General features: G+C 34.1%; 4 protein-coding genes, 1 long non-coding RNA gene and 2 pseudogenes across 6 annotated transcripts; 2 read left to right on the forward strand and 5 right to left on the reverse strand.

Moving 5' to 3' along the window:
- The first annotated feature begins 5577 nt into the window (after positions 1 to 5577).
- LOC142540933 (AMSH-like ubiquitin thioesterase 1) lies at positions 5578 to 12967 on the forward strand. Its single transcript, XM_075647413.1, has 14 exons — positions 5578 to 5889; positions 7273 to 7337; positions 7465 to 7540; positions 7671 to 7865; positions 8046 to 8134; positions 8921 to 9023; positions 9108 to 9154; positions 9359 to 9701; positions 9908 to 9997; positions 10121 to 10183; positions 10275 to 10349; positions 12267 to 12329; positions 12429 to 12481; positions 12569 to 12967. The coding sequence occupies exons 1-14, from the start codon at positions 5770 to 5772 to the stop codon at positions 12738 to 12740; spliced, it is 1554 nt and encodes a 517-aa protein (XP_075503528.1). The 5' UTR covers positions 5578 to 5769; the 3' UTR covers positions 12741 to 12967.
- LOC142540934 (uncharacterized) lies at positions 10875 to 12260 on the reverse strand. The gene is made up of 2 exons (XR_012819184.1): positions 11955 to 12260; positions 10875 to 11895 (listed from the first exon to the last, which is right to left on the reverse strand). It is a non-coding gene; the product is annotated as an uncharacterized LOC142540934 (long non-coding RNA).
- Positions 12968 to 16910: 3943 nt separating the features above from the next.
- On the reverse strand, positions 16911 to 19644 carry LOC142540935 (uncharacterized; annotated as a pseudogene).
- Positions 19645 to 26949: 7305 nt separating this feature from the next.
- Positions 26950 to 31552, forward strand: LOC142538546 (uncharacterized). Its single transcript, XM_075643862.1, has 8 exons — positions 26950 to 28234; positions 28327 to 28685; positions 29043 to 29246; positions 29532 to 29717; positions 29823 to 30171; positions 30655 to 30782; positions 30948 to 31341; positions 31518 to 31552. Exons 1-8 carry the CDS (start codon positions 26950 to 26952, stop codon positions 31550 to 31552), a joined length of 2940 nt encoding a protein of 979 aa, XP_075499977.1.
- Positions 31553 to 36483: 4931 nt separating this feature from the next.
- On the reverse strand, positions 36484 to 38370 carry LOC142538548 (alpha-1,3-arabinosyltransferase XAT2 pseudogene; annotated as a pseudogene).
- Positions 38371 to 47722: 9352 nt separating this feature from the next.
- LOC142538549 (alpha-1,3-arabinosyltransferase XAT3-like) lies at positions 47723 to 49400 on the reverse strand. Its single transcript, XM_075643863.1, has 3 exons — positions 49171 to 49400; positions 49018 to 49086; positions 47723 to 48927 (listed from the first exon to the last, which is right to left on the reverse strand). Exons 1-3 carry the CDS (start codon positions 49298 to 49300, stop codon positions 47723 to 47725), a joined length of 1404 nt encoding a protein of 467 aa, XP_075499978.1. The 5' UTR covers positions 49301 to 49400.
- Positions 49401 to 54348: 4948 nt separating this feature from the next.
- On the reverse strand, positions 54349 to 58060 carry LOC142540936 (pre-mRNA-splicing factor SPF27 homolog). Of its 2 annotated transcripts, none has more exons than XM_075647416.1 (7): positions 57783 to 58060; positions 57161 to 57336; positions 56554 to 56637; positions 55344 to 55413; positions 55077 to 55210; positions 54953 to 55002; positions 54349 to 54713 (listed from the first exon to the last, which is right to left on the reverse strand). In XM_075647416.1, exons 1-6 carry the CDS (start codon positions 58008 to 58010, stop codon positions 54960 to 54962), a joined length of 735 nt encoding a protein of 244 aa, XP_075503531.1. In that variant the 5' UTR covers positions 58011 to 58060; the 3' UTR covers positions 54349 to 54713; positions 54953 to 54959. The 2 variants fall into 2 exon arrangements, with proteins under 2 accessions (XP_075503531.1, XP_075503530.1); XM_075647415.1 differs by having other exon boundaries at positions 54349 to 54723.
- Positions 58061 to 72089: the final 14029 nt, after the last annotated feature.

Raw genomic sequence — 72089 nt, forward strand, 5'->3', positions numbered from 1 at the left:
TAACCAATCATCTTCCAATTCGTGATTAATCAACAGACATGTAAATAGTTGATCAGGCTATTAACAAGAAATATTAAACTAACATCAATCAATAATTAAAATCTAGAAAAATAATATAATGAAAATAAAACAAATATCAAATAAAATATTGTTTGGCCTTATTATGGTCTTAGCTTTAATAAAATTAATCCATGAATTCAGAACAAAAGTGCAAACTCATATTTAATTTCATAGAAGAGAACAAAAGAAAGAAGGAAATAAGAGGAATTCTCTGTGATTTAGGCGTGTGTGAGGAATTCATCCAGCTTTTGTCTTCTGTCTTCCTCCCTTCCTTTCCTTCTTCCGCGCTGGTGCTACTTCACAGTAGCTTTCTGTTCTACGCTTGTTTTCTTTGTTCTGCACTTCCGCCACTCTCTTCCACGCTCTGTCTTTTTTTTTCTCTCTTCTCTGTTGCGGCCCTACTCCTCTGTTCTGCTCTCCTCCTTCCCTCTGTACGCTTCTCACTTCTCTCCTCTCTTCTCTGTTCTGTCCCTTCCGCGCTAGTTTTTTCTTTTGTTTTGCGCCCCTTTCACGTCTCTGACTCTTCTCCTTTTTATTCTTCTCAATGGGCCTCATCTTTCAAATATTTTAAGCCCATGTCAAGTATAAAAAATGTAGATAAGATATTTATCAAGATTTACATAGATTTTTCTAAATTTTCAATATCATCATGGAATGAGAATATTTTATTTCCTTTCTTTTGATATTTCGTTTCCTTTGAAATCTTATAAAATCATCTTATCTCCCAATTTATGCATTTTTTTCTCTTCTATTCAAATCTACAATCATTATAAAATTAATTAAGATAAGCACAAAATTAGGGATAATAGGTCTAGATAAGCACAAATATTATAAAATAAAATCCCTAAAATCTCTATAAGATTTGGGCTTATCAATACACATCTCGAGGAAATGATTCATACCCTGTGTATCGAAGACGTGAAGGTGGTCAAGAATCAATTTTAAACAATGACGTTCTTTTCATTGATAATGGTGGGTTCTCCCGTACAATCCATGGCTTTTGTTAAAATATGATTGTCATATTAATGTTGAAGTATGTGTAGGGATTAAATGTGTCAAGTACATATACAAGTACATCCATAAAGGTCCTGATCGAGTCACACTAGAGTTAGGAAATGAGCAAAATTGTGATGAAATCCAATAACATGTGGACGGAAGGCGAATTTGTGCGCCTTTCATTGATAATGGTTGGGTTGTCCCGTACAATCCGTGGCTTTTATTAAAATATGATTGTCATATTAATGTTGAAGTATGTGTAGAGATTAAATATGTCAAGTACATATACAGGTACATCCATAAAGGTCCTGATCGAGTCGCAATAGATTTAGGAAATAGGCAAAATTGTGATGAAATCTAGTATGTGGATGGAAGGCGGATTTGTGTGCCTGAAGAATTGTGGAAAATTTTCTCATTTGAGTTTAGTAGGATGTATCCTTCAGTCATTAGGTTACAATTAAATACACCAAACCAACATTTGATTTATTTTGACCCTCAATAAACACACAAGTGATCTGCTTGTAGATGATGAAAACTCGAAGACTATGATTACATAATTTTTCAAAATAAATTGTGATCTTGACTTGACTGGAAAGTATTTATATCGAGAATTTCCACAATATTACACATAGATCAAATATGGGAAAAATGGATTCATCGAAAAAGCAACAATAAAGTGGTTGGAAGAGTATATGTCGTGTCGCCATCTGAAGGTTAAAGGTTTTAACTTCATATCTTTTTAAATCATGTAAGGGGCCCTACATCTTTTGAAGATCTAATGAATGTGAATGAGGTAGCATATTCAACATTTAAGGAGTCTGCTCAAATGAGGGGACTTCTCCAACATTATGATTATGTAAAACACTGTCTATGAGAAGCACGCTCTGTTAGAATTCCATCTTCATTGAAAAGGTTATTTGTATCCATATTGGTATTCTGTCAACCAACAATGGGATGAGTTCCATCCTTACATGTGTGAAGATTATGGTATTGAAATTTCATTAAGTAACTTAATCATCAATAAGTTATTGCCTGAGATACGAAGGTTGTTGCATCAGTACAAAAAGAAACTTGATGATTTTGATTTGCCATCAATAAGTGTTGATTTTTTAGATGACACACTGCTACCCAGAATAATTGAGGACGAGCTTTCTTATCATATTTCTGATGATGATTTGAGACCTATTGAACGTTTGAATGCTCAACGGAGGATTGCTTTTGACATCATCATAGAAATATTATGCATAACCAATCAAAACTTTTCTTCATTGAGGTACTGGTAAGACTTTTTTATATCACTCAATATTGTCACATTTAAGAAAAATGGGTAAAATTATAATTGCGGTAGCAACATCTGGAATAGCTGTGACATTGTTGCCAGGTGGAAAAACTGCACATTCACGTTTTCAAATTCCACTTAGACCAACCGCATCAACATTTTGCAAAATAAAAAAACAGACAGAACTTGCAAATCTAATAAGACGTGCATCAGCTATAGTATGGGCCAAGGCTCCAATGGCAAATCACTATGATTTTGAATCCGTCAGTAAGAGTTTCCAAGTTATTATGGAAAATCAAATAGCATTTGGAGGGAAGACAATGATTTTTGGTGGCGATTTTCGACAAGTGTTACCGGTTGTTAAACGAGAGTCAAAGGCAGAACAAATTGCTGCAAGTATTTCAAGGTTGACATTCTGGCAAAGCGTAAAGATAATACAACTTCAACAAAATATATATGAGATCTGCTCAAGATATTGAGTTCTCGCAATTTCTCTTGCGCATATGTGATGTATTGCAATGTACTATGAATCATGATTTTATAAAATTACCAGAATCAATTGTCATACCATGTGAAGGTGAACAATCAATTCAGATGTTGATTGATTTTTTTTTCCCTGATATGATAAATCACGTTAATGATGAGAACTATATGGTTGATAGAGCCATTCATCACACCAAAAAATGTATGTCGACAACATTAATCAAATGCTCATTCTCAAGTTTCCTAGAGAAGTAAAAGAGTATACATCTTGGGATAGTGTAGAAGACGACAATCACAACCTTTTTCAAGAAGAATTTTTGAATTCCCTTAGTCCAAGTGGTTTGCCACCACATAAAATCATATTGAAACTAGGAAGTCCTATTATGCTCTTGAGAAATGTTACGCACGAACTTGGTCTATGCAATGGAACAAGATTAATATGCCGCAGTCTGGGTAGAAATTTTATAGATGCCGAGATCATAACAGGTCCTCACAAGGCTACCAGATTCTTTCTACATAGAATGCCCTTGAAAAGTGAAGATAACTCTGGATTACCATTTGAGTTTACACGTCGACTATTTCCCATAAGGCTTAGTTTTGCTTTGACAATAAACAAAGCACAAGGTCAAACAATCTCAAATATTGGTAAATATTTTTGCGTAACCACGTGTTCAGTCACGGTCAGCTATATGTTGCACTTTCAAGAAGAGTCTCACAAAATTCTACAAAAATTTTGGTAAAAGATGGGAATTTACATCGTCGATCTGGTGTATTCACGAGAAACGTGATTTTCAAAGACGTATTGCTACCTAATAGAGAATGATAAAGTGTAAGTAAATCAACTCTCTTTATTTTAAATTTTTAAAAAATACATTATGCACAAATAGTTACAATAATTGTTAAATACATGCTATATGTTCAATGTTAGAATTTGGGGGATGCTAATATATATATTCGATTATCTGTGTTAAACCACATGCAGTTATATGTGACACCCTGTAATTTTTCCATATTTTTATCTCTGTAATGTTTCTCTATTTCTCATCCTCTATTTTATCACGTCTCCCGAATAACCATTTTTGGCATGAGTATTACACTTTCTATATTTATTAATTCAAATTTGAACATTAATTTGTTAGTGCCTAATGGATGAACATATTATTTATGATTTTTTGTTTGTTGATATAAGTTGAATTTTTTTGCTGGTTATGATTTTCCTTTGTGTTTTTCTCAAAAGTTGAAGGATACATGTTGCAAACAAAGTATTTGTATAAATTACATACTCAATTCAATGGATCATATCTACTCGCCCACATCTCATCTGGTTTGTTTTATCAATGAATAAGTTTATGGTCTATAAAATATTATGTTGCTTTGTATTAGTGAATCATATTAAATTAGTTTGTTCGTTTTGATATTGCAGGTGATAATGTATTTATTACGAGCTTCAAGGTATTATAATTTAATCTCTCACATATTCTCAACAAAGTCACTAAATTATTATCTTAGGGTTTCTTATACATTGTTTTATTATAAAGTTTATAGACAAATTTAAATTTTGGTTGGTAGATTTTAAACTCAAATGTTTCAAGATCTAGCAGAGTTCCGATAACAAAATCCAAACTTTCATATGACACATTATACTATATATAATGAGTCATATTTTGATATTTGCTGCATATGTATTTAAATCTAAAGATTCATACATGGAGAACGCGGATGATGGAGGCAGGAATCCTACCAATAATGTCCATAAATAGCCAACACTGCATGTTTTTAAAATTCTTTGTATTACAGTAATAAACTTGACCTTAGCATGGATTTACAAATTTATTATTTCCATTGATCTATCTACTTAATTTGTTGATTACTATTTCAACTTAAGCAAAACATAGTATGTGTATTCCATAAAGATTTAATTGTAATGAAGTTAATTTTATAATTGTTTATATCTTAATTTTAAATTCTGTAACTATTAATAAAATTTGTATTCTTAATATTTTTCAAGTGATCTACTTACAAAATTTCGGTTTTTCTTGACAAATAAAAAGAGTTTGCCAATTTTTACTTTATTTGCCATGAATTTACCGAAATCCTTGCAGTAGTTTAAATTTTGTTATGTCAAATCAATTTTTTTAGTACGCTTTAATTGATTGTTCTATTTATTTTGTATGTTTATGTTGTACTTGGTTATGATTCGATAAAATGAATATTTTTTTTATTAAGCTAGAGCATAGATGATTTAATTTATGCATAAAATGCCTAATGATAAATACAACTTTAATTATTTTTTTCCCTTCAATTTATTAGCTTAATTTAGAAGACAAATGTGAGTTTTTTATATTCAATAAATTTTAGTTTGATGATATTTTGATATTTTTTGGACAATTTTTTGACTATTTGTTTAATTTTTTTATATTAAAGTTTAACGTTATTTCACAGAAGATGATATTACGGTTTCAAAACAATATTATTTTGAATGATAAAAAACTATATCATATTACAAATTGAGGTTGACAGATTTATTTAAACTTTGTAATTCATTACCTTTCATGAATATATTCATGATCCCAAATATTTCGGTGTCATGATATTGTAATATCATAAATAATTAATATTTTAGGTTCGTATATTCATGATATACGTAATGCGTGTGTCACATTGGTCAGTTATATATAAATTATAAAATGTCAATTTTGTTATCTTATCATAGAACATGGACGAAGTTAAAACACTGGCCGAGGTATTTTACTCTAAATTACCGAGAGTTCATCTATGAAACAAAAATGAAAGACTTTTTAATTAACATACATGCTGAATGACCGACCTTCTCTGATCGATCAGTTGCGCCGGAGCCAGAAGTCGCCGCCAAAGGTTGGTTGGCCGACGAGCCTCTGAGAAAGAGTTAGACTTCAAAAGAGAGATATAGAGGAGATCATCCGTAGAATCTGATGGCTCGATCTTCTCCCGAGGGAAGCATAAACATATCGGCGAGTACGAAGAAAATCGCCGTCGATAACCGAATTTCCATCCGTTTCTACTTTCGCATAGCCGATAACATTCTAAAGCAGGTATACTGATTTTATTCGCATGTATTTTGTCATCAGTAATGGTATCGGCACCAATTTGTGAATTGAAGAGGCTTGTTGCCTCTTGGTTCTCGATAGTGACAATGATTTATTTTCTCGTGGAAGAATTTGAATCGAATTTTGTTTATTTTTGGTTTTTCATTGTGTATCGCGGAAGAATGATTTTTTGTGATACAGTAGGGTTTTTGTACCAAGTGAGACCATGATTAAATATGCTGACAGAGTTTGTGTGTTGGAGCAGTGATGTATGTAAGAACTTCAAAGGATTTGAAGCTCTGATTTAGAACTAGACACGCTCGTGTTCAAATTTTATTTGGATTTTCGTCATTAGGAATTGCATATTTTCATCGGCTCAATTTCATGGATTACAACGCATGTTGGAATGTTGTAATTGTTGTTTTGCGTCACACCACTCTAGTTGGTAACAAGTAGGAAAAATCGCGTATAAATTTTCCTCCTATTTTGAGAATACATCACCATTGAACTGGGTAAGAAGTGAGATCGGTTGTTTTGAGCTGAAATAATTGAAAGAATGGGTGTGTCTTAGCTGAGATTTTCCGGTAGCTGTCACCAATATTGAATTCCAATGGAATATTTAACTGAGGGATGTGTTTGTGACTAAATCGAGCAGAGATTGAGGTCTGCTTAAATTTCAAATAGCTATTTTCCCGGATGATGTCTATGAGCATAAACAAGTATGTTTCAAACTGATGAATTAAATCAGTTCTTAAGTGAAAATATAGAAGGTGAACATTTATTGTACTGCTCCTTGGGTGATTGGAAGTGAATTCCAGGACAAATAATTTAGGATACACGGATACTTATAATGCATGGATCGAGATTCTTGCACATTATTTGTTGCTGGGATCCTTTTTCCAGACCATCAGACATGGTTTTCTTTGGTTTCCCTTGAAACAATTTTTTGCTTATCATATATGAGAGGTCATTGTACTGGAACATGCTTGGCTTCGTCTACATTATGGTGAAAAGTACATGAAAACCTGAAGTTTGGTTTTTGCAGAGGTTTCATTCTTTTGTGAATAAAGTGTTTTATTCTCTTTGACTCGATTTTATTTTCAATCAGTGTTTGGATACTATTTTTTGATTTTACTATTTTACTCTACTGTCTTCCTCTCCTTATTTAATTTTGAACTCGAATTACTAGACTTGTTAATTTAATGCCATGGTATCGACTTTTAGATGTGCTTGTAGCACAGCAAATTCATTTCTCTTACTCGTGGATGATTTGGTCACTTTACCACTAAATATTATTTGTTTCATATTTTATCCTCCTCTCTATCCATCTCTTTCAATATTTTTGTTGTTTTCCAACTTTTCTCAGTTAAATATTATTTTATTCTGTAGGCCGACATCTTTCGAGAAGAAAAGAATGTTGTAGATTTGTATGTTATGCTTCTTCGATTCTCAAGGTAAGAAAAGATGTCTTGAGATTCAACGTGTATTTTACAAACAACCCTTTTCGCCAAAAAATGTATCAAGATAGCATGAAATACCGGAGGTGGTTCCGATGAATGTTGTTTGTTGTCTTTTGTTTAGTTTGGTTTCTGAGACAATACCTTGCCATCAAGACTATAGAACATCTGCACATGGAAGTAAACTTTATATCAAACGGGTAAGAGTTGCTATCCATTGTTCGTTTTATATTAATAATTGTTATTTCTGCCCCTTCTATGTTGCGTTTTTTTGGTTATATTTTTAATCTGCATTGATTCCTGAATTTTTCTTTAATATGCAATCCACAGAGACTGATAGCTGCATTGACTGAGCTTGAAGAACTGAAGCCAGCTGTTCAAGCAAAAATTAGGGAGTTGCATGAAAGACAAATTAGTCGGCAAAATGAATCCCGATATTTTCGGCAAAATGAAACTTGGGAATCTTCAGTTCAAAGACCTTATTCGAAGCAACAAAACTGGAGTAGTTATAATAATACAAAGAAGGTACTTCAGTACCCATCTTGTTGTTGGTACTTTCTACTGTTATTTGAATGCCTATTCAGTTTTAAATTAGCTTAGATCCTGAAAGTTTTTTTTCAAGTTAAATTAAATGCTGAATTGATGTGGTCAACTATTTATTGTTTCCCACGAGCTAGTTGTTTACCTAATTATTGTGTTTGACAGAGTCTAGCGCCTGCTACTGCCGAACTTGGATATCATGCATCGAAGGTTCATTTGCTTGCCAAACCGGTAGAAGAAAATCTCAGTAAAATGTAAGCTGTTTAAGTTAACTCTGTCGATCTTTTCATCAGCAGAAAGCATTTAGTTTTAAAAGCTTAATTCCTCCTCACAGGAGTAGGCACTGATATGTAGAATTAAATAATGTATGCATACTTCGATTTTATTGTGGCTGGAAATCCTTGTCATTCTCTCAACTAAAAAATACATTTCCCATTGTAGAATATGATCCTAAATATGAGTTCTTTAATTTCAGTTCCTTTTGAAAATCACTCATTGGAAACCGAAGTAATTTGTGAAACTTGTTTTTGCTTTTTATCCTGTGTAAAATGTTGGCACTATTTGTATCATTAAGACTGTTTTAAATGTTAATGTTGATCTCACTTTCTTTGAAAGGTATTGCAAAATGGGAAATTTTTATTCTATAAATGGTATTCACTAGTTTGTTTTATTGACAATCTTGAGACGACCTTATATTTAGAATTTCTGATTTTTAAAAATGTAGGTATTATATTCAACATATTAAATCACAATTTTCAATATAGTTGATGAATAGTTGAGGATTTAAATATGATCATTTCCGACAGATTCAAGGAGGCAACAAAGATTAGTCTAACATTACAATACAACATTGTACATACTGGTTTGAATCAATTGGATGCATGCAAAGATCAACTGATTTGTGAATGTTTATGACATATGCATGCACACAGTTGTATATCATGATACTGGACGCTCTCTGCAGAAATTCTATTTTTCCCAAAAAATTGACCTAAACTTACGTCAATGTGCAAATAATGTTTTCCTGCTATTTTGGGCAGATCAATCAGTATTCCCCGCCCAAAGGAGGAAACTCTGATTAGACATTCTATTTTGGGCCCGAACGGGCTACGTGGACAATGGCAACCTCCTCCTATTCATAAGGTGATCCTGACAATTCGTTGATGAATATGCATAATGAAAGCAAATTTTAATATATATATATATTATTTTTCATTTTTTTTGCAGATTCAATATCCAAGAAATGATGACTTTACTCCTATAGAGGTTTCAAGGTAAACTTATGTATCTGAACCACAAATTTAAGAATTTTTTTGCCGCTTGATTTTATCGTTCGAGTTAAATTTTATGGAAGGCTCTTGGTTATCTACATATATAACTTGGTTTTTGAGAACTTTTAGTTTCTTTAGTGATACGCTGCTTGTTTATGATTTGTTGATGGACATATGATGATTATACATGTTTTGTGATTCTTGTAGGGACAATAGCACTCAACTTTCTATCAAAGATGGAACTGTGACAGGAAATGATGGTGGAAGTTCAGAACAAGAAAGAATTGTTTTGGAATCTGTAGTTCAGCCAAAAAACTATTGTCAATCAATAAAGAATCAAGAATTTGATTCACTCATCTCTTTTGAACCTATTGAAATCGTACCGCAAACAGAAATTATTAGACAACCTTCGCCTCCTCCTGTTTTAGTAGATGTACAGGATCTTATCCCCACGTCAACTCCAGATTCTGAGACTATGCCCGAATGTGGGCAGGAGAATTCTTCTAGTGTCTCTTTTATTCGCTCTGAAGATCCTCTGCAGTTGCATATAGTAAGGTGTTAGAGTATTTTTTTCAATGTGAATGATCTGCGTTTTTTATCTGAAATCAGGTGTTACCGAAGAGTTCTTTAATTTAAATATTCCATATTCGATCTTAACTTGATTTCTCTGCAAAAATATCTAACGTTTGTAGCAAGCTTCCACAGTAAAGAAATTTCGAGAAGTATACATACTCATTGTGCTTGTTCTTTCTTCAGTCAACCCAAATGATGGACAGTTTTATGAAGCTGGCCAAGTCTAACACGGATAAAAACTTAGAAACATGTGGGATCCTTGCGGGTTCTCTTGTAAGTACCAATACCATTTAGATCTTCTATTTTGATGTTTAACAATCACTAAAGTCATCATTTCAAATTTGTAGCATTATTTACTAGATGCATTCTTTAGAACACACCTGTTATTTGTCACAGAGAAACCGAAAATTCTATATCACAGCTCTAATTATTCCAAAGCAAGAATCAACATCAGACTCGGTAAGCCAGAGTTTTCCTCTTACATATGCACAATCACTTGACAAGAAGCTCACAGCGTCTGAAATTTGTTTTAATCATTCTGGTCAAGCAGTGCCAAGCCACAAATGAGGAAGAAATATTTGAAGTGCAGGACAAACAAAGTCTTTTTCCACTTGGATGGATTCATGTACGTATAATTTTGGCTTTAACTGCTCAGTGATAATGCTATTTATTGATTTTATTTATTTATCCTTTGAGTAAGGTGTCTCTGTGTTTGTCCATTTATATTTAACTACACTTCTTCTATATGAGTTTGTAGAATCAGGTCTTCTTGTTCTTATGTTTCTCTCAGTAATTCACTGGGTGTCTATAGCAGTGATTATGAACTCCATCATTATGCGGTTATTTTATCTTGCCACCAAGTCATGTGGACGGAATTAACTCCGCCATCACTGTTCTGGTATAGTCAATAATTCACAATTGGCACTTGTAACATTCTCAATAATATGCTTTAGACATATCACATTGGAGAATAACACTTGTTTTTTATGAGCACAAAAATAGTCAAATAGTGATATACTCGATTTACTTTAAAAAATTGTAAGTAGCAGCTCTCTGCTGTAACAAAGCTTTACTTTGTCCATTGTAAAATATGCAATTTTTAAAGATATTTTACAGCAAGGACATAATTATTTTCATAAGATTATTTTGAGGGAGCCAGAAGGTGATTACCCTTCACTTACTGCTTCTAGGACTCAATGAGCTTCTGTCTATATCGGACACAGTAACCTAAGTGAATATCAGGCTTAATGTTCTATCTAAGACCCCTTAGTTATTGACATGGAATCCTGTATTAATTTGGAATAGAGACGCGGATTTTAATTAAGAATAAAAATCATATTTCGAATGAGAATAATATTTGAGGTGCTCCGATTATAATATATTGGAAATCAAGGTTTCCTTGTTTTTCAGGTTCTTGTTAAATTTGAACTTGTTCCCCTAATCGATTACGAATGTCGGATTCTATAGATTCTATGTACGCGTGCGTCATGCAAACCATTTATCCAAGGTTTACCATCTCTTGCTACGTGTATCTGATTCCTCCTGTTTGGATAGTCAGCAGCTTGGATAGCCCTGCTCTTTTAACAAAATAGCCCTTACTACTGATCTGTCGACTTCTACATATGTTGGTTTTTTTTATTAAAAGTAGTTACAGGGGGTTCCTGAATGGTCTGCTCTGAGTATTGAGCTGCTGACTTCTGAACACTTGAGAAAATTTCACACCTCCTCGACTACTCTTTATAGTCTACTAAGTTCGGTCAACACTTTTTGGCCCTTACTGTTTGTCACGAGGAAAGATTTATTCTTTGCTTTTTTTTGTATCCAAGCATCCTTTTCTTCCGCCTTCCGGTATTGGTTCTACCTTTCATTGCTCCTTTTTAAGGGATTGCTTTTATAACTCTAAATATTTAAGCGGGTGCCATCTGATGCATGAAAACTAAATAAGTTTTACTCTCAAATCTCATGCTTCCGGAGCCCATTCAGCAACTCTGAAATTTAAACCATGGATGGTTTTGGTAAATAAACCAAGAAACTTTGGTGCTGTTTTGTTGGAATGAAGTTGACAAACATGCGAAAGTTAAGGCTCGTCTTGATAAGGAATGCCTGTGTGTTTTCATCGCGGGATAGTAGTGAATTGGATGAAGTCTGCGGAGAATTTTGGGAAAGGAAACCTGCTTCCTCTATTGTAGTGAATTGGATGAAGGCTGTGGAGAATTTTGGGAAAGGAAACCTGCTTCCTCTATCGATGAACTTGCAAGGAAGTGAGATGTGACTTGTGAGGGAAACTTGTGGCATATTATGTTGGAAGACAACTTTCTCGAGCATGAGAATGCTGAGTTCTCAGTGATACTTTTCATTAGACAAGTTTTACTGTCTACAACAAAAATATGGTGTCCGAACACTTTCCACAGCATAGCCTAAGGATTTACGGTCTGAAATATCTTTGTGGCCCATTTTTTTTAATTGCTCTTGGCACCAAGCATGTATCTTTCACAAACCACATTAAGTATTAACATTTGACTAACTGATTGATGTTATGCAGACACATCCTACACAATCTTGTTTCATGTCGTCAATTGATGTTCACACGCACTACTCCTACCAGGTAAAATCATGTTTCATTGACCTCCTTATATTTTGGTGGTTTGCTTACTGCTTATTAGCTTTCCACTATTTTTCAAACACATCTTTATGTATTTTGCAGATAATGTTACCCGAAGCTATTGCCATTGTCATGGCGCCAAAAGACTGTTCCAGGTTAGTTCTAACATTATCATCGCATACATGTCCTTTTTTCATCAAACGGAAAGTCGCATATTTAACTGGAATTTTTTGTTCACTCAGAAACCATGGCATTTTCCGGTTAACGACAGGCGGAATGACAGTCATAAGGGAATGCCCAAGACGGGGGTTTCATTCCCACGATCCCCCTTTGGATGGTAGCTCTATATACAGACATTGTACCGATGTTTATATGGATTCCAATTTGAGATTTGATGTTATGGATCTACGTTGATCTGTTTGCAACTGGATTCATCAAGGATTCATTAATTTGTGAATTTCATTCATCAATGACACGATTGAAAGAAATGTCCTCGTATTGTTTTCGGACAGATGATCGCATATGGTTTCCGAGATGGAGATGGAGATGGAGATGAAGTGATGTGTCTTGTTTGAATTTGACTGACCGAAATACGTAATACTTTCTCATCATCTGTCATATATATTCACTCTTTTTCCCCCGAGTACATGCATTTTAAATTTTCAACTTCAGTACTTTACTATCAATGGGATGACGTTCCAAGTAACAGATAGCTAATTTCTACAAAAATATAAGTTCTCTAAGTCAAAATTAACTAAATCTGACAAACATATTTGTCTTGTTAGGCCCTTCGTGGTGGTATGGTTTTCACAATCTCCTCGTTTATCAAATATTGTTTATATAAACAGGTTATTCATGTTTTTAGAAACAAAATAATAACTACCTAGTTTATATATTTACTGCTCCTAGTGAATTGATGTTGAAATAGGACACCATAACAATAAATAAATAAAGAGATGCTTTTACCCAACGCATGATTATGATTTAATATCTTGGATAGCTCTATATCAAGTTAAATATTTTTCAATATTAATTGTGATGAATTTTGAGTACATCAAACATGATTATTATTTAAATTCCTTCTACAAATCATTTCTACAGTCAAATCATTCTATCCAAATAAAAAGATTCGAAGGTAGTGATTTCAAATCCATAGTAACAAATCCATATATGTTTGTTTTAGAAAAGCTACCTATAATAGATTTTAAATCACAAACTAGTTATTTTTGAATCGTTGTATATGAAATCCAAATCGTGCGCCAGTATATATATGTACAGTGCTCACAGATATATGGTGGTGGTACGAATCAACCAAAAAGAGTAGGTCTTTTGTGAGATTGTCTCACGTAGGTTTATATTTGAGACGAGTTAACCTTTCTCATATTTAAAATAAAAAATAATATTTTTTATAAGTGATCCAAATAGAATATTCGTCTCATAAAATTCTTGAGACCTTTTATGTTAATTTGTATGAAAAGGTAAATGGAAACTATGGGCTGTAGTGTAGTGTGATCTCCATAATTGGTACACTGCAACCTCAATTAAGTACGAATCATTTATCGTTTCGGGAAACAATATATATAAAAAAAATGGTTCTCTTCGAAAATTATGGAAAATATTGAGAATAGAGGCTTCTCTTAAATTGAATGCCACTTTCTAAGTTTTATTACATCAACTTTTGAATACAAGTTTTACCTTTCAAAACAAAAACTCTGTCATTTTGAACTTTCATTATATATTTTATATTATTTTATTAAGTTTGAGTTTCTCGCAACTAAGATGTTATAACATATTATTCTTGATATAAATTCTATCTAAAAGTAAATGTATTAAGATAATAATTGCTAATTATTTATATAAAATATTGCTAGAGTTAAATGTTAAAGTATAATGTTGTGTATGAAATTATAAAATATTGTCCAACTTATTTTGACTTCTTTGAATTAATTTTATTATGAATTATACAAAACATTTCGGAGTAAAAAAAATGCCATAAACTTGTATAAAGATACCAATGTTAAGCATACACAACGTATGTGATTTCACAAGTTTTGATGAAATCCTTCCTATTATGATTAAGAAAATATTTTTCAATACACGATTTTGGAATTTATATCAGTTTTTAACAATATATTATCGATATTTTTTTTTATGTTACAAGGCATCCAAGTTTCATCCAACTAATTCCCTAGGTGAACGGCTTTGATGGCATCTCTCACAGGTCGTATTTTGTGAGATGAATCTTTTATTTGAGTCATCCATGAAAAAATATTACTTTTTATGCTAAGAGTATTACTTTTTATTGACAATATCAGTAGGATTGACTCGTCTCACAGATAAAGATACGTGAGATCTTCTCACAAGAAACCTAGTCTAATGCACCCTGTGTATAGATTAATTGGTTGTTGAGTGAATCATACTCCTCTCGAGTAAATCCCTATCGGTATATGAATCTAAACTGAAACTTTAATTGAAGGGGCCGAATCGTGTTTACTACCATACGATGGTGCATTGTTAAGTGTGTCCCTCTCGCATTCGTTCAAATAGTTTCTTAACTATCCAACCGGAACTCCAGCCATCTAGAAAGCGCTCTTTTTCCTATTCAAAGATCAGCCCTCGACAAAGGTATCTTGATTCCTTGCGGCCGGGCCGTTTTCCCGCTTCCTCTTCCTTTGGTCGAGTGAGTCTGTTCTCAAAAATATTAGGGGCGTACCATAAGCAAGGCCCCAACCTTACATGCAGCCAAATGCTTGAAAAGGCCCAGACACTCAAGTCCAAGATTCATCAGATCATGCTGGTTGAAACTCAAACGCCATTAACAAGACAAGGCAACCATTCAAGAACTACAAAATTTGGTACAAAACTTGACTGGTCAAAATGCAGCTCTACCTGCCTTCACTACTCAACTGCAGGACGAGGACGATCCAGAAAAGGATGCTGAGGAGGATCCATAGAAAGACCCTGAAGAAGATCCAATGGAAGATGAAGTCATAGGATACGATGAGATTATAGATTACTTGATCTTTAGTATCATTTGTAACAAGGATTTGCAATCAATTGCTTCTGTTAGCATCGTCCAACTTTGATTTATATGTTTCTCATCGTATATGAAATCAATAAAAATTTATTCGACTTATTCATTGTTTGATTTCATGTTTGAACCACTATTGTTTCATATGTTTGTACCATCTTACAAACATCTTAGAAACTCTTAGGCGTGTAAGAAATGGCTGAAAGACTTCAATGTAACAAAACTCAACCCGCGATATGCCAATCGCAATAATGATCGCAACACCAACAACAACGAGGATACACTACCACCACCAAGAGTTGGCATTAGTAGAGAAGATCTGATGTCCATAGCAACTATTGTGCGACAACCCTACAAGGATTGGTCCATTCAAACGCCAACACTAATCAGCCACCACCACCGAATGGAATCAAGAACCATTATGGATCCCTCAGAAGGAATCGAGTCCCAATATTTGAAAACAATCCTGACCTAGAAGTTGGTCAAGGCTGGCTCAAGAATATTGAGACCTAGCTCCAATTGCTTGAAGTGCCAAATGAACTTAAGGTGACTATGGTAACACCGTTTCTAGAAGAAAAAGAGGTCAAATGGTGGAAGACAATCTTACCAAATATGACAGAAGTGAGACCAATCACATGAAAAAGGTTTCGAGAAGTGGATTTGAATGTAACATGCCTGATAATGGACCTATTGGATATAAATTAATGGGTTTTTAATTTAGTAAAATTAATTACTAACTGGCCCATAGATTATCAATTATTGGATAATCAACTTTCAATTCCTTATCAATTTATAAAAAGTACAATTATAATTAATTACTAATTATAAATATATAATTTCAATTCAAATATTTTATTATGTTATAAATCAGTTTATTTTTATAGATGAATTTTCTTATTTGGTTACATTTGCGACCAAGATAAATATGACAAGATAATATTTGTAAATATTTTTTTTTCTTTCTTATAAATAAGGTCATTGAGTTCAATGAAAATTGCACTCGAGTATTGACTCATTCTCTCTTCTCTCATGAATGCTCTCAACTCATTTATCTATTCTTTTATGATTCTCTATGGTTTATAACATATTATCTGAACAATATTATAACCAATTGAGAACAAAAATAATTCTCATTCAATTGATACTATTGGAATATTATAATATGTTGTCAATACTCAATTTTATAAGATATTCATTAGTACTATAGAAGTATACTTGGCCAAGGGTCAGATCTGACCCGGACCAAATCGAAACCAGCCTATGGTCAACTGGCTGGTTATTTGGCTCGACGCGTTTGACCAGAAACAGTGACCGAAACATCTTAAGGCTGTCCGTTTACGGTTTACGAATAAAAAACCCGTCGACCCAATGGTTCGGAAATTTTTAAATTTTTTTATTTTAACTCAACGAATGCGATTAACTAATCAAGTGACCGTTGGAGATTAACAGTCACAATGGTTGAATCTAGACGTTACAAATTTTGAAAATTTGTAAGCTCTAAAAACACATACTCAAACACCTGAATAATTTGGTAACAAAACTTTTATAAACAAGTTTGCTACTTAATTATCCCATTGATCATATAACATGACCATGACAATATACACAAAGCAACCAATTTCAATGCAAAGGGACAAGTTAAATTTTGTCGCAAAAGAAATATCATACAAAATGTTGTCACAATTATGCTCATATCCGAAGAACACTAGACTCCACATCTCCACCATACACATCCTCCCTAACAGAGTGCGTATGCAGATTCCTCGTAAATTTCGTGGTAGTGTCCAGAAAATAGAGAAGCAGCGACATCACGCAGCAGCAAACGAACATGGGTATAGGCCCGAAAACCCAGAGAAAGAGAGGGAACGACAAGTAAAAAGCTCGGAGTCCAAGTGACCAGAAAAAGGAACCTTTGTTCAAGTTCATTTCGACGTATTCGATAAAATCTTTTCTGTCTACAGACAGGGGCACCGAGACCAGAAAACTAACATGGGCATAGTACCTTATAGACTGCACGTTGCAAAAAAATGCAAAAAGAAAGCACACTAATATAGCAAAGAACTTGACAGAAGCCATTACAGAAGATTTATTTCCATGTATAGACTCTAGAGAAGAGGTTGATTGGTTGCTGACGTACACACTGATCAACGAGCTGAGAGTGATGGCCGTGGTCGCCAAAAGTGTGGACGCCATTATATTGTTGCGTAGCGTTTAAACTGCCAAGACGCCATTTTTGAGTGGATCCTGAAAATTTAGTTCACAAGTTAACTCTGGTTTGCTATCAGTACCTTTATGTCCCAAGCAGAAAAAATAATCTACATAAGTAGCCAAATAAAGTGAGGAAAATGGAAACTTCATGTTGGGATAACAAAATGCACCAAAAGCTGGGTGAAAGAGTATTACTGAAAAAAATGATACTAAGACGAGAAATTATACTTTAATGTTTCAAAAACAGGCTAGCATTCATTTTAAGTAAGATAGTAGCAACCCATGGAAATAACCCAGCTTCTTGTTCTTGCAACATGACTATTTTCTGAAGTCCATTTTGTAGAATCATGCATAACACTCCACGACAGCTCATACAACTATTTGAAGCACTTCTTATGATCCACTCCATCGCTTTTCTTTCTCTTTGATTATAGTGTTCGATAAGTTTTCATTATGAATTGAAGGTAACTGATGATTTCTGTCGGTCGGAAAGATTACTCATATGTATAAGGATTAAACTGACACAAATATTTGCTGAGGTAACATAAATATTTAAAGAGCAATCTAGTGCGGAATCAAATTTTCACAGCCGAAATAAGCATTCTATAAATTTTATGGCATTTTAATAACAAAGATAACTCTTTCGATCATTTTTTTCTATGTATGAACTGAGATACTTATAAGAGTTTGACAGCACACAAATAATATCCCTATTTCACTTTAAACAAGAAATTTTGTTCAACTCGCTGACTGCCAGTAGGCGAAGCCCATGGGATTTAATCTAGATACAAATTTGTCAAATTTCATAAATATCCTCAAGCATCAACTTTTAGAATGAGCTTCTCAGCATCTAGCATCTAGCATCTGAACTTGTTTGTAAACACTAATTGATTGATACATTTGATAGGAGCATTAAGGACTAACCAGTCTAGAAAGCAATTCTAATATATTCAGAAGAAAAAACAGGGCCATATGAAATGGAAAAACTTGATTAATATATAAACTGGAGTTCTTAACTTCAGCAATTTTTTGTAGCCTAAATTTTTTCTATTTCATTCTGGAGTATGGCTTCAAATGCCATAAAGAACTTGTGGTCATTTGTGTGCAGCCATCACATTTATTGGTCCACAGAGAATTTTTAAGGGGGTATCTGAGTCAAGAAGAAAGTCCTCTATCAATACGCAAATATCAGCTCAAAATTAAATTTTGGAAGCCATAACTAATTTAAATTCACTTTACATATCCTCCTAATCCACTCTATATGCACAAGACAATTTACTATGTTAAGCTCAATCGATGATATCACAGCCAGTGATACTACTTGCCCTGCTGACCTGATAGCAGCAGCATACGATAAACAATCAGTGGTTCCATTAGAAAAGTTAACTTTATCCCCTGATAATTACATTACTCTTTGGAAAGCTTGAAACTGGAATCCATACAAAACTTTTATCCACACCCCCAACGCACACACCACAAACAAAGAGAAAAACATGGAAATTTGATAGACACCAAGAATTCCTGTAAAGTAATTATGATGTTTGATCAAATTTGGCACCTCAAGAACATGGCGTTGCTATAAAATATTAACAAAAGATCAAACACTTCAGAATCTGATGGCTTCCAAGTTCAAATGGCGGCCTAAAAACAATGAAATATCACAATTAATTTGCAGCCCAACAACAGAAAAAAAAGGAGAAATACATTTGCCCAAGAACCCACACACACACACACACACAAAAAAGATAGATGAGAGTGAACGAGACTCACAGACATCAAGCAGAAGACCCATTTGTGGCGACTTTCAACATTGAGACCGATTACAGTTCTTCTGGGATTGCGTATTATATTGTAAAGAAGCCAAAAATGGTACGCCAACAGCACTCCCATGCCTAAAGGGACTAGCACGAATTCCAGTAGATTCTCGTCCATAGCCAACTCACTCAACTTTCCGGCACCAATTATTTCACAATTTACTATAGAGTAAATAAGATGCTTCACCTGTTCTTCGCCTATCATTTTGCTGGTCCATCCCGACATGTGGCAGCACCAATATAGCTACACCAAACCGTACTGGAATGTGCAGCATAAAATCGAGTAAAATAAGAATAGAACAAATCAGGGATATAAACAAGTCGAGTCAAGCCGAACAATATTACATTCGAGCTCAACTTTTATCATTAAAATCGAGAGTTGTCTGATTTGAAAATTACTAAGCTTGCGATTAGCTCGAGTTGTTAATCGATCGTTTATCATGTTTAAAGAGCATGACTCGTATTCGAGCTCGTTAAAAATACTCATTTTCGAGCTTATTAAATATGCTTATTTATAGCTCCTCCATTATTTTTAGCCAAAAAGCGAACTAAGATGAGAGAATTTAATATCTTGAATTTCACTAAAATAGCAATGTGGGACAAAAATTCATGGCCCAAAAAAATATCCGAGCTCTAACCCAAACTCAAGCTTGCGAATTTACGAGCTGAATATTCTTAATCTCGAGATCAGTTCGATAAGCTTAATAAACGATCTCAAACGAGATTTTTACCGAGCCGAGCTACGAATATTCGCGAGTGGCTTGGTTCGTTTACATTCGTAGAACAAATTATATAAATATTGAAAATTATATGAACAAACTATATACGTATTGGAAATTATATGCTAAAATCTACTAGATGAAGGAAGGAGTTGTCACACCCCGAGACCGAGGCGTCGGTGACATCCGACATAGTTAATCAAATAACAATAAGTCTTAAAATAGCCAAATACCAGTCTATTTCATAAAATTTCATTGTCTTTACATGAAAAGAAAAATACAGAGGTAGCGGAAGCGAAAAGTACAAACATTACTAAGAAAGACAAAGGAACACTAATGGGCTTGAACATCCATAACTTGAATTCCTTCCTTCTAATTCTTTACCAGTCCCAGAACTGCTCATGCTCCTTATGTTCTACATGTTCTTCATTTTCATATGGAGAGGGACGTAAGAGGGTGAGCGTTTTGGGAAACACTCAGCAAGTGGGGCTGATCAAATACCAGAAAACATTTGATACATAATACTTTTAAAACATTCTTCTTTTTACATAGCATAATATATCAGAGTTGAATGAACAGAATTCAAACATTGAACAAATCAGAGCTTCAGAGTTGGATGAACAGAAATCAGACTTAGAACAAATCGGAACTTCGAATCAGAACATTTCATAACACAACTTATCAGAACTTATCAGACAAACAAATTGTAATGATCATGAGATATCTTTGATCTTGGGCTCCCTCTGAGGCCTTCTTTTGTAAATGAGCTCCCTCTAGGGTCTTTTCCCATATCCGGGCTCCCTCTGGGGCCTTCTCCCATAGACAGACTCCCTCCGAGGCCTTTATCCTCACAGATTTTCCCGATGCATCATTATTAGATCCATACTTATAACTTATCATTCAGAGATGGATTGGTTTGAACAGAGCGACACCAAGACAAAACGAAGCGAAGGGCATGAACAAACAACGAACGGAACGAAACTATTTTGAAATAACTTAGAATTTTGAAATCATCACTTATACACAACATGAACCTATTTACCTGAAAGATTGTCCAAAAAATCTTGGAATGAACAAGTTGGAGTTTGACACTGAAAAATCAGTCACCTTGCAAAAATGGTTGCGCCTAATTGAAGGATCGGTCTGAATTTTGGATATGTTGCTCCAAACACGTGTAGGTATATAATGAACGGTGCATATCGGATTTGGACGTGTAAAACAATGAAAAATACTTTCTGAAATTGAGTAGAATTTTTGGTACTCGAAAATTACAACTTTTGGAGATAACTCTTGATGTTGTTTTGGTGTGATTTCACTCATTTCTTTGCACTATTTATAGGCACCAACGTGACTTTAGGTCTTCATCCTTGCATGGTGTAGAACCCAAAATCAGTACACGTAAAACACATGCATTTATTTAATTGTTAAATTATCTAATTAAGTTTGAAATGAATTTAGTGATGCATGATTTATGAAATTATATTATTTTAAATTATTTATGTTTATGTGATGCACGTTAAAATGTTTCTCGAGTTTCATGTTTCAGGCGATTATTCGATGCAGGATCAAGGAAAAGAGGCCACGACGATTTTGGCAATTTTAAAATGTGCTATTTTATTTTAAGTTAAGAATGAGGTATTTTAAATGATTTATTAAGTTTTTAGCATTTTAAAGCCTAATTTATTTAATTAGTGATTTTAGGATTTTAAAAGTTTTAAAGTTTAGCAAGTGTGCATTTCATTTTTAAATTAAGGAATTTTATTAAGTTAAAAATGGGTTAGCATTTTTAATTGTTTGCTAATTATTAATTAAGCACAATTTATCCCTTAATTATTAAAAAAACTCACACGCACACACACACACCGAGACACACACACACATACATGTTTTTACACACACACACACATTTCATTTCACTACATCTTTTTTTTCAACAAGAAACCCTAGGGTTCCTTGAGTTCTCTCAGCAGCCGCCCCTCTCTTCTGTACTTTCCAGCAAGTTTTCGTCTCTTTTCTTCAAAGAAAATCGTGCCACGTTCGTCCCGGATCAACCCTCGCATCATCCCCGCTTCGGTATCGTCGTTTCGGTAACGTTAAATATCAAAAGGCATGTATAATCTTTTATTTCTGCATCAATATTGTTATATTATATGTTCTTATGTTTATTATGCGTAAAAATCCATGTATGTTGTAAAAAGTTTGAGCAAAAATTTGTTGGATCGGTTTTGAAAAGATTTTAGATATGAAAAGTCAAAATTTGTTGTCATTTTAAATACTGTGATTTTTTGGTCGATTTTACGGAAAAGCTTTCAACATATAAAACGTAGAAATATTCGATACCTTCGATTTGAAAGTAAATTCAAAATATTTGGATAAGAAATGAGCGAGTTATGATTGTTTTCGTGGGACTGCTCAAATTACATTTTTTTAAAAATGCGTTCTTGATGTGTTCTTGAAGTTTTTGAGTTTCATGCTTCGTTGGGCACCGCCGTGCTTGTGCTACTGCATTTAGATATGTTATGGGATGTATTTAGGTGTTATTTGGTGGTTCATTTGGTCCGGAGATGGCTTGGGATATAATAGTAATCGTAGGAAGCGAAATGATGTCGAATTACGGGTTATTGTTGTATTGAAGTTGCTTGTCGATGCTTAAGGATGTTTGGGGTGTTTGTACGGATTTGAATCAATGTAATAGCATCCTAGGATGAGTATCGAGGTATTGGTCCATGGTTCCTAGGCTTGGATTGGAAGAATGAATCAATAAGTTAGTGAATTTTCGCGAGTTTGCAAGTTCAGAGGCTACCTAGACCCCTTCCCGGACCCGGACACGGAGTTCGTGCCCTTTTTTCTTCAAAATACGAATTTCCAGCACCTACCCGGACCCCTACCCGGACCCTTACACGGGGTCCGTGTACCTCTTTTAATTTTTTTTTTTTTAGGGATTGCTTTGGGGTTTGATGTAATGATTTAGTACAATAATTAAACGAGATCAAGTCCCGAGAGATTTAGAACGTCTTAAGGAAATTTGTCATTTTGGGTGTGAGCATGACTAATACATCTAAGTTATGAAAGATAAGTGTTTGAACTCATGTTAGTACGTGCAACAGTGGCCCCAAGCGAGATCCAACGAATCCCTCAACGCCAAGTAAGTATGTTCGATGTGCAAAGAAAAATACTTTTAAGTTTTTGAGGTATGCTAAATGTCTTGTGACCAAATTATGAACGAATTTGGAAGTCGGTGAATGTGGCCGAGGAGCTCTCCACCCCGGAAAAGCATGACCGAGTTTAGATTAGGATTGGAAAGTGGTAAAGCATGACCAGAGACCAATCCACCCGGTAAAGCATGACCGGGGATCTTATGTATGCGGCAGTGGATTTTCCCTGTCAGCCCAGTACTGTGGTTTACTCTGATCAAGCGCATTTATGTATAGGTGACTTGCTTTGAAACATATCTCTACGCAAAATGATGTTATGTATGCTCAAGTATGTGTGATGCAAGTATGTTTATGAAAAGTCTTATGATGATTTCACGTCTACGTTTATGCTATTACGTTCAAGTTTCAAGTATGTTTATGATACTACGTTCAAGTTTCAAGTATGTAAGCCCTACTTTAAAGATGCATGTGATTTTATTATGTAGTAATTGTTATATCCAGATTATACATGTTGAGTCTTTAGACTCACTAGACTTGATCGATGCAGGTAAGGATGACTTTGAGGAGACGAGGGGTGGGGACCAATGAGCCGGCTTGGACTGCGCACGAGGCTAAACCCGAGGACCGCCCATGTTTTAAGATTTAATGCATGACAATTTTTAATATTCTGATTTCATGAAGTGGTTTATGATGTTTAAACTATTATTAGTTTTGGCAAACTTGGTTTTAGTTGTTTTTATTGCAAATATTTTTAGACGAGCAAGTTATTTTAATGCAAATTTGAAAGTTTATTTTATATTTAAGAAAATTTTTATTTTTCTGCAAATTTAAATAGTTTAAAAGTACGGTACGTTACACATGATTTATGATATTAATCACCAATGTGACTTTAGACCTTCCCCTCCATACCAAAGGTTGCATGGTTGATGACATTAATCACCAATGTGACTTTAGGTATCTCTCCTCCATACCAAAGGTTGCATGTAATTTATTCTTCTCTATGACATACTTCATCTTCAATGCAAAAACTAAAATCAAATTAATACTTTGTCTCTTTGTATAGTAAAATTTTGGGTCTTCACAGGAGCCATCCATCTTATGGTCCTAGCGTTCATATAGACCGGGCTCGAGGGACGAATAGTAGGTTCAAGCGACTTCGATGGTCCAACTCGAGCTAGTATCTCTAAAGTCCAGTTCAATTTTTTCAAAATTATCTCATCTGAACCGACCATTCCATGGATGTCCCTGACATCGAATATAGCTATTGTAGACCAAATGAAGAAGAAGACAACTAGTTTGAATTTTTTGTGGCATTTTGGAGGCTGTGATACCGCCTATGGGAGGCTACAATCAGCATAAGTTGAGTCATAAGATCACAAATTCTTGTATTTTGCACTTGTAAGTTCATATACTTGTATTTTTAAGTCTTTGAGAGTTTTGAGACTTATTCTTATAAGCGATCTATTTCATTCTTAAAATGGTTCTGGATTTACATACAATAGGAGGTGTATTTTCTCAAATTGTGTGGTATGGTGTTCAAATAACTATGCAAGTAAGAAACTTTTGCAAGTCACTCCAAAGTAAAGTTGGTGTGGACGTGTGTCGCTATACTAGGAGACCTCAAGACCGACCAGTTATAGTAAATCTACTCTTGTCAAGGAAGTTATAACTTCGAAAATGGAACATACATGCTATATTGGCGAACCTTTATAACAAATTTTTAGTTCTTTGTAGCTCTCATTTGCTACAAACACAGTTTGGTTCCGAATGTCATCACCTATACATGCTAAAATGGATGGTTTTGGGGTTAAACTCTTGTTTGGTTCCTTTTTTTTTTTTGTAACTAAATTCGTTGTATCAAGCAGAGTAATGAATGAATAAGTGATATTAAATGTGGTAAATTAAACACCTTTCTCCCTTGGAGTAACAATCAATATTTCAAATATAACCATTTTATTCCAGAAATGCCATTTGTCTTAACCACTTTTCACGCCTCCGTTACCTTTTGGGAGGCCTACGCCCCATAAAAACTGTCTACCGGAGACTGTCTGTTATATCCCAACCTTTTAGCATTTTATTGTTTATAATATTATTTTTGGTTGGGTGTTTAGGAAATATATTTATTGGAATGATTATTATATGATCATTATTTATGGTTATTGTTTTTGTATCATGTTCATAGTTGGTGATGATTATGGAAGTGAATGGGTAGAATAAAAAGTTGATCTTAAGCCAAATAGGAAATGGAAGTGCAGAAACGGTATGAAAAATGTGGCAGTAGTTGTGGTTTTTAGCATAATGTTTTGTATATTGATCCAATTGATATGAGGCCACTTCCATTAGAAAGATAAGATACAAGGCTATAACTTTCATGTTTTGAGTTTTGTTCAAATCATTAGGGAAGACGAGCCAAAAGTGGCCCGAAGTGTGTCGTGTGTTTCGTTGTTCCTGCATTGACACATTTTGGTAGAATGGACATAACATTTTACATAGACCTCCAAATGACCTGAAACCAGTGGGAGATTCAAGAAAAGACATAGGGCTACAACTTTCATGTTTACCACTTTTGCAAATTCGGAAGCTAAAAATGAGTTTTTCGGCAGAATGTGGCGTGTATATGCGCCAGAACTCACGCATATGCGCCCGGTGGACAGAAAAGGCCGCGCATATGTGCCCGTCATCCTAGCTCCTTTCATTGCTATGTTCTTGATATATTTGTTGTTATGTATTCATTGATCAAGAGTTTCCATTGAATTCATTGATAAAGGAGCTAGTAATTCATTGTGCCTATCAAGTGTTTGTTCAATTGCCCCAATGAAGTCTCTATGATTTAAAGCCAATGATTGATAGTAATTCATGCATGTCATTGGCCAATCACATGATTATGAGTATCTCTCACATTTTTGATATATTTATATATCAAAGAGATACTATCCACATGTCACAGGTCACAGATCACAGAACTATCATTTCCTTTTCTTTAATTCATGCCAAGAAATACCATCTATATTAATTTGCTACCTATTGTTCCTTGAAGATGGTATCATTCATTGTTCATTGCCATTGATTCATTGTTTAATTGCCATTGATATAGCCATGTTTCAATCTAAGCCAATGTATATGTACTTGTTATGTATAGCTTTCTGCTTACTGAGTTTTATCTCATTCCAGTTAATGTCATGTGATGCAGGTGATAAAAAGGAATGAAATGGATTGTCCGAGGCGAAAGAAGTCATATGGCTCATGGATAGGGAAACTTTTGAACTTTTGTCATGAAACTTTTATTTTGGGGAGTTGAACATTGGAAGTGTTAATAATTTTGTATTTTGCAAATGAATTATGAGAAAAATTTGTGTTGGCTTTTGAACTTATTTTGGATGATATTTTGTTAATGGTTAGGTATAGTAGTTTTGGAAAATGTTTATGATACATATGGTATATTGTTCTTTCCCTTTTCAATGTTAAGGCTTCCGCGTATGTCATTTCTTTTAAATGTTATTGTCATGGGAGTGGGGTGTTTCAATTGGTATCAGAGCGAAAGTTCTTCGGACCATATATGACTTTTTCTACCTAGGACAATCCGGAATGTTTTCGATCCTGCATCTATTGATTTTAACATTGAGAGTTGATTCTATTTCATTGCCATTGATGTATCATTTCTTCCTATCTATGTTAAAGTGAGCATTTGTGTAGGATATGCCTCCCAAGAGAAAGAATATTGAAGGAGATGATAGGACCCTTGATAAGACTGCAAAGGTGTTAGATGAATTCAGTAAGTTATTGAAGGAGCAAGCAAAGGTCCATGGCGAACAAATTCAACAGTTATTGAGCATGCAAACTACGACCCAGGGTCGTGGCCAAGGAAAAGGTCAGGGCAGAACGGAAAGTTCTGTTGAGGTTGCTTATGATCGTTTCAGACGTATGAACCCTCCTTATTTTATTGGAGGCCCTGATCCCTTATTGGCTCTTGAATGGATCAAATCGTTGGAAGCCATATTTGATTATTTGAAGTTCACTGACCAAGAGAAGGTAAGTTGTGCTGTGTTTATGTTGGTCAAAGCTGCTCGTATCTGGTGGGAAGCCACCAAGGTGACAGTTAATTTTCAAGAATTAAAGTGGAACGAGTTTAAAGATTTATTCTACGCCAAATATTTCTCGAGCGAAGTAAAAGCCAAGAAGGTGAAGGAATTTATAGAATTGAGGCAGGATGCTTTGTCTGTTACTGAATATATGTTGAAGTTTGAGGAAGGATGTGTTTTTGTTCCTTTTATTGCTGAGAACGATAAGGATAAAGGTGAACACTTCCTTCGTGGATTGAAGCCAAAGATTCGAAGAGATGTGCATATATCCAAGGTGGTCACATACCAGGATATTGTTGAGAGGGCCTTGCTAGCCGAGCACGATGAGCAAGAGATCGAGAAAGAGAGGCAGCTAAGAAGGAAAGCTTTCCAAGCAAGAGGCCAAGGTGCAAGTGCAGATGTACGAGGTGGCAACAAAGGTAAAGGTAAAATGGAGCAGCGTAATAAACCTACTGTGCCTTCTTCTGTTACTGAGAGACCGTTGTGTCCCAAATGTGGAAAGCCACACAAGGGTGAGTGTTTGGTGGGTAGTGGACGATGTTTTAGATGCAAAGAGATGGGGCACACGGAACTGAAATGTCCTATTTTTGCTATGACGAAGGAAAGTGTTAATCCTGATTCTTCTGTAATATCAGGTAATATTTTAATCTACGGAAAAGAAGCAATTACATTGATTGACACTGGTGCAACCCATTTTTTTATGTCTGAAGTGTTTATGCATTCTATATCTGTTGAACCTACTGTTATGCCATTACACTTCAATATTGTGTTGCCCTCTGGAGATGAAATTTGTGCCACTAATATTATCAAGGCATGTCCCGTACAAGTGGGTAATAGATTACTGTTTGCTGATCTTATTGTTATTCCAATCGTTGCATTTGATGTTATTTGGGCATGGATTGGTTATTTGCTTATCGTAAGGTGATCGATTGTGTGGGCAAAACAGTGAAGTTTTTAGCTGATGACCATGATAGTGATGTGTTTGTTGGTCTAGGCTTTTCGATGGGTATTTCTATTATTTCTTGCCTTCAAGCTAATAAGTTGTTGCACAAAGGTTGTATGGGTTTTCTAGCTTCAGTGGTTTATGTGCAAAAGGAAAGTAATTTGCAATTACAGGATATTGATGTGGTTCAGGATTATCCTGACGTATTTGCTGATGATGTGCCTGGATTACCACCTGATCGAGAGGTGGAGTTTGTTATTGATTTAATTCCAGGTACATCTCCAATTTCCAAAGCTCCATACAGAATGACTCCTATTGAAATGAAAGAATTGAAGACTCAATTGCAGGAGCTATTAGATAAAGGTTTTATCCGACCTACTTCCTCACCGTGGGGAGCTCCAGTTTTGTTCGTAAAGAAGAAAGATGGATCATTGCGATTATGTATTGACTACCGAGAACTCAACAAGGTAACAGTGAAGAACAAATATCCTTTGCCACGTATTGATGATCTCTTTGATCAATTGCAAGGAGCAGCAATATTTTCGAAGATTGACCTTCGGTCCGGTTACCATCAACTGAAGGTGAAAAAAGAGGACATACCAAAGACTGCGTTTAGAACGAGGTATGACCATTATGAATTTTTGGTGATGTCGTTTGGACTAACCAATGCTCCTTCAGTTTTCATGGATTTGATGAATCGTGTCTTTAAGCCGTATTTGGATACTTTTGTCATTGTTTTCATTGATGACATCTTGATCTACTCAAAGACACGAGAACTTCATCGTGAGCATTTGAGGATGGTGTTGCAGCTATTGAGGGATAAGCAATTTTATGCCAAGTTAAAGAAATGTGAGTTCTGGTTAGAGCAAGTGGCGTTTTTAGGCCATATTGTGTCAAAAGAAGGAATAACAGTCAACCCGTCCAAGATTGAAGCTATTAAGCAATGGTCCATTCCAAAGACAGTTTTAGAGGTACGAAGTTTTCTTGGTTTGGCAGGGTATTACAGACGATTCATAGCAGACTTCTCGAAAATAGCATTGCCATTGACAAGCTTGACACGAAAGGCCATAAAATTTGAATGAACCATAGAATGCCAACAAACATTTCAAACTTTGAAAGATAAGTTAACCTCTGCCCCTGTATTAGTACTTCCTTGTGGTACTGAGGATTTTGTTGTGTATACAGATGCTTCAAAGCAGGGGTTAGGTGCTGTATTGATGCAGCGTGGGAAAGTGATAGCTTATGCTTCTCGTCAGTTGAAGGAATACGAGAAGAACTATCTCACTCATGATTTGGAGTTGGCGGCTGTGGTTTTTGCTTTAAAGATTTGGCGGCACTACCTTTATGATGAGAAATGTGAAATATTTACAGATCACAAAAGTTTGAGTTATCTATTTTCGCAGAAAGAATTGAATATGCAGCAACGGAGGTGGTTGGAGCTGGTAAAAGACTAGGATTGCACCATTAGCTATCATCCTGGAAAAGCTAATGTTGTTGCGGATGCTCTAAGCCGTAAATCCAGTTATTTATTGGGTTCCATGATTCAGAAACCTTTGTTACTCGATTTGCAAAGGAACGAAATAACTCTGGTATCTCCAGGTACAGTAGATCAGTTATCTGCACTAGTTCTTCGCTCTACTCTGATTGATCGAATTTTAAAGGAGAAACAATTGGATAATCAGTTATTAGATTTGAAGAATAAAAATGATTTAACAGGAGTTTCTGAATTTGGTCTGAATCGTGATGGTTTATTGACCTTTCGAGGTAGAATATGTGTTCCTATAGGTGATGACATTCGGAAAGATATTCTTATTGAAGCACATACAGCGCCATATTCAGTTCATCCTAGTAGTACCAAAATGTATCAAGATCTTCGACGCCTTTATTGGTGGCCAGGTATGAAGAAAGATATCATGTTATTTATTTCTGAATGTCTAACCTGTCAGCAGGTTAAGATTGAGCATCAAAGACCTGCTGGGACTTTGTTATCTCTTCCAATACCTCAATGGAAGTGGGAACACATCACCATGGACTTCGTAACGGGACTTCCAAGAACATCAAAGGGTTACAATTCCATCTGGGTAATTGTTGATAGGTTAACTAAGTCGGCTCATTTTCTTCCGGTCAAGACAACATTTACAATGAACCAATATGCTGAAGTCTATGTAGCTGAGATTGTACGACTTCATGGAATCCCTGTGTCAATTGTATCTGATCGTGACCCGATGTTTACTTCTGAATTCTGGAAGAGTTTACACAAAGCCTTGGGCAACAAGTTGGCCTTTAGCACAGCATATCATCCTCAGAGTGACGGACAGTCAGAGAGGGTGATTCAAATTCTTGAAGATATGTTAAGGGCTTGCACGATTGATTTCGCAGGAAGTTGGGATTCCAAATTGCCTCTTGTCGAATTTACGTATAACAACAGCTATCAATCTTCAATCGGCATGGCACCCTACGAAGCTTTATATGGAAGAAAGTGCCGATCTCCATTGTACTGGGAAGAAGTAGGTGAAAGGAAGATGTTGGGCCCGGAGTTGGTTTAACAAACAGCAGATGTCGTGGCAATGATCCAAGAAAGAATGAGGACCGCTCAGTCTCGAAAGAAGAGTTATGCCGATGTTCGATGACGACCTTTAGCATTCGAGGTTGGTGATCATGTATTTATTAAGATAGCTCCTCTCAAGGGAATTACGCGATTTGGCAAGAAAGGTAAGTTAAGTCCTCGATATATTGGGCCATTTGAAATTCTTGATAAGAATGGAGATCGAGCCTATCGTCTTGCGTTACCACCGAACTTGGATCGAGTTCACAACGTGTTTCATGTTTCTATGCTTCGTAAGTATATTGCTAATCAATCTCATGTCCTTCGGTACGAGTCATTGGATCTTTTGCCTAACCTAAGCTACGAGGAAATGCCGGTTCAAATTCTTGATAGCAAAGTTAAAGTGTTGATGAATAAAGAAATTGGCCTTGTCCAAGTTCTTTGGAGGAATCATGTTATTGAAGAGGCAACATGGGAACCAGAAGAGGAGATGAAGCATCGTTATCCTAGTTTATTCGACGGTAAGCAAATTTCGAAGACGAAATTTTTATAAGGAGGGGAGATTGTCATATCCCAACCTTTTAGCATTTTATTTTTTATAATATTATTTTTGGTTGGGTGTTTAGGAAATATATTTATTTGAATGATTATTATATGGTTATTGTTTATGGTTATTATTTTTGTATCATGTTCATAGTTGGTGATGATTATGGAAGTGAATGGGTAGAATAAAAAGTTGATCATAAGCCAAATAGGAAATGGAAGTGCAGAAACGGTATGAAAAATATGGCAGTAGTTGTGGTTTTTAGCATAATATTTTGTATATTGATCCAATTGATATGAGGCCACTTCCATTAGAAAGATAAGATATAAGACTATAACTTTCATGTTTTGAGTTTTGTTTAAATCATTAGGGAAGACGAGCCAAAAGTGGCCCGAAGTGTGTCGTGTGTCGGCGAAGAGGTCAGCATCACTGAACCGGTGGTGGCACGGCCAGAATCGGTCGGAAAACTACCTAATTGGCCGGAACTCGCTCAAACTCGGTTAACTCACTTGAAATTGGGCGTTTTCGATTAGTTGATCCGATCTCAAAATTGATTGTTGGGAAACATAACCCATGGATAGTATAATGTTTGGGTAAAAGGAATTGAAAATCGGAGTAGGATTGATAGGGTAATTGGACGAAATAAGATTTGGCGTTAGGGTTCGTACGTCAAATCCGTAGATCCGAAATTCCGGTTGCACCCGAGCACGAAATCTGAAATTGTTTGAGGGCTTTTGTTCGTCTCGTCGAGGCGGTCCTAGATCTTGTCTCCGATCAAAGAAATACTACCGGAAGCGGCCGGAATCGGCGAAAAATGCGGCGGATCGCGCTAAGGGCCTGTTTGGCCGAAATTCCCGAATTTTATTTTTTTTTATTATTATTTTTTTTTGAAAATCGATTTTTTTTTCCCACTCGGATTATGAACCTGGCGGCTCTGATACCACTTAAATGTCACGCCCCGAAACTCGGGATTGACACCGGCGTCGTTTAGCAATCACACAATTGAAAACAACAAGCCTTTCGTAGCACAGTATAAACCGAAACCAGTTTATATATCATAATCTCAATGAAATAACAATTGTCTTTACAATACTGAATTAAATAAGACGACAGAGTTTTAATGCGGAAACGTAAATAATAACTTAAACATAATCGATTTCCTTGAGCGTTCACCATCCCCAAAACTGCTCGGACTCCTCTTCCTCAACCTTTTCTTCGGACTTATCTGGGAAGGGTTGTAAGGGGGGGGTGGGGGTGAGTATTTTGGGAATACTCAGTAAATGGGAGACTTTAAACACAACATAACCAATTTAATAACATTTTCAAAACATATCATAAACGTACATCATGCTTTTCATAAACGTAACGTAAATTTCATAACATAATAACGCTGCGATTTTTCACCTTTAACGGTTTACTGACGTCAGTCCCTAAGTTTTAATCCTCTAAGGGGGCGAGGCCATAAAACAGTTATATCCCACTGTTAAGGGCCATATGTTGGAATTCCACCCATTTTCAGGGAATCCTCACAGTGTCAAACATAAACGTAATAACTTTCGTAAAAACGTATAGACAAAACGACGGTACTCGACCGTATTTTTAAACCACAAAACCGAAATTTTCATGTGCATAAAACAAAATTTAAAACCGCCCACTTACAGTGTTTGGATGTACTTAAAAAAACGTGGAGTGAACGGCTTGGTTTGGATCACTTCGCGCTCCTCGTCCGGGTAGTGCTCCGGCTCGATTTCTTTGACGATTTTTGTGCAGTATTTTGGCTAGGGAGAGTTGCTGAATTTTCGAGTTTTTCAGCTCTAGAATTTCGAAATTATGTGTGTTGAATGAGTGGGGTTGATGCACTATTTATAGGGGAGAAGGGTGGAGCTAAATTTGGCACTAAAATCATACCAAAAATTCATGTCGAATCTCCTAATATTGACTCCAAATATCCTTGCCATTGCTGATGATTTCTCTTCCTAATTCGTGAGATATAAATCCTTGATTTATATGAATATCCGAGATTTTCTTTATCTTGTTTCCTTGCATCTTGTATAATATACTAATTTGTAATATTTCCTATCCCAAAATTCGAAATTTGCTTGGCAATAAAGATTTCAACATGGCCATCTTATTCTAATACAATAAAAAGAATATTATGCTAATAAAATTTCCTTCCAAATTTTAATTACATTATTGCAAGATTTTCGGTTCTCACACTTCTATATTCTTAGAATTGGAAGGGTTTGAAGTGATGAATGGTTAAGTTGAATTGTTGATTTCTTGGATTAATGTTGATGATTGTTGGTTATTATTGTGTTTATTGTTGTAGGAAGCATTCAAGATCATCATAACCATCATTTGCTTGTGGGTTGTAAGCAGAAGCTTTCCTTTGTGCTCACATGATATATATGTATAAAAGCCATGTTTATTGATACCTAGCTCCTTTCATTGCTATGTTCTTGATATATTTGTTGTTATGTATTCATTGATCAAGAGTTTCCATTGAATTCATTGATAAAGAAGCTAGTAATTCATTGTGCCTACCAAGTGTTTGTTCAATTGCCCCAATGAAGTCTCTATGATTTAAAGCCAATGATTGATAGTAATTCATGCATGTCATTGGCTAATCACATGATTATGAGTATCTCTCACAGTTTTAATATATTTATATATCAAAGAGATACTATCCACAGGTCACAGGTCACAGAACTATCATTTCTTTTTCTTTAATTCATGTCATGAAATACCATCTATGTTAATTTGCTACCTATTGTTCTTTGAAGATGGTATCATTCATTGTTCATTGCCATTGATTCATTGTTTAATTGCCATTGATATAGTCATGTTTCAATCTAAGCCAATGTATATGTACTTGTTATGTATAGCTTTCTGCTTACTGAGTTTTATCTCATTCCAGTTAATGTCATGTGATGTATGTGATAAAGAGGAATGAAATGGATTGTCCGAGGCGGAAGAAGTCATATGGCTCATGGAAAGAGAAACTTTTGAACTTTTGTCATGAAACTTTTATTTTGGGGAGTTGAACATTGGAAGTGTTAATAATTTTGTATTTTGCAAATGAATGATGGGAAAAATTTGTGTTGGCTTTTGGACTTATTTTGGATGATATTTTGTTAATGGTTAGGTATAGTAGTTTTGGAAAATGTTTATGATACATATGGTATATTGTTCTTTCCCTTTTCAATGTTAAAACTTCCGCGTATGTCATTTCTTTTAAATGTTATTGTCATGAGAGCGGGGTGTTTCACTGTCCCTTGGATTTTGTAATTATAGGATATTCTAAGAATATTTTAGGTATAAGGTGTCCACAAAAATCATATATATATCATCGAAAGTACGTTATTATGGCCATTTGAGCAAAAACATATAACAAACTCCTCAATATTTGTAGTCAATAAAAAATGTTTTACATTTTCACAAGATTATCAACATATATATATATATATATATATACTAGGAATGATCACGTGCGATGCACGTGGGTGATTAATAATGAAAAATATAATAACGAGATTTAGATAATTTTTAAAACCGTTTGAATAACATCTTGTTTACGAGTCTTTATTAATCTAAATATATCAAAACACAATAAATAAAAATACATCATGACGATAAATAAAATATATTCACTTATTTATATAACATTTTTCAATTTGCATGATTATAACATAATGACAGTTCTCTCAAATTAACAAAGATATTTTTCATCCAAATATCATTCACAATGAAAAACAATATAAATAAAATGAGAATAGTAAATTTTACTAAAACCAAAATCACAATGTATTTAAATGGAGTGCATATAGTGATTGTCAAATAAAATTCTCTTAATTAACTAAATTATCATAATGATGTTAAAATAAAATCCCTAAACTTGTTATTAAATTAAATATCAATTGTGTTTTTGCTAACTTTTAACTCATTACGAATTTTGTTTAATTTTTTCCTTTTATAGAATAGATATTACACATCAACTCAAATATTTTAAACGGTATAGTAGCTCAATCGTCATGATTCGATCGATGCCTCCAACAAGGACAATTATTGCACTCCAACAATATCAATAATTACACTAATTGCAATCTATGAGAATCGATCTCATGACTTTGACTCTTACATATATCAATTGTAAGATCACGCATTTGCCGATTTACCGAAAGTTACAACCGGGATAATGATGTAACATTAACTAAAATCTTTTAAAATCGTAAAATAACTCAAACGTCACATTTGGATTGTTATACCTTACATAAACAATTATTGCACCTAACAAATATGATATATTTGTTATTTTACATTTTAGAAATCATTTTTCTAAATCAAATTTATTTTTACCAATCAAATAATTTCATCGAACACAAAGTAGTTTTAATTACTAATAATAATTTAAACACAAATATTAATTGTTAGGGTGACCACTCTATGTCATCACATATGCTTCATTAAGTTGCAAGCATAGTAATAATGCACAATGAATTGGTAAACATAACTTAGTTGATTTAGTAAGTGAGTAATGTTAAATAACAATTTTGTTATTTTGAAATGTGAAAAATAGTTTATATATATATAAATTCATCATATATAATGATAAATTAATTATATGCAGAAAAGAGAAAAAATTGTTTTTTATATATGTAATTTCATCATATACAATTAGAAATTAGTTAATAGGTTGAACAAACAAGATAACAAATCAATATATTATATACGATGATTTCGTAATAGAATAACGCTAATATAACCATACTTTGTATTATGTTTAGAACGCAATTGAAAATTGATAACAAAATATATAATAATATGAACTTTAATTTTAAAAACATTATTATCTAAACTATTATCATAATACATAATGAATCATAAATGAAATCACTAAATTATTGAGTATTTATTTATTTAATTATTACTTAAATCAATTTATAAAATAAAAGAAAAGATAAGATATAAATATTAAATATTCATTAGCAACCATGAAGAAATACACTAATTTTAGTTAACAACAAGGAAAAATTATGGGTAAATTTAACATGCATTAATATCCAAAGGCATTTAAGATAGACAATAAATTATAAAAGAACCCATCAAAAAAATTATTGATTTAATTTGCTACATTAAATGAATAAGGGTATATTGGAAAATTCACAATTAGAAGTCATATATTTATATGTATGTTAGATATATATATATATATATATATATATATATATATATATATATATATATATATAAAAGCTTGAGTGCCTCAACTAATGTACTTTTGAACCTGCCAATATCAATAGTCACATTCTGATTATGCAAGTAAATGGAACTCATTTCACTCCATCCCTTTCTATGAATGGATGATGGATCTTTCAAAACTGGATCTTCACTTGAATATTTCAAAATCAAAGAACTCTCTTTCACTCTTATATTATATTCTAAGTACTGTAACTTCATATCAACACAAGGGTCTCCAAAAGTAACTTTAGGAATCCAACCCATAGCCCCGAACGGAACCACTTGAATAACGATGGCGTTTTCAGGCAAGAAGACCATATTGGTTAAACCAGCTCCATGTATTCCCATCAGCACATCGCAGGAATTCACAACTTGTGCAAATCTTGATAGATTAGTCGATTTTTCTGGCTCTGCTAGTATAACCTCAAAGCCTAGATCCCTTGCTGCTCGAGAGACTTCATCATGGTTCATCAAGACCCGAGTTTTTTTCCTTGTTATGATCATGATACGTGGCCTCCCTGTTATGCTATCTCCCTTACTTGCTGTGTTACGATTAGCCAAAGCCAGTGTTCTCTCCAAGGAATACGTTTCTCGTAGTAGTCGTCTGAAGTTGCTCATTGAAAGACCGGATGGAGACTGATTTGATTCGACTGATAATGGATCTATGATGAGTTCTTTGTGAAAGTTCAGGCCAGCAACCATTTTCTTGTAGCAATGCACTTCTTGTTTCTGTCTGTCAATGGCCATAATCTCATGTCTAGTGAACTTTTCGAGTATTTCGCGGTATTTCGACAGCCACCAAGGCTGATAATCACTCGCAAGAAACTGCACATCCCTTTTAAAATCAAAGGAAGTTGTGTACAGTGGAAGTATCAAATCCGCAAAATCGTGGAAAAGGTTTCCTGCATACCCGCCAGTTGAGAAGAGTATGGCAGGAGATTCATGAATTTGGGTACACTTCTGAATGTTATTGATATTTCCTACAATTTTGACAGTCCATTTCTTGATATAATTAATTCCCTTTCTGGGATAAGGCCGTATACTCCATGAAATGGTAGAATTTTCGATGATTTTTTCGTCAGAAGTCACCAGAAATATGGTGGAGGAATTGGCCTCAATCCTTATATCCCCTTCCATCTCGCAATAATCTGCACCTGCCTCCAAGATTCTGCAAATGGCCTCCGGCCTTTTCGATTCAACTTCTGAAAATTCGAGGCGAAAAACATTTACAGCATCAAATCTTGGTCATTAAGGTGGATCACTAAATGTTGGTATGGCATAGCTGCAATGCATGTATTTACCTGTTGGCTCGGAAGTCTCGAGCATAGAATTCAACGAAAATGGCAAGTTGCCACCATGATCACCAACTGTGAAAACATTGCACATTTGAATCGGAACCAGCATTTGAATATACACGAACAACAAAGTAACGAAATACATATATACTTACTAGATCCATAGGGAAGCAAATGAGGCTTGAAAGTTGAGCAAATGCTGATTGTGAACATGACGAATGCACAACATCCGAGCCGTTTGCGATCATATCGAGTGAAACCTTTTGCAATGATGGGATCATACATCTTTATCCAATTGCGATGGAGATCATGAGCCAAAGTCCTGGTTTTTATTCGAGTTGTGGCGACAATGCAACTCGAATTCTAGAGGAAGAAGAAGATGAACATTGAGACAATAAAGGAGCTATGCATCAGTACTAATTCTTTGCAGTACTATTTAAATCCTATATCAGAACTCATTTGTTGTTGTGGACTTTTTACAAGTGGGAAATGCATAATATAATGTAGAATTTAATTATTTGTGGGCATATATAAACAGTAATGGCTATATATGGTTTAATGTTCTGTTTAATTATGAATTAGATTATTTTTATCGTTACAAGGGTTAAGGGTAGGTGCCAGGTCGTAGCTAGCCTTGTAACACTTCGACGCGTACCGAGTAAATTCTCAGATTAACTCAATAGCTTGCAAACTGTGCATGTCAAGTAATATTCTACAATGTGCAAAACATGTGTGACAAATTTGTCCGAAAAAATATTGGTAGGAAAAATCGAACTCATGATCATTGGTTAAACGTTCACCTACTTCACCAAATCGAACATCGTGAGTGACATAGATAATGTATTGTTGTTTTTCGGTATGTATTTTTGGCACACAACACGTACAAACATATTAAATTTTAATGTAAAATAATAGTGTATGTATATATAAAATATCAAGAATATTACAAAATCAAGCCAAGGGCAATTGGTGAAGAATGTAAAAAAATCTTTAAATATTAATATACTTGTCGCCTGATGAGGCAAAGTAGTGGGGGGATATTAAAATTGTGAATTTATTACATCAACCAATTTTAAAAAAATTGCAATTATGGTTGACTTCCGAGATTCGTAACAATATTTTAAATATTTTTTTAGTACTAAAATAGTTATTTATAAATCATGATAAGCTGTAAGAAAAATACGAGTTTGATGAGTATATCATTTGAAGGTAGAGATCGGTTGAGATGAAAATGACTTCTAAACAATATTTGTTTGTCAGCAAATGAAAAGCTTCCAATTTTATTATTCACTTTCTTTTTTTTCAAAGAGAAATATACCCATTCATATTTTTTTTTATACAGCAAAAAGCCATCGAAGTTTGCATTTAATTTCTTACAATATTCGAAGAATTGGGAAAATTCCCTTCAATATCACATTATTAATGAATTAAATGAACGATTATTGTATCCTGAATCTTCTAGACTCTTCTAGAATGTTTCATTATAATTTTCACTTAGTAGTCACTACTACTAATATTATTATTTAATTAATAGATTCCGATTGCTTTTGTGCTCTTAAATTTTGGGCTACAAGTAGGCATTGTCTTAAGGTGTTAATTTGTCCAAATAATCAATTATATTCAAGCCCAGAAGTTCCCTAAGGAGTTGAGTAGCAATAAAATCGAAATCAAGCCTCATTTGAATCGTCATAGTTCGGCCTCTTCAAGCAAGTAGCTGCCAAGATCGTGCGCTTCCAGACGAGTTTCTATAGCGTCTAGCCAACATTTTAAGGCATTATTTTGCATGTGTATCACGTCCAAGTCTTGCTCGTAATGCTGTCCAATTCACGTTCAAGCTCTGCCCAGGTTCTGCCAAGGTTACGTTCAAGTATCGATAATGTTCGAAACCGCACCTTTGAATCACAGTAAGTAGGCTTATGTATGTGTTAAATTTTGATCGTATACTGTATGTTTTGCCTTGAAGTGTTTGCTTCGCATTTGCATCTTTTCTTAAGTTTTGTTCTGATCTGATTCGTTTCGTCTGTTTCGTTTTGATTTGATCTATTCGATCCGTCTGTTTTATCCCAATGGGATAAGTTTGTTTGATATGATTCGAATGATGGCACGTCAGGAAAGCCTGTGAGGAAAAAGACATCAGAGGGAGCTTATCTATGAGAAAAGGGCTCAAAGAGAGCTCGGATGCAAGAGAAGGCCCAGAGGAAGCCCATTTACTGGAGAAGGCCCTAGAGAGAGCCAAGATCAATTATAGCCCATGGTCATTATTATAAGATCTGTGTTTCGTATGTGATTCTGATTTGATAAGAAATTGTTCTGTTAAGATTCTATTCTGTTTGATATGATCTGCTAGTCTTACTAAGTCCTGAACCCTGTCTGTTCGGTTTTCGTCTTTTACTATGAAAAATGATCACTTTAAAGATATGAATATGTATAACTTGTTATTATGGTATTAGATCAGCCTCCACTTGCTGGGTGTTTCTCAAAACGCTTACTTCCTTACATCCCTCCACAGATAATAATGAAAAACAGGTGCAAGAGATGGAACAACATCAATTTTCAGGCTGGTGAAGAAATCTAAAGTTATGAAGACCAAGTCCCTGATTTCATGATTATATTTAATTCGTTTCCACATTTTGCACTTTTCTTTGTAAGAACAGCTTCCGTATTATTTGTATTTTGCATATGTAAAGACAATGTTCTTTTATGAATTAGACTGGTTTTTAGATATTTGCTACAAGACTTATTATTTTCAATGAAATTGTTAAAAAATGTCAGATGTCATTTACGCCTCGGTTTCGGGGCGTGACAGAATGACAACGAGATGATGTCATCATGTAACTCGTTGTGAATCATCAATTACAAGCTAACCACTTTCTCAATAAGCCCAATCATATGCACATCATACTCATGGACCAGAGACCCGTCTTGCATGAATGTAATCATGAGCTTCTTTAAATTATTGTGCATCAACGTACGAGTTTCAGCACTGTACGACTCTTGCATGTGCATTCAAATGCCAGCAACATTCATTTTTTCCTCAAACTATCTCAACAGTTCATTTGATATAGAATCGAACATATTACACTTTAGTTTGCAAACTATGGTCCCACCATCTAGAATAGTTCGTCGATTCAACAAGAGTGACATTAATGTGTATGTCATTTTCTCCGAGTTCAGAACATTTTTTCTCAGGCAATCTTGAAAATTAGATTTCGGTTAACTTGTTTTAATCAAGAATAACATAAATGAATGACATAATGAAATCTTAAATATACTAAATATGAAAGAGATTATCATTGCCGAAAATTTTAAAATATTTTATAAGATATAAAATATGGACTTTTGTTTTTATGAATCGTCTCCCACTATTTTGACAATTTTATCATTCTTTGATGAAAACGGAAAGTCCAATTTTCTTAGTGAGTACGCAAGACGCAATTTCTAAATTATGGTCCCGAATAATATCAGTCAATCATAATTTCGAAAAGGCGCATGTATTTTTGCCTCGCGTTTGATGATGGCCCAATAATATGATCTTATTTATCTTCGCGTGTCGAACCCGACCCATCGATTTTGAGCCTTAGTTGGCGGTCTCCATGAGATCTACTAATATTAGGAGCCAAAGTCATGAGAGTTCCACGTAGTTCACATCAAGTATGTCAGTGAAAGTCACAAATTTCCGTCGTCCAGGTCTTCCTAATAATATGATCTAGACACTGACCGCGGGTAGCGTTCTTCAAGCAAACCACCGTCAATGGAAGACAAAGAAATATTGAACTTTTTAAATTTTTCTTTTAATATGCTTGATTTAAATTTTGAATTTTATCCAAAATAAGATATTTTAATTTTGAAAATTTGTATCATCATTAATTTTAAAATCTTCTGTCATGTTTGTTTATATGTTTATCGGATTCATCCAACTCTTCTTATTATATTAATAATAACGCACATACTGATTATTTATAATATATCACATGCATTATAAATAATAAAAGATGATCGATAACTGAGAGCTAATTGATCAATATGAGTCATATATGAATCCAAGTCCAAAACCTAGGTAAATATACAGATACAAATGCAGTATGATTTCTAATCAAATAAGAAATCTCATTTGAATCAGTATACAATAATTTCATTATTTTAAATTTCTCATGTATGTATTTTATATTCTTTAAAATATCATGTATAATTATTATCAACTTTTGATAAAACAATATATATATACCTATATATCCATATATACGCATATAAAATAAATAAATTTTATTAAATTGCTTAATTAATGAATTAATTAATATATTCTAGAGTCTTCAAGAATGTTTTACATAGCAGTCACCACTACTAATATTATGTAAGGTCCACGCGAACCACATGCGCAAATTATTAAATTCTTTGTGCATTTCAATTAATTAATTTAATTGCATTAATTAATTATGTTGTGCATATTTGCATGTTTAAAAGATATTTTCTACATGATTGCATTAAAATATATTTTTAAAGGTTATTCGAGTTGCGATCGAGGAACGGAGACCGAGGGCTGAAAAATCGAAAATGTTTTTATTGGTTAATTGTTTTTAATTATTTAAATTAAGGGTGATGTTTTTTTATTATTTTTGAAAATAAGGGATTTTGAGGTGATTTTATATGCCAGGACGTAAATTATATCGGTGTTGGTTTTTCAATAAAAATGCGAGCTTTTTGGCAACCCGGCTAATAAATTCACAAATTATTTTAAACAAAAACTTTGTTAAAATTTTATTAAATCCTAATTAAGACTAATGAGCTTAATTTAAAGGTTTAATAGGCCTAAAGCCTAGATGGTAATTTAATTAGTATATTTATACTATATTAAAGCTCCTAAAACCCTACACCTTGCATCAAACTCACGGCCACAAACTTTTAATTCTGAAAAAATCTCTCCCAACTCACAACACACACGGCACTACACTCCCAACTTTTTGGAAGAGAAATTCGTGGGGTTCTAAGGAAGACAAGCCAAATGTTTCGTCCCGTTCTCCGTCGTCAACGTTATTTCGTACGTATAAAACGCAAAGGCACGCCATACATCTCCTTTTCTCATCCATCATATCATAATATTTTTTAAATATTGTATGCATGAAGAACATGAAGCCATTTTTCTGTATTTTCGAAATACTGCACTTGCATGTATTATCTTCATGAGGTTTGATCCAAAAACTTGTTCTAGGCATGTTAAGGGGCTGCCATGATGTCATATTATGTTTAAGCAAAGCTTTCATATGAACTGGAGTCCTAACCAATCAACAAATCACGGCAGAAAACAAAAGAAATCAGGAAAACCGTGAGTTGCTGTCATGGGGCTAAGGGTGATCGGGTTCCTTGGTGTGAGGGCAGGGGAGTCACGGCTTGGGGCCAGGGCTCGGTCAGGGGTTGGTTCAATCGAGGGGAGGGTCCTAGACAGGCTAGCACCCGAGTTAGGGACTGGGGAAAGAGTCCTAGCATGCGAAAAACGCGCACCACCTGCGCAAAAAAGTGCAAGCTGCCAGCGGGGGGAGGGCTCGTCCCAAGGCTTATGGGCTGGGCTAGGGCAAGTCGTCAGGGTCCAAGGTAAGTGTGCTAGAGGGTGGTTCGGGTGCTAAGGTGTCGGCAAGTTCCTAAGTGCTCATATTGTAGAGTCCTATCACTAGAGGGGTCTCGGCCAGCATAGGGGTGATTCGGGGGCTCACGTTTTTGGGTTTGGGATGGGTTTCTAAGTGGTCTAAGGGTCCAGTAGGGTACTTTAGGATGTTGGTCAGGTTTTGGATCAACGTAGTTCGGGGGTAACTCGTGAAAATCGAAAGTTGGCTTGAGGTCGAAGTTTAGGTGTCAAATGGTGTCAAATTAGGGTTTTTAACTAATAAAAATTGAAAAACGGCTCACGGGGGTCGAGTCATGGTTCATAAGGGCTAAAATAATATAAAAAGACTAACTTTTGAATTTAGAAATTTTATATAAAGTTTGGGATTTTTGGGGATTAAAACACCGTCAAAACAATTAGTTAAAGATAAATGAAAAAGTCTAATATTTAAGATAAATAAAATTATGGAAAAATTCGTGTAAGCTTAAATAATTATTTGGGACATGTTAGAGTCAATGAAATTAAGAAAAAGTCAAAAACGTGAAATTTTACGTCCAGGTGTAAAACGGTCTTTTTACACCTAAAATTAGTAAACGTCATGGCAGTGCCCTGAATGCTTTTTTATGTGCTAATATGATTATTTTCTATAGTTATGGATCTTTATGGAATTTTATAGGTTAAAATGATATTTTAAATGTTTAGGAAATTTTATATGCTTATGATTTAATATGTCAAAATGTTATTTTAAATGTTTTGAGGTTAAAATGTCATTTCAAATATTTATGGATGTTTACGATTTTAATATGTTAAATTATGATTTTTAAATATCCATGGATTTTTATGATTTAAGGTTGACATTTAAAAGACATGTTGCATGCTTGGTTTCACAAACAAAATTATATGTAATGCATGATTTTATAAAGTGATGAGAATAAGAAACGTTGAAGGAAGTGAAGTAATTGTGACTATTACGTTGTTACATTGGAGATATCATGAGGGTTATGGTCCAAGTGGGAGCCCGACGATCGTACTTCTATTGTTACCATTGAGGATATGAGGTTTGAGGTAAGAATGAGAATATCGTGAGGGGAGAAGGCCCCAGAGGGAGCCCACTTATGGGAGAAGGCCCCAGAGAGAGCCCCAACGATCGTATTTCTATTCGAAAGAGGATAGGCCAAGGCTCAGTTGACGGGTGAAAGTGTCGCTGATATCCCCGCCGCCCAGTACTGTGGTTACATGTAGATGGATCCATCGACTTTTGAGGTTTGAGGAAAGTCACAATTAACGATCTGAATTCAACGAAGGAAAAGGAAAAAGAAAAAGGAAAAATGTTTATGATCATGAAAAATGTTTTATGTCATGTCATGTTGAGGAAAAAGGAAAAGGTTAAGGTTTATGTTATGCATATCATGAAAATGTTTATGCTTAAGGTTGATGCATCATTATGAAAATGTTTATTTAAAGTTCATGCATCATAAAAAGATTTACGAAAATGTTCATGTTTGAAGTTTATGCATCTTCATGAAAACGATATTTTAAGTACAAGTATTTTTCACTGTTATATGTTGACTGTATTACGTATTACTTGCTATAAATATGATGGTGTGTTGAGTCTTTAGACTCACTAGGTGTGATGGATGCAGGTGAGGTTGAGGGAGGTCTTGACAGACGATTTGACTGGACTGAAGGCGCACACAACCCGAGGACCAGCGCTTCTACTTTTTCCGCATTTACGACTTATGACTCATGATTTATGTTAAAGATTTTAAGACTATTTATTTATGCTTTTTGAGGGATTTTTGAGAGGTTTAGTATGAGCTATACTTTTCAAACTTATTGCTTTTTAGGTTGGGCAAAACAGTTGACGATTTCATTTTATGACTATTGCACTTGATTTTTAAAATGCTAGTTGGATGATGTTTTATTTTAAAAGGGTAAAATATTTTCATGAGGTTTATGTGTATGGTCGAAAATTGAGTGTTTTAAAAAAAATTTCTAGTACTTTTAAAGCAATAAAAAGGGCAGATGTTTCATATTATTATTTAATTTATAGATTTCAAATTTACTAAATAAATAATTGTGAGCACATTATAATCCTGATCGACGGTTAGATAATGCCGATGTATCGAGGTTACAAATCTCGATAATAAAATGAAAAATGAAAATTTCGAAGTAAATTTTTTTTAACTGATCCATTTTTTGCAGATGTCTGTTTTTTTGAACTTTTTCACTAAAACAGACAGTTCCACTGTTCTCACTTAATTATCTGTTAAGTTAACTTCCACATTTTTCATTATATGAAATCAACTTTTAAACTCCTTTATAAACAATTTGTTTGATTTCTATCAAACTACAATCGTCAAATTCAACTCCTTGAACTTGGCTATCTCAACGATAACACATAATCAAATACATGTGTGACCCTCAATAGATCAGATATATAGGTAGCCACTGGTTCACAACTTTGTATGATTCAGAATAACATTTACTGCAATTCGTGCTTACCCTAATTAGCCTCATTCTTTTCATCAATCATTTGACCAAGAACGTCTAAACTGCAGTCTGATTGCACCTATCGGATTATGGTTAGAGCGTCTAGTAGCATTGACCCATGATTCTCTAGGTATTACTGATAGTGTCTGCATGAATTTTAAGTTATGGTTAGCGTACACTACGGTCCATTCAACTCGTATATCTCAATCAAATCTGCAACCACAGTACGATCACACATCTGTATCAATGGACATCTTTATGTGCTTACCTTTGAAACATGAAATTTCCATAAAAGATGATAGACTCAAGCTCAAACGACATTTATCTTTATTTTAGGCTGCTGAATCTATTAAGAACATATTTGGAATTTACTGTATGCTTCCTAATGAGTTTCATGATCTTATGTTGAGAGGCAAACATCATGGTACCTATAGTATATCCAATAATTTTATTTATGCAACTTGCATGGTTAATAAAATAAAATAAATGTCATAATTGAATAAAACCGTAAAATATTACTAAAATAAATATTTTTTAAATATAAGAGTCAATTAAAACTCAAAGCCTTGATTAGCTCTCTAATTTTCCCAAAATCTCAACTTTAAAGTCTCCACATCTTCACAAACTAAAGCTGCAATTTGAAGGATATTAAAATGTTAAAAACCACTAATTTAAATAGACTATTAAAGTAGTTTGGACAACATTATATTTTGTCGGCAAAAGTAGGATATTGCCATGTACACCATCCGCCCCTGCTCGTGTACTCTTGCCTTCTGTATGAATCTGGTGCGTAATGACATAAGGAGTTGAATATACAGTATCTACTCTCAATTGGACATCTTTAGTTAATAATCATTTAAGTCGGATTAACATTGACTAAAAACATCTTTTGTTGCCACATTTTAAAATCAGTTTTAGAAATTCCTCCACATAAGGAACAACCGTCGTTAACCGATTATGTTATATTTCATGTTTGTTAGGAAACTATGTTATTTAATGAGAAAACTGTATTTTTTATTTTGTGTGTTGGCCTATTTGTGATCTTGGATCCAGTGTAATGCACAATACTGCCGATGAATCAAGTTGACTTTATATGGGGTTCACATGATCCAACGACTCTATAGTGCACAACATTGTGTTGTGTATCCAACTCACCTCCTAGTTGCGCTCTCTTGGGTGCACTTGACGACGAAAATCGGCATGTCATATTCTATTTTTATTATTCCTAGTAAATGATGGATCAGATTTCTTCCAATATTAGGAGTAGTCAATGTGATACCAGGCATAAAAGTGATAAGACTTCGATAGGATGGAGTAAAAGTCTTTTTATCCAGCGACTAAAGCTACTTCTTTGTCATAATCTAAGCCTCAGTCTTGATGGATGGAGGATGCAAGGTTAGCCGAAAGATGGTTATCTGTACAAGGTGTTTCATATAACGTGAGGTCCACATGATCCAACGACTCTATAGTGTACAGTATGATATTGTACACCGTAGACATCCTTTCTCCCCATTCAGCTTATATTGGTTCTAAAAAGGAAATATTAATCTAAAGCATTTCGATGGTCAATACAAGAAACCCTCTTAGTTTTTTTAGTGATCAAACTTTCATATATAAACGTCTGTTCATAAACCCATTCGGAAATCAGTTTTTTACAGTAAAAAACTTCCTCAAGATGCAGCGAAATCACTAAAAAATTTGTACATTTTCACAAGATTATGACATTATCATATTCTTCAATGACTTAGAAGCTTGAGTGCTTCAACTAATGTACTTTTAAACATGCCAATATCAATGGTGACATTCTGATTTTCCAAGTAAGTGGATCTCAATTCACCCCATCCCTTTCTGTGAATGGATAATGGATCTTTCAAAACTGGATCATCACTTGAGTACCTCAAACTCAAAGAACTCTCTTTCAATCCTATCTTATATTCCAAGTATTTCAACTTCATATCAACACAAGGGTCTCCAAAATCATGTTTAGCTAACCAATCCATAGCCCCTAGAGGAACCACTTGAATTACGACAGCGTTTTCAGGCAAGAAAACCATGTTGGTTAAACCAGCTCCGTGTATTCCCATCAGCACGTCGCACGAATTCACAAGTCGTGCAAATCTTGATAGATTAGTCGATTTTTGTGCCTCTGCTAAGACGACCTCAAAGCCTTGCTCCTGTGCAGTCTGAAAGACTTCATTTTGGTTCATGAGGATTCGTGTTCTATTCCTCGTTATGATCATGATACGTGGCCTGCGGCGTGCTGTCAAGTTATCTCCCGTACCTGTTGTGTTGCGAATAACCATAGCATGTGTTCTCTTTAAGGAATACGTTTCTTGCATGAGTCGTCTGAAGTTGCTCATTGAAAGACTGGATTGGGTTTGATTTGATTCGAGTAATAATGGATTTATGATGAGTTCTTGGTGAAAGTTCAGGCCAGCAACCATTTTCTTGTAGCAATGTACTCGTTTCTGTCCATCAATGGCTAAAATCTCATGTCTAGTGAACTTTTCGAGTATTTCGTGGTATTTCGACAGCCACCAAGACTGGTAATCACTCACCAGAAACCGCACATCCTTTTTGAAATCAAAGGAAGTTGTGTACAATGGAAGTATCAAATCCGCAAAATCGTGGAAAAGGTTTCCTGCAAATCCACTAGTCGAGAAGAGTATGGCAGGAGATTTATGATTTTCAGTACACTTGGGGATGTTATTGATACTTCCTACAATTTTGACAGTCCATTTCTTGATATAATGAATTCCCCTTCTGGGATAAGGCTGTATACTCCATGAAGTGGTCGAATTTCCAACGATATTTTCGGCAGATGTTACAAGAAATATGGTGGAGGAATTGGCATCAATCCTTATATCTCCTTCCATCTCACAATAATCTGCATCCGCCTCCAAGATTCTGCAGACGGGATCCATTTTCTTCATTTCAACTTCTGAAAATTCAAGACAAAAAACACATTTATAAATTGTGACTCACGAGTCTACGAGATGATCATTAAAGAACATTCCTTATATGTATTCACCTGTTGACTCGGAAGTAATTTCAAGCATAGCATTCATTGACAATGGCAAGTTGACACCATGATCAATAGCTGTGGAAATGACACACATTCGTATATCAAGACGAGCATTCCAATATACACAACCGAACGAAACGAAATACACTTACTACTTACTAGATGTGAAGGGATGCAGACGAGGCCAGAAAGTTGAGCATATGGTGATTGTGAACATGATGAATGCACAACACCCAAGTCGCTTGCGATCATATCGAGTGAAACTTTTCGCGATAATGGGATCATACATCTTCAATATATGTATATATCGATCAAAGATCGAAATGAGCCAAAGTCAGGCTACCCAATGTAGCTCGAATTCTAGACGAAGAAAATGATCATTTAGTTGATGAAGAAGCTATACATTAATTAATACTAGTTCTTTGAACTTTTATAATTCTAAATATATACACATTGTTGTTGAGGACTGCATAAATATAATATAGAATTTTAATTATTTGTGGGCATATTTAAACAATAATAATGGCTATGGTTTGGTGTGTGCCATGTTAAATGAGCTATGTAATTAATTATCAATTATATTATTTAGTTGTAGTCTTGTAATTGGTATAAGAGCAAATGTTATTAATTTGATTCAAATTAGAGTTAGGATTAAAGTCCTAAACATTCCAAGAAATATAGTATGTTGAAAATTATTTTTTTTCCCACTAACGTATTTTATTTTGGGTTTTGATTTATGAAATATTCAAACTTTGGTTTTGATTTTATTTTATTTGGCTTTTAGTCCTAATTCGTTAGAATAATCATGTGACATCGGAAAATACTGACGCTGTATCAAAAACTGGTATACTAAAATAAAACTCTGAACAATTAGTGGACCAAAACTCAATATATGACAAGTTAGTGTACTAAAAATGTTGGTCGAAGGAGATATACAATGTATGGTGACAAAAATTAAACTAATTAAAGATGAGTAGTTTTATTGTGAGACAGGTAATCTGGTTCATGCAATGAAAATTAATATTTTTTATTGGTCGAAAACATTTATCACAAAATTTACATGTGAGATGGTCTCACGTAAGTTTTTGTGATTAAAGATATGTTAATTAATTTAATGAGACAATCATAAACGTACATATTTAATCTAGAGTGGAACAATTTACAATTGTTAGAAGCAAAGAAATAAAAGAAACGATTATTAAAGAAAACTCAAGATATTTTTCAATCTAATGAATTCTTTTACTCCTTTTTAATTTGATTCGATTTAGAGATTGGAGAAGCTAATCAATTTTTATCATAATTTATATACATGATATAAAGTTACTAAGAAATGTTTTAATTAAAAATTGTGGATTACAAAGATGGTCCTATGTCTATTTTATGATTAACAAAAATTTTTAAGCTGGACAATGATATCAGTAATAATCTATTATATATGTAACAGATTCTTTATTTATAATTACTTGTCGTTGAAAGTGTTTGTTCTCATTTCCTATTGAAATGGAAATTTTCTCTAATTTAATTATATATTAGAACATATATAATTTTAAAATCTGGATTATGGGAACACGTTTTACGTACATTTACAATATTATTTCATATATATATATATATATATATATATATATATATATATATATATTTAAGTGTGTACATGTGGGGACCCGGACGCTAATCATGTTCATACTCATCATTGGGACTAATTAAACAATTAGAAAACAGGGTCTAAAATTTTTTTTTTTTAAAATGCGGAACGTAGTGAAATAAAACGTATATACATCTCAGTATAAAAGTACAAGTCATGTACCACATACATTTATTCAACTAAGGTTTAACAACTAATCTCAAGTGTCCAAACCCGATCTCTAATCCAAGTCCGGAGCCTCCACTCTAATCACGATCTCTCCTCATCTCCTGGACCCTGAACCTGTCCCACCTGTTGTCATGAACACATACAAACACGACAACAACCGGATAATTCCGGTGACAATATAATCCCAGTATAAATCAACGAAACATGCAATCATATGATAAACATAAAAGCATGGATAGATAACAGCAATATATATCAAAAGCTGAAATATAATCAATATCAAACTGTCGACAATACTCGTGACTCCACGACTCAGACTAGACTCAATCCTAGTCTAGGGATCCCGGTTTCCAGATGTGTGTATTCCTATATCGGCCAACAGTAATAGAAAAGACTCCAGTTCTATCCACGTCGATATAACCAAACATCCAGTGTCCTGACCTAACCGTCATGGACTGTGGCCCTATCGCCAATATCCTATCTTGTGACATCGTGCAATGTGCCCATGTGCCCGTGGCGATCCCGCCACTATCAGGCACATCTGTCCCAAGATTTCTATACTATCTTGTGACATCGTGCAATGTGCCCATGGCGATCCCGCCACTATCAGGCACTTCTGTCACAAGATTACTCGTCTAATACCTGCTATCTATAATTCAAGAGAACAAGTACATCAATCAAATCAATGCAAATATCAATGCAATAAAGTAAAGTATGTGATTTAGGGAAACTCAAGTCTAAACCGACTCAAGTTGATCTCCCAATACCACATTGACTTATACCTTTCGTTTGTAGTCTCGGTCTGAAGCAATATCAGTTCTGAACTCAAGACTGTCTCTGTAAATCTGAAACGACATATTGAGAATCATAATATCAATATTTCATTCCCAATTCAACACTGACTCTGATTAATCTGGATTTAATTCAAATCAACGGTATAACGGCACAATCTCAGTATCTCCATCAATATAACATTACCGGATAATAATTCCCTCAATTCAGAATCAATACCAATACAATCAGATGTCATATCTCAGTCAATTAACTTCAGGAAATCGTAACAATTCCATAATCAATCTGTTTGTTAATCTGACTTCGATTCTATGATGTCTAATATGTCAAGATCATATATGAATCCTATCAAATTCCTACAACATCATATTTTCAAATGATACCAAAACTTCATAAAACTTACGTCCAGTTGTAGCCTGCGTTAATAGGAACACAGTACTGAAGTCGGATTCAAATTCTAACGGGCGGATCTTTCGCAAAAGGCGTAAGAATTTTCACACTTCCCCCGAAGATTTCTCGATTTCCTACGGATTACTCTGATGAATTATGATAATTTGATATATATACATATATATACCTACGTTGCACTATAAGCCAAATGTCAATTTTTCCGTTTGCATGCCTCGCGCATATGTGTGTCTTAACCTGTGCATATGCGCGAGACCTACTGTTGCCACAAGTTATTTCCTCGGCAGCTCGCGCATATGCGCGAGACCTACTGTCTTGGTACTCGACCTCATGCATAGCTCGTGCATATGCTCTGCCCATTTCGCGCATGTGCGCGTCTCATGTCGCGCATGTGCGCCGATGGTACTGTCCTCGCACATTCGATCTCACATGCTGAATCAAATCGTGTCCCGATTAATCCTCTCATAATCATATCAGATTATAAATCAATAATTACAGATTATTAGGATTAAATTTCCGGACATTACAGTACATGTACACCAACATTCTTAAATAAATGAAGCCAAGAATGTCGATTAGAACTGAATCCATCATCATGAAACTAATTTAAATGTAATGGGGAAAAAAATTTAATGTACGAGATATCGTGTTCGAGAACTAATTATAATGTCAAAAATTGTTTGAGAACTAATTGTCATGGCAAAATTTTTTAAATATCAAAATTCTTGATATTGTTTGTCGGTTGATATGGTATGCGACCAAGTAGTGGAGAATATTCAAATTGTGACAATATTATTTCATTAACCAAATTAAAATAAAAATTATACTTAGAGTTGACTTCTTATATTATTTGAATACAATGTTCAATTAGTTTTTAGTAATAAAATAGTTAATTATAAAATGATGATGAACTGTATACAAGATTACACATTTTAAGAGTATCATTTGAAGGTTGAGAAGAAAATGACCTATAAACAGGAATTCTTTGTCAGCTTATGAGAAGTTTCTCATCTCATCATTCATTTTTATTTATGGCAAAAATTTATGTTATACGATCTCACGGATCATATTTTGTGAGATCGATATCTTATTTGGGTCATCCATAAAAAAATATTACTTTTTATGCCAAGAGTATTACCTTTTATTATGAATATCGGTATGATTGACCCTTCTCACAGATAAAGATTCATGAAAACGTTTCACAAGAGACCTACTCTTTATTTATTTATTTAACTTTAATTTTTTGGTTGCATTTTTTTATTAAAAAAAATTGTGAATACTTAAAAATACCAATATTTAATATCAAATTTATCAGTGTATAATATCAAATTTAATAATTAAGAATACAATATTTTGTAGATAATTAATGTAGACACCAGCTCATAACATAACATTTGCAATAAAAATACATGTTTTTATTAAAAACACAAACAAATTCTAAATTGGTTCAAACAAATTTCTAGAAAAATGTATACTTTAACATATAAAAAATGAAATCAAATATCAATACAAATGTACTTTTCAGAGATATAATGGGTTCTTCTCCAGTAAGGTATCAGGTACCTCTTGGTTGTCAAATGCTTCTAAAATATAAGTAAAAATATCAATCAATCAAATAAATAATTAATTCAAATACCATATTTAACATAAATAACGATTATATTTCAATCGTATCCACTATCCAATATGATCAAAGATTATTATCTTAAAAAGTAGTAGCAGAATAATAATTATTTAAAACTAACATAAAGCATATAAAAATAACAAAAATTCCCAAATTATGTATATAAATTTGTATTAAAGCAAATTAATAATGACAAGTATGATATTAACTGTCAATTATTGTCATGTTTGACATACTCAAGGGAAAATACTCATTTAAGTTCTGTTGTCATTTAACTTAATAAAGTGGAGTCATACTCCTGCACATTTGTTTTTTGTTGATTCTTTAGTCATATTAGTATTAACGTGACATTACACACATCGACATTTTCAATTATCACACAAGTAATCCGATTATGTACTCCAAAAAAAGTGAAGTGTCGACGCAATACCTAACATTCGATATCCTTGGTGTTCTATGAAAACCCCAGAACGGACATATACTATTGACTTATTTGTCTTCTCTTCACCTGATTGAAGAAATCAACCAAGAATTTGGTTTTGGTTTTTCTTCACTTCTTTCTCAATATCCATATTATCGTCTCCCAGTATTGTTCATAATTTTCTTATCCTATTTCGATACCGCATGGTATTGTCTCTTTATGTTTGAACTCGTAACATCGGTTGGAACTCATAATGGTCATATTGCGATAGCGATGGTATAGTGCACGTGTTTGCGAACCTTTGCTGCGATGATGTATTAGTACTTCGAATCCAATGTTAAGACTTTCACATAGCTTAAAAATTTGTTTTCGGAGTTTCAATTGATGTTAAAGGCATATACAACAATGATTTCCACATGACAAATGACGAAACATACGACTTCTTGAGTTCTCATTTCAAGTTCCAAAAGAGAGGCTCTGCTGAACCAAATTCAAAGACTAGTTTGTGTGCATAGAAGATCGAACATATAACCAAGGGTATATAGAATACAGTACAGCAACTCATACCGTTATCGGAGAAAGATCAGTAGAGATCCAATGTCAATACCAAGACCACTTCAATTGGCAACTTTTGGATTAACAATCTACATGGACCTGCTCGTGAGTTTCACATAACGAATATGTTTATTAACAAAATATGAATAACTAATTCGAGAAAATATATTTTCACAAATGTACAGAATGTAATTATAAGTAAACCATCTGCATAAATATATCCTTAGCCGGCCGGCTCTCTACCCATGGTTCTTGCCACAAAAAAAAATACGGTACCAAAATCTGTAAAATACACCAAAACAACGGAGTCCAGAAGGGTGAATCAAACCTTGTTTTCAAGCAGGGCCATTCTCAACATTTGCTTCCAAATTCCAGCCGCTAAATATTATAAAAAAGAACCGCTTTCATAAAATTTGAGTATATGAAAACTGAAGCAACAGAACATTATTTACCTCTGAGCAGCCTCATTCTTCAATTCTTGAATGTGTGATTCAATTTCAGCACATGCCGTTTGGATTTCAATGTTTTTCAAACAAAGCTCCCTCCATTGTGTGGATAAAGCAGTGAGTTCATAAGCAGTATTTTGCTGACCAATTCCAGAATTAGCATTAACAACACGTATGAATAAAAGCCAATAAAAAATATTTTTGCAGTATGTTCAGCTTTCTTTCCACCATGGTAGAGTTCAGAGAACCTAAATGGCAAATCCTTTCAATTACCTGGTGATATTTCCTCTCTCGGTTAACTGACTCAATCTTCCCATTGAGGTCCATAACTTCTGACTGGATTCTGACATGGATACCAAAATTCAGGGTCACGACAATAACCCTCTTTAGTAATAGCTATATGTTAAAATTAACGCCTCAATGAGACATCATAACATAAATCCTCTTTAGTATTAGCTATACAAAAATTAAACTCGTGATTAATTTCCTACAGCATGAAAAGTAAATTTAATTTCAAACGTGATAATGTAGCATCAATGTACTACTTATCATCTCTCCATAAGGCCCTACGACGCTTTTCACTAGAACCTTCTTAGAACATAGATATGATAGTTCACTTTTTTTAGTAATGACTGAAACAATGTCTTGCCTCTTCATTGGCATGAGTAACTGGTTTATCATCTCCACGATGTGGTTGGAAGAATTTTACTTCTCTCCTCTTCTGGATTTAACAAGGATCATACCACCCTATTAACAGCACTATGCGTCCTTTTAGCCATTTAAGATCTCACACTATATGAGCCTTCACTATTAATTGCTTTTGTGATGCAGCAAAATTCTAGCGAACATAGCTCGCAGCATAGATAAAAGCATGCACAAGTTTGTGATAGCATTATTAATGATTTCCAATACTAAGTCCAATAAATTTTCCGTGGGTTGCAGCAGCTACAAGTCTAAAAACTCTGAGAAAGATATACAATCCTCAAGGTAGAAATTTTGCACGTTAATGCACATGTTGTCAGAAAATGTCCACTGATGTGGAACCCTCGTAAATATCTCAACGTAAAGATTACTTGATTATTCTTCCCTGAACAAACAATTACCATTCTCTGTCGCTAGTAATGTTGTAATTAGTCAAAGCAATTATGCCCTAAACCCAAATAATCAAAATCTCCAAACTATAGTTCATCACCATAGACTCTGTCAGCAATTACTTTACATTCTTCTTTACTAACCAAAATGTCAGACATGGCAAACGAGTAAACCCAAGAGATCCACTTAGAGAAGTCTTTCTGAAACATCATTTTAAAACACCACATGTAACACTAATGGTCCGTTCTCGGTGGCAGATATATACCAAAATGCCATAAATAAAGGGATAAAAAGTGATTGAGAAACTAACAGGATTAAAAACATAATTGGAACAAACAAATGGCAACTAGATGTTTAAAGAATTAGAACAGAAAAATCATGCGGACCACACCTTGATAAACATGCTTCCAGCTGTTGATTATACGACTTCCAAATGTCTGGCCCATGCTTTGACATCAGGTCTAAATTTTCTATCCTACAACAACAAGAATAATAATAATCATACAATTTATCGAGTTTATATAAAAGAACATGATGTCGAGATGTCGTATTACATGCATATAAGAAGTGAATATGTTTCCAGTACAAGACGGAATGCGGTTTTTTATGAATGTAAATGCCCATAGATTGCATCACAAAGAGGCTCAGGAAAATAAAGAAAGCTTCAAAATTCAACCGGATTAATGATAAATTCGTGCATCCCCCCCCTTTGGAGAAGGCAATTATTTGAACATGAAAAGGATAATCTGCACTTCCAGTGTTCCACTCTCATGTATTTTGTCAGTAGGACTGGGCCAACAGTAGCACAATCATGTTATTAGAACTCGGCCCAACGAGACAAACCCTTATCCCACAAGTCAAAAAGTTAAACCCTTCAAATCAATTTAGTTAGTCATCTCCCAAAAAACTTAAGCACTTGATAAGTAACAAACTTCCACAAAATATCATCAAATCTTGATTGATGTCATCCAGACAATTTAGTTCTGACTACAGTATACCTGATCACTTGATGCTGCAACAAACGCTGCGCTTTTCGAACAGCCTGCTTCCATGCGGTATCATCATTCCGCTTGTTCACTGGTGGCACTTCAAGACCATATCTGGATGTATCCATTTGCGCTGGAGGCTTCCCAGCTCTGACCCTCTCATATTCCCTAGCAAGCATCGGATGATCCTGCAACATGCAGCATATGGTGGTAGCATCAATTTATGTGAATGTATGTGACACATTATCAACTCCACTAAAAATGAAAACTTTGAACGGGACATAAAGAGTTGCAACAGATAGAAAACAGTTTTAACGTAAAGCTGAAGTATTACGTTAAAACTTATCATAAAGTCACAAAGTCACAACTCATTGCACCAAAATGCAGCATTCACTATCTAAATTATCAGCTATCTAAGTATATCCAATGATTAACGTAAGATTAATTAGTTGAAACTAAAGACAGTTCAAAGTCAAAAAACCAAGAAACCTTTCCAAGAAATTTTCTCACTCGATTAGAAACCACAACGACGTTGATGCCGATAAAATTTCGCTAACCGGTCAAATCTGGTAAAATCCACTTACTCTCCCACATAAACAAGAGCTGATGTAAAGAAATTTGTAGTCTAGTAGACCTGAAAATTGAACTTTGGGAGAGGAGGAAGGCCTTTGAGGAAGTCGGAAGGTTTTTTGGAGCTGCGCCGCATCTCTTCTTCCACCAAGCGATCCACCTCTTCCTTAACTGTCGGATCTCCATAGTCGTCGTCTATGTACGGTAGAGCATCGATAATCTCCGCCGGAGAACTCGAAGGGGGGGCCTCCAGCATCAGAACATCGGTGTCACCGCCGTTTGCCGTCGCCATATCCGGACGAAATCAATTCTCAAACTCTTCAACAAAACGCTAACCCTATGGGTGGCATTTTCAGCAATAATAATCGTATTATTAATATTATAATAAAAATATATGTACGAAATTAATTATTATTATATTAACTTTATGTGTAATACTTAAAATAGTTAATTCAATTATGAGAAATTTGTAATCACTCTATTTTTCTAAATTCAACTTTCTCTCTACTCTTTGTCCCTCTAAATTTTTGTTTTAAAACTCCTCATTTTTCTAAAATTTTCAAAAACGTCCTTAATTCTTATGATTTTGGTACGTGGCATTGTCATACATATCGAGCATGTGCATATAACCCTAAGACATACAGATATGCAAGGTTTTCGACCTATATACATGCGCAAATGATCAATTTTTTTTATAAATGGCTCATTATGCTTCCGTATAATAAATTGAACAGTTTACATTTTTTACCAGAGTACTGTCGGGTTATATCCACCAAATTTTACAGACTGCTCCTCACAGTCCAACCACACAATCGCAACCGATGGTTTCTGACGCATATTCCTTCAACAGGACTTAGTACAACCCTGTTTCGTTTTCTACCTCAGGGTGTAGAGTAAATTAGTTCAATTTGAAACTAATACATGAGAGAGGCAAAAGCCTTGGACTTTTTATTCAAACATAACAAATTATTATTACATAGTAACCTCCTGTAGAGGAAGAGAATCTTGTTTAGCTACTTATAGTAGTCGAAATTAAAACACACATAAACTAAAAGATAAAATATTACAATGTTTTGAATGAAAATGAAGAGGTTGAATGATGCCTTCATCTTCCTTCTTATTTATAGAAGCCCCTTATGTATTTGTTTTCTGGACTTCAAAGTCTTGCCATAATGTTAATGTCTTCCAGCTGTGGTTGACACTATCTCTTGAGTGGGTTGTTGAGTGGATTGTTCAGTGATCCTTCCACTATTCTTGAGTTGTCTTTTTCCTAAATTATTAATCTAGAAACAGCTTGTTCATCCAGTTTTATCTCCTGGCATAAATAGTAGATATGGGTCTGGATAATATCAGCTGAGATTTCGTTACCCACTTCTTTCAGAAGTTTGTATAGATCTTTGAAGGTGTTTTTCAGAAGTTTGTATAGATATTTGAAGATCACCAGCTGTTTTCTTGTTGCCTTAATCCGTCTTTTGGAGACCTTGAGATATGTATAATAAATTTTCTTTGGTTCCAAATTTCGGTTTAAATCTTGTGTGATTTTCTTGTTCTCATTAACTCTTTTATTTATAGTGGTTTGGGTTCAAGTTTTCTTGGTCCTTTAGTGGGTTTATCACATGCCCACTAACTACAGTCGGGGAATCTTTTAACTTTGTTATCCCCAAGGAAAAGTGATGGCAGTCACATGTCCACTTATTTTTTCGAGATATCTTAAATTTTTGGTTTCCCCGAGGAAAGCGTGGTTGTGGTCCTTCATCACTTGGTCATGTCTCTGCAAGATGCGTCATATTTGTCCGAGATCTGAAGCCCTTGCCAAATTCGGGCTGCTTTTGATTTGGACATTCTGGACAGATCTGTTCTGACCATATTCTCACATGAGCCATATTGTAGAATTTTCGACGAGTTTCTTTACTCCCCGGCAGTTTGTTATTCCACAGAAGATTTCTTTTTTTAAAAAAAAAGATCTTCTACAAAACTTGTGGTTTTTCATGTCATAGTATTTAACAGTAATGACCCGTTTACCGAATTGTGATAAAATTTAAACGAAAACTTGACTTTGTCCATCTCAGTTAGACATACACATAAACCACATGCTCTTCTGGTGGAAATGTCGTCTTCATTTATTAAAGCAACAAGGGGTGTTTTCTCTTACAGAGGATCCTTGATAAATTTCTGGATATTTTTATAAGGCCTCCTTAACTTGGTAAAATGAAAGGCTTTGTGCGAGTCTTTCCCTGCTGGTTCTGGGGCTGTACTGAAAAAGTATAACTCCAGAATGTTTCCTCTGGACAAATAGTCGTTATTTGCCCAAGTTTCGTGAACAGATTCCTGGATCATTTAGGTAATCCTGAAATTTCTGGGAAGTTGGTGATGTAGTATAAACTGAGGCAAGAACCCCGAATTCATACCATGTTTTGACTTCCTTTGGATATGAATTTGGTTTTATCCACACCCTATGATATTTTCCTGAAACATCAACCCTAATTGTAGCTGGGTTAATGCTCACTCTTGTTTCTAATTTCTCCCAAGTTTGTTGGTACACCTAGAATGGAGAAAATGTAATTCCATCAGTACCAACCTTAGATTTACCCTTGCCAGTAATAGGTATAAGGTTGATATTCCCCTCTTCAATCCCCGAGGAAAAGGGTTGACTTGAGGACTCGAGATAGGGATCTGGAGTCTCAATTTTTGTTTCAGCCGACTCATCTAGACATGATCCCGACTTAACACTTATGCTAGGGGTATTTGAATTCCTTGCTCCAAGTATAGAGTCATGTACTCGAAAACTCTCCATTTGGGAAAGCAGTGGCTTCTCAATGTCTTGGAGGAGAGGCATTTGTATTACAGACCATAGCTGGGTATAAGCCTGTAAACATCTTGTGATTCGATCAGAGACAATTATCTTATCGGCTTGTTGTAGCCTTCCCGAAACTTCTGCGTTTAAGGCCAGCTTGTTGAACTCGTTTTGAATTATTTCAAGGTATTCCCTCAAATGCCTCTGCATTTTTATGATGGAATCGATATCACCGCTGTCCATCTCTTGTTAAAAAATCTGTAAAAATATTTTAACGAGATTCAATTATCACAATTCAAAAACATAATTCTGACATAACGCTTGACATCTTAATAAACTGGCCTTCTCGGGTTTAGATTCTATCATATTCCTCAAGAAACTTTCACCAGTGTATTATCAACTTGTAAAATAAATTTCTTTGCAAGTAAAAATAATGACCATTTTTCAAAAGTCCTTTTTACTGCATAAAATTCTTTTTCATTGATATGCCATTTTATGGCTTCTGCATCTGAGAAGAGTCCACTGCAATATCTGCATGGTTGTTATCCTTCTAGTGTGAGCTTTGTTAAAACTGACATCCACCAATAATCATTGGCATCTGTATATAATACCAGATCATCTTCATCCTGAAGAATAGTCATTTTCGGAAGAATTTTATAAATCTCCTTTAATTGATTAAGTCCTTGGGTGTGTTCTTCCGTCCATACAAATTTCGCATCTTTTTTCAATAATGGACTAAATATTTTCCTGTGTTTTGCTAGGTTTTTTATAAACATCCCAACCAAATAAATAACTCCCAGAAAACTTTGAAGTTGTTTCTTTTCTTTTAGCTCGTTTAGAAAATTTTGCACTTTTTCTACTATATGATCCTGCAAAATATACAAGATTCGTCGATTTCTATTTCGAGGAATTCAATCTTTCTTGTTGAAATGAATACTTTCTTTTCTGATAAAACCAGTTCTTATTTTTTACAAACATCAGAGAAAATCTCTAAATGCTTAATATGTTCTTCCATATTTTTAGATGGGATTAAAATATCATCAATATAGACAAACATAAATTTGAAATAATCTTTAAATAAATTATTCATTTTCTTTTGAAATATCTGAGGTGAATTAGCCAATCTCATTGGTAATACCTCCCAGATATAGTGTCTTTGTGGTGCAGAGAAAGTTGTAAATTTTTTGATTTCTTCTTGCATCCAGATCTGATAAAACCCCGTTTTACAATCAAATTTATATAATATCTTTACGTTTCATATACAACTAATTAGATGTTCTTTACTAGGCATAAAATACCCATCAAACTCCAGAATCTTATTAATTTCTTGGTAATTAATAACCAGTCTAGGTTTGTTTCTTTTTATTTCACCATCATTTTTTACAAGAAATCATGGGCTGCTAAATGGTGAAATTCCTGCTTTGATTAAACAAATGTCCAAATGTTCCTTGATTATAGTTTGCATATCCCTTTGATCAATTATATTCATTGGGATAGGCTTGTATTGAACAAATTCATACTCTTTTCCTTTCTTAATTTTAAGGCAATCTTTGAGTTGATTTTTATCCCAACATGTCAATGGATCTTCATTATAATTTTCTTTGATCAGTTTCTTGACATTCTCTAATGATATTTTTGATTCAAACCCTACCTCATTCTAATGTAGAGCTATCTTGAGGCATTCTATTTCTTATGTCTGGAGCGGTTTATCTGCTCTTAATTGGAAGATTTTTTCATCAAATCGTCTAGAATCCTTCATTTTTGAGTTTAGAAGTTTTCCTTCATCACCACGCTTGCTGCGAAATGAATTGGAAATTTTCTGTAAAATACCCCTCTTAGTCTCTGAACTATGATTTTGCGATCACAAGGTGCTGTGAGCACTAATCGTCTTGTCTCATGTTCTTGCGTGTAGGACTTAAACATTTGTAGAAAATTATTTCCTAGTAGAATGTCAGCTCCTATATCATGAAAATAAATCGGTGGTGTTTTTATCTTATACCAAGACGTTTGTCCAGCACCTCCGATCATGATTTCCGTCATCTTAATCCTCCTACATAAGATTAAGATTTTTCTGGAAAAGTCTCTTCCACCAATCTTCGGTAATTCTTCTTCGAAATTATTTGGAAAAACTCCTCTTTTTGTTGTACATATTCCAACACCCGAGTCAATATAAACAGCAAAGTATTCGGCTTTATATTGTTTGTATAACATCCCTACTGGAATGTATATCGAGAATAGACTTGTGGTCATTGGATTTTCCACATATTATCTTCTGTCATAAACTTCATTTTATATTCTAGACGTTTCCAAGGTTTATGTTCATCGAGAAACTCTAGTCCAAGAACAAATCGATCTGGTTCTTTCCCTGAAATTCCTTTGATATGAACTTCCAATTCTCCGATATTAATCATTCCTTGGTAAGTTCCTATCATGGGTTGTTCTAAATAATATATGGTATTACAAGGAAATTGATTTCTTTGTTTCGTAATATCAAATACCATTTCTACTTCCTTCCACCCTTCTGGGCATCTAAGCTTTCCTATTGTGGAAAAGCTTTTTGGCTCATGTTGGGTTTTTTGGACAGACTCTTTTCCCACATGTAACTTGTAATTCTGTCTCCCTGAAAATATAGTCTTCTTGATTTCAATCTAAGACTTTGATTCTTATATAGAATCAGTTTGTTTTGTATTTGGATATATGTTTCCTGTATTAAGGGAAACTCAACTCTTTTTGGATAAATTGCTTGGGCAACTTTTCCAAATATCTCAGCTATTTCAATGAACTAATTTTTAATAAACAATTCTGAATGATGTGTATTAGATAGAGTATATGAAATCTGATAGGTAATAGAATATGGTCTATTACCTTCTTTCATCAGGTTTTTTTATTTGAAATTATGATGTAATGTCAAAGCTCGGCTGAAATCTCGATCTGCCAGGTTGTCGGCTATTCTTGGATTAACTACTCCTACAATTTTTCCTGCACATAGATTTCCTGATATTGATCCCAGCACTGAATCTTGAAGGTTTCCCATTCGTTTATCGCGTATAGCAATATCAATGGGTGAATCTATTTCTTCTTTGAAAGTATCTTTTATCATAAATTGGATTACTCCAATATGAATCCAGGACATGGTCCGTGCTACTTCTATCTTGAGTTTTTGTAATTCCTCCATAATTTATTCGGAAGGAATTAGTTGTATCTCCGTTCTATTTCCTGTAAGTTCCATTGGAATTATCATTTCTCTTCTAGAAACTTTATAGATTAGATGATTCTTTCTGTTTCTTATGCAAGACTTCCTAAGAACGTTTCTATCTGTCTTGTAGAGAATCCCTGATATCTTTGAAGACTAAGATTTTCTCTCATGATCTTTTGGACCATGTTATGAGATATTGTTGTCTATATAAAGAAACAGACAAATCTTCATGTGTTTCGTGTCGAAACACTTCGTCTCAAGTCAGATTTCAATTCAGTTCCATCATATTCTTCCTGACTTAAGACTTCTTCTTCTTCATATATACTTTCGTCTAAGGCAATATCCTCAAATCGGTATACCTGAATAAGATCTTGATAATAAACTGTTTCTTCAATATCCGAGGTTGAATCGAAGCGTTTAATACATCTTTTTCATTTTTTGGACAGTTGGTTTAGATATTACCTCTTGCTCCACATCTCCAGTAATTACAATCTTTAAAACTTTCATTAGCTCGAGTATGAGCTCTTCTGAAAGTTTTCTTTGTAGGTGTTCTTCCTATGCTTCGAGATGTACTCGATGCTTGAGATGATATTCTACTTCTTGATGGTCCATTCATTTGCCCAGATTTATAAGATCTAGTTTTTTGTCTAGACCAAACTGTTCTTTGTTTCAAAGAACTTCTTCCACTTTTAGCATAAGGATAAGTTCTAAAAAATTTCTTCTTATGCCTCTGTGGTTTACTTCCAATAATTGTTGGAAGATCATTTTCCTTACAACACAAAGGAGTACGTTTGTTAATATCCATTAATCGTTTGTACTTTTTTTGTAATGCTGCCAGATGACACAATTCTGCCAATTTTTCTTTGAGAAAAAAAGCTCTTCATGCCAATGTATCTGGATTGCCAGGGACATATTCCCTTACGAGCATTTCTCTCCAGAGACTTGGCATTTTGGCGGCGAAGAGTTGCATTGTTATATCTTCTTCGAATCCTGAATTCCATCTATATTTAGTGAATAACATAATATATTCATCAACTAAACATATATCATGTAATTCAAGACTATACAGAGCTTGAGTATATTTCTTTTCCTTCTCTGTATCTTGACTGTTAAAATAATCTACCCCTATGAATTGTGCTTTAAAAAGGGTAGCCATTCTTTCGGCTATCTCGCTAAGAGATTCTCCAGCTAGGACTGATTCTTTGGTTTCTATCGAAGTCATGTCTCAAGCAATTTTAATTGATCCCGTAAGACTCATTTCCAGAAGTTTAATGAATCATTCATATTGAGATCGAGTGTACTTGCTACGATCCTATAGCGGATGTCCAATCATCTATAGATCTTATTTATTTTTGAAATCTAATACATCTAGGTTTAAGCATAACCTCATAAGGATGTATTGGTTCTAAAACAGATTTCTCATATGGTGTTTGGTGCAAAGGAATTTTATTCTTCCTTGACCTGGTTCCCACTGGGTGTGATTCTCCACCAGTGTAAAAGTCTGATTGGGATTCTCTCACATTTATATTTTGAGATCCCACACTTTATCTTGGTGGTTCATGCGAAGATGACCAAGTTATGGTAGGTTGTTCACCCTCAGTTGTGTTCATCGTTAGATCTACTATCTTGAGATTTGCAAAAGATTCTGAAAGCTCTTGGAGATCCTCTAGACCAATCTTTTCTAACGTTGTCATCATATTAATCTCTTTTCTGAGACTGTTTTAATTAGGTTGATCATATTTTCTTCTTCAGTTAAAGGTTTTGATATCACTTTGGCCTTCTCTTTTTGATGTAATAAGGGTTCAGTACTAAATGATGGTGGTAACATTTCTTCTGAAGTCCTTTTACTGGAACTTGGTTGTTGTTCTACGTTTTGAAGTCTTGTTCGAATATCCTTTAATATTCCAAGAATTTCTTCTTGGTTTTCAAGGATTTTCTCCACATTTTGTTGTACATAATATATCATATTGCCATAATTTTGTACTGTCTTTTGTATTTCTCTAAGATCTCCAGAAAGTTTAGAGGAATTTGATACTATTTTTAGGAACATGTTATTTTGAATCATAAGTTTACTTAGGACTCTGAGAAGTTACTTCTTGATATCTAACATTGGTTAGATGTTCATGTTGCCAATATTCCAGAATTCTGGAATGATTCCTGTAAATAATTAATCTCGAATCTGGGTTCGGATTCATGTTAATTGAGAAAATTATCCTCCTCAAACATTTAATTACGTTATGATAATAAATTTGTATTTTTGAAATAATTTTACCTAGGCTCTGATATTATTTTCTTCAGAAAAACAATCATTCTAAATTTAAGGATTTTTTTGTTAATTTTATCTTTTTAGGGAGTTTGGGCAAAGTTTTTTAGGTGTAAGAGATTATGATAAATAGAAGTTTGGATTTGGGGATTTATAACAAATTTTCCCTTCAATTAATTTATAAAATCAAAATATTATTTTAATTGATTTTTATTCTATTAGCTATCTAATTGTATATTAAATTTTCGTGAAAGTAAATAATATAATTCATTCAAATATCATTTTAATTGATTTTTATTCTATTAGTTATCTAATTATATTTTAAATTTACGCAAAAGTAAATATTAAATTAATTTATTTTAACTTAAAAATATATAATACAATTTTTTATTTATTTATCAAATAAATTAAATATTCCATTCTTATATTAATTTATTTTTTATGAACAATTCTTATATCTATTATGTTACAAATAATCAAATTAATTATTAATTATTTTAAAATTAGTAACCCAATTTTTCAAGGGCATTTTTCAAAACTTCTCAATCCCTAGTTTCATTTAGTCATTACTATTTTGCTCATAAAAAATTAGTTCAAGCACTCTAACTTATTTACAATGTTGCGAAATTATCATTGAGCCCTTTTTTAGGTACATGACGTTATATAAGCTTGTAAACAACATATTATTTGATCAGAGACACTGTTTGTAAGGCCCGAGATTTTATTACTGTAATCTGAGATTAATCTGAAATGATTTATTTATTAATTGAGATGATTATAGACGAAACGGATCAGACCAGGAGAGCTGAAAGAAGATTTGACATGAGGTGCAAGAAGAGTCCCCGCGCACATGCGCGACATGTATGGGCGCACATGCGTGAGGAAGACAGAACCATGCGCGCACATGCGCGGCTTGAATGCGCGCACATGCGCGGAACGTCCAGAGAGTTCGGCGCACATGCGCGGCGGAAGGCGCGCATATGCGCGAGCCATGCGAGAAGCCAAGGGAGAATTCCAGAGAGTTCGGCGCATATGCGCGACGTAGATGGCGCACATGCACGTGATGGGCAGAATGTTCGGCGCATATGCGCCGGAGCATATGCGCGGAGTTGATCGGCGCATATGCGCGAGTAGACAAAAGATGCTGGTTCGAACTACCGGCGCATATGCGCGCGCCATGCAGAACGAGAAAAAGTCACTTTCCCTTACATGTGCAACGTGTATATATATATATATACATACAAAGGTGATTCAGTATTCTGAAGAAATAAAGAAACGAGGCAAAGGGGTCGAGGAAGTTTGCCAGAAATCCTTACGCCTTTTTATTTTGATCTGTCCGTTTGATTTTCAATCTGAGTACAGTACCGAATTCCTATCAACGCAGGCTACAACGGGACGTAAGTTTCATTGAATTCTAGTATCGTTTGAAATTATGATGTTGTCAGAATTGAATAGGAATCATATATGGTGTTTCTGATACAGTGGACATCGTATAATCGAAGTCGGATTAAAGAACAGACTGGTTATGTAATTGTTATGATTTTTGGAATTGATTAATTGAGATTCGATATCAGATTTGTATTGTTATTGAAATTATGAGTTGCACCGATATTGATTATGAGTTCTGATATTATATCTGTGGTGTTGGAATTGACAGGGTTATCGAGACTGTATTGTTATGCCGTCGAAACATCAGTTAATTGATATTGATCAGACTCGGTATTGGTTGAGATGGTATTGTGATATCGTATGTCGATTGGCATTGATCCGATTATGTTTTGATTTGAGTATTGATCAGAACAGGTTTTGAACTGAGTTATGTACTGATATTGTATCTATTTGATTGTCATTATCAGATTGAGTATGGACAGAGTTGAATTCGGGACTTCGTCTTCGTCGGACCGAGAAGATAAAGGTATAAATTAATGTTGAGTTGGGATTGCACAACTCGAGTGAGGTTTGGCTCGAGTTTCCCTAAATCACATACTTTACCTTATTGTATTGATTTGATTGATGTACTTGTTCTCTTGATTTATAGACAGCAGGTATTAGACGAGTAATCTTGTGACAGAAGTGCCTGATAGTGGTGGGATCGCCACGGGCACATTGCACGATGTCACAAGATAGTGTATTGGCGATAGTGCCAAAGTCTGTCACCGGAAGTTTGGCTATCGATGAGGATAGAATTGTAGCTTCTTCTATTACTGGTGATCGGTACCGTATCGATGTGGATAGAATTATAACTTCTTCTATTACTGATGATCGATATTATATCGATGTGGATAGAATCGGAGTTTCTTCTATTACTGGTGATCGATACTATATCGATGTGGATAGAATCAGAGCTTCTTCTATTACTGGTGATCGATACCATATCGACGTGGATAGAACTGGAGTCTTTTCTATTACTGTTGGTCGATATTGGAATAACCATATCTGGAAACCGGGATCCCTAGACTAGGATTGAGTCTAGTCTTAAATGTGGAGTCATGAGTCTAATTGACAGTTTATATTGAGTTACGTTGATTATGTTCCTGAATATGGTACATGATGAATTATGTTCCTGATGATGGTACATGTTTAGAATAGGATTTATTCTTGATATGGATTTATATTCTGATTTGAATACATGTTAGACATATCTGTTATATGCTTTTATATTGTTTTTATGATTGCATGTATACATGATTTATACTGAGAATGTAATTCTCACCGGAGTTATCCGGCTGTTGTCTTGTTTGTATGTGTGCATGGCAACAGGTGGGATAGGATCAGGGTCAAGAAGAGAACGAGGCTGGACTAGATAGCGTGGAGATCCGGGCTCTGAGGCAACTTAGGATTCAGCACTGTCATATAGTTGAACCTAGTTGAATTCTTGTAGACAATACAAGATTTGTATGTTTATGTTTAATATGTAATTTGAATTGAATTACATTACGTTTCCGCTTTGTATTTTAAAAAAAATTTAGACCCTGTTTATTATAATTGTTTGAATCATTCCTAAAGACGATTAAGGAATGAATTAGCGTCCGGGTCCCCACACTGTTCGTATCAACTTGTTGTACCCTACGCATAACTTAGAGCAAGCTTTTTGAACTCATTTTGAAGAATTTCAAGTTATTCCCTCAAATGCTTCAGCATTTTCATTATGTCCTGACATTAGCCCTGTTCATCTCTTGTTAAGAAATTTTCAAAAATATTTTTATGAAATTTAATAATAACAATATCAAAAATAGAATTTTGACATAAATTTTTTCATCTTAATAATCTAATCTTCTCATATTTATATTCAATTTTATTTTTCAAGAAACCTTTCAAGTGTTTATTAACAATTTTTAAAGTAAATTTCTTTGCAAATAAAAATAATGGTCATTTTTCATATGTCTTTTTTACTGCATAAAATTATTTCGTTAATATGTCATCGTATTGTTTGCATATTAGAATAGTCCACTGCAATACATGCATGATTGTTCTCCATCTAATGTAAGCTTTGTAAGAACCGGTGCCCACCAATGATCACTGATATCTGTAAGTAATACTAGATCATCTTCATTTTGAGTAATAACCATTTTTAGAAGATTTTTGCGGATCTCCTTTAGTTGTCTAAGTCCATCTGTGTGTACTTATATCCATATAAATTATGCATCTATTTTCCGTAATGGGTTGAGCATTTCCTGTGTTCTGTTAGGTTCTTAATTAACATTTCAACAAAGTTAACAACTCTTAAGAAACTTTAAAGTGGTTTATTTTCTTTCAGTTCACCTGGAAAATTATGCACATTTTTCACTATGTGTTCTCGCAGAATTATTCCTAATTCTTTTATTTCCACTCTAAAAAATTCAATATTCCTTGTAGCAATGAATGTTTTATTTTCAGACAGGACTAGTTCTTTTTTTTTTTACAAACATTAGATAAAAACTCTAAATGTTTAATATGTTGATCCTCATTTTTAGATGATATTAAAATATCATCAATATAGACAAACATAAATTTAATCTAATCTTCGAATAGATTATTTATCTTTTTGAAATACCTGGAGTGCATTAAACAAATCATATTGGTAATACTTCCAAAATATAATGACCTTATGGTGTAGGGATAGCTGTGAATTTTTTGTTTTTTCCCTTTATCTTAATCTGATAAAATCCAGAGTTACAATCAAATTTAGAGAACATTATTATGTTATATATACAACTAATTAAATTATCTATATTGGGTATAAAATATCAATCAAACTCCATAATCTTATTATTTTTTGATAATTAATAACTAATTTGGATTTATTTGTTTTCATTGGGCATAAAATATCAATCAAACTCCAGAATCTTATTTTTTTTTTTTATAATTAAGAACTAATTTGGGTTTATTTGTTTTTATTTCGTCATGATTTCTTATCATAAAATATGGACTATTGTATGATTATATTCCTACTTTGATTAAACCAAGATCCAAATGTTCTTTGATAATAATCTACATATCATTTTGATCAACTACATTCATCGGGATAGGCTTACATCTTACAAACTCATATTCCTTGCCTTATTTGATTTTAAAGTTGGCTTGAAGTTGGTTTCTTTCCACCATGTCAAGGTATTTTCATTATAGTTTTCTTTATTTCTTGACATCTTCTAGGGATATCTCTCGTTTCTAACTCTACATCTTTCTAATGTAAAGTAATCTTGAGGAATTTTATTCCTTCTGATTTGAGGTTTTGTTTGCTCTTGTTTGGAGCATTGTTTCTCCAAACCTTTTTGAATCCTTCATTTTTGTGTGTAGAAGTTCTCCATTATCATCATGCTTGTTGCGAAATTGGATTAGAAATTTCTTGTAAAATGTCTAGTCTCTGGATTATGACTTTGTGATCACATGGTATTGTGAACACTAAGCATCTAGTCTCGTTTTCTTTTGTATATGATTTAAACATTTGCAATAAATTATTTCCTAGAAAAATGTCTGCTTATGTATGATGAAAATAAATGGATGGTGTTTTCACCTTGTAGCAAGGTGTTTGTCCAGCACCTCCGATTCATATTTTCGTCATCTTAATCTCTTTATATACGATTAAGATTAGCGTGAAGAATCTTGTCCAATAGAAATCTCATCCAACAATCTTATGTAATTACTCTTCCAATTCTCGTATTTTTGTTGTACTACTCATGTATGATGAAAATGAATGGGGTGATGTTTTAACCTTGTATCAAGATGTTTGTCCAGCACTTCCGAGTCATATTCTCGTCATCTTAATCTCTTTATATAAGATAATGATTCGCGTGAACAAATCTCATCCAACAATCTTAGGTAATTACTCTTCCAATTCTTTTAGAAAAACTCATTTTTTTGTACTAATGTCACCCCATGAATTAATATAAGCGGCAAAATATTATGTTTTGTATTGTTCATATAATATTCCTACTGATTCGTATATCAAGAATGGATTTGTGGACTTGTGGTCATTTATTTTCCACATTTGATCTTTTGCCATAAATTTCATTTCGTTTCAAGTCATTTCTAAGATTTATGTTTTTCGAGAAAAAACTAATCCAAGATTCAAATTATCCTGTTCTTTTCCTGAAATTAATTTGATATGAACTTCCAACTCACTGATGTTCATTATTTATTAATAAGTTCTTATCATAAGTTGTTCCAAAGAGCATATGGTAGTATAAAGAAATTGATTTCTCTGTCTTGTAATATCGAATATTATTTCGACTACTATCCATCTTACCAAATATCTAAGCGTTCTCATTGTTGAAAAGCTTTTTGTAACTGGTTGGCTTTCCTTGATAAATATTTTTCTCACCTGTGACTTGTGATTCTATCTCCATGAAAAGATAGTCTCTTTGATTTTAGTCCAAGACTTTGATTTTTTGTAGGATTGTTTTTCTTGGAATCTGGATATATGTTTCATGTATTAAAGAAAAATCGATCCTTTCTGGATAAATTTCTGGAGCAAATTTTCCGAATATTCCTAGAATTTCTATAAACTCATTTCTAAAAAATAATTATCAATGGTGTATATTAGATAGAGCGTATGAAATTTGATATATAATAGAATATGGCCTATCACATTTTTTCATCAGATTTTTTTCCTTGAAGTTTTGATGTAATACCAATGTTC

Source organism: Primulina tabacum, chromosome 3 (assembly GCF_025594145.1).
Source record: "Primulina tabacum isolate GXHZ01 chromosome 3, ASM2559414v2, whole genome shotgun sequence".
Classification (NCBI taxonomy): domain Eukaryota; kingdom Viridiplantae; phylum Streptophyta; class Magnoliopsida; order Lamiales; family Gesneriaceae; genus Primulina; species Primulina tabacum.

What these genes read in the sequence shown, in the direction of transcription:
- LOC142540933 (XM_075647413.1), top strand. Translation starts at nt 5,770, where the DNA reads ATGGCTCGATCTTCTCCCGAGGGAAGCATAAACATATCGGCGAGTACG. An exon ending in CCGATAACATTCTAAAGCAG is followed by an intron (nt 5,890 to 7,272) that starts GTATACTGATTT and finishes TTTATTCTGTAG; the next exon opens with GCCGACATCTTTCGAGAAGA. An exon ending in AACCTCCTCCTATTCATAAG is followed by an intron (nt 9,024 to 9,107) that starts GTGATCCTGACA and finishes TTTTTTTTGCAG; the next exon opens with ATTCAATATCCAAGAAATGA.
- LOC142538546 (XM_075643862.1), top strand. Translation starts at nt 26,950, where the DNA reads ATGCCTCCCAAGAGAAAGAATATTGAAGGAGATGATAGGACCCTTGAT. An exon ending in TGTTATTTGGGCATGGATTG is followed by an intron (nt 28,235 to 28,326) that starts GTTATTTGCTTA and finishes TTGTTGGTCTAG; the next exon opens with GCTTTTCGATGGGTATTTCT. An exon ending in ACGCCTTTATTGGTGGCCAG is followed by an intron (nt 30,172 to 30,654) that starts GTATGAAGAAAG and finishes TTGATTTCGCAG; the next exon opens with GAAGTTGGGATTCCAAATTG.
- LOC142538549 (XM_075643863.1), bottom strand. Translation starts at nt 49,300, where the DNA reads ATGTATGATCCCATTATCGCGAAAAGTTTCACTCGATATGATCGCAAG. An exon ending in TCTGCATCCCTTCACATCTA is followed by an intron (nt 49,087 to 49,170) that starts GTAAGTAGTAAG and finishes TCATTTCCACAG; the next exon opens with CTATTGATCATGGTGTCAAC. An exon ending in AATTACTTCCGAGTCAACAG is followed by an intron (nt 48,928 to 49,017) that starts GTGAATACATAT and finishes TTGAATTTTCAG; the next exon opens with AAGTTGAAATGAAGAAAATG.
- LOC142540936 (XM_075647416.1), bottom strand. Translation starts at nt 58,010, where the DNA reads ATGGCGACGGCAAACGGCGGTGACACCGATGTTCTGATGCTGGAGGCC. An exon ending in TTGCAGCATCAAGTGATCAG is followed by an intron (nt 56,638 to 57,160) that starts GTATACTGTAGT and finishes TTGTTGTTGTAG; the next exon opens with GATAGAAAATTTAGACCTGA. An exon ending in GAGAGAGGAAATATCACCAG is followed by an intron (nt 55,211 to 55,343) that starts GTAATTGAAAGG and finishes GGAATTGGTCAG; the next exon opens with CAAAATACTGCTTATGAACT.